Source organism: Amia ocellicauda, chromosome 14 (genome assembly GCF_036373705.1).
Source record: "Amia ocellicauda isolate fAmiCal2 chromosome 14, fAmiCal2.hap1, whole genome shotgun sequence".
Classification (NCBI taxonomy): domain Eukaryota; kingdom Metazoa; phylum Chordata; class Actinopteri; order Amiiformes; family Amiidae; genus Amia; species Amia ocellicauda.
In genome coordinates, this window is record NC_089863.1 from 843,671 (window position 1) to 904,618 (window position 60,948).

Genomic DNA, 60,948 nt, shown 5'->3' on the forward strand with positions numbered 1-60,948 from the left:
TACAATAGGTGCAATGGACGTGAGTTAAGCTCTCTGCACAGGGTTTGCACAGGGCTGATATTATTGCGTTCTACATTAACAAGTAGGTTTCTGTTCGGGACACAAGATTAGCCTACAGGACCAACACTATAGCAGCTCTATACAGTGCACCTTCACTTCGATACTTCGGAAGTATCCTTTAAAGCGTTTACAGTCAATAGTGTTATCATATGTATTGTTTTTACATTCGGAATAATCGTATTTCCAGGAGCGTCTGATTTGCGGGTCTGCATCAATACTTACACTTGAACACAGCGCAGAGAACAGCTGACCAATGGCAGCGCTTCAGTCCTGTGTGGGCGTGGCTTTCCCAGAACTGCGGTGCAATTCAAAGTAATGCGTAGTTGCAGTAGGATGCGTTAAAAACGGATATAAGCCTCATATTAATATTATTATTATTTGAAATATGATAGTGTTCTTAGAAAACTGAAATAATATACCTATTTATTCTTAATCGTCAGAGAAGGAGATCCGCTTTGAATGGATTTTGCCGCTGCGGCAGCACTACACCCCTGCTCAGGACCTAATGAGGCAGATTTTGTGAAGAGATCATTTCACAGCATTAATGTACATGTGCTTATGACGTTAATGACAATTTTAATGACAATTAGGCCTATACAATATCAGACTCTGGATAATACTGTACATCCTCCATGACTTGACCTCAGTTATTCCCATATGATCTGTGACTCCAACCTGACTAATTTCAAATATTAAAGCCAAGTGCCCAGGCTCTGGGCACGACTCAAGAATATTCAGAAACTCTACATTGTGCCAGATATTCGCGGAAGGTGTAGGAAATAATTAGGGCTGACCCCTGAAAGTCGACGAGTCGAATCATCAGTCGGAGACCCCTCAGTCGACTGAGATTCTTCAAGTCGAACAGTCGTTTTGTTTTGTTTTTGTCAGTCAAATCAAAAGTATTGTATTTCAAAAATTACGCATGATCCTTACAAAGATGTCGTTTTCGTCAAAATAGGTGCTTTAGTTTTCTTCTGGGCAGCCCCCCTTACGCCAGCACAGCTGGTCACGTTTGTTTTGCATTCTGCAGATCTGCGTCACAATAACTGGACCACTTTGTTTACAAGGTTTCGAGTTGCATTTCAGTGACACACATTATACATTTATAATATATATATAATATAAAGCAATACGCAAACGTGTATCAGCACTTAATCAGCTTTGTATTTTAGTTTTAAATAATTTTATCGTGTGGAATTGATGTTTTGGCTTAAATCTGAATTCATTTTCATTGTTTATCAGATCAGAATAAATATGTTTTCGATTATTATTGAATTGAACACGTGTGAATAAAACCGCAGTATATTAAACTCTTTACAGGTACAGTACTCTGAATTGAAACTAGTTTTGACACTTTTGACCCGCAGCAGTGCTGTGATGGGTTCAGCCGTGTGGCGCAGCTCTCTGCACTGGCATCCCTGTGTCAACACACTGACTCGGGCAAAAACAAACACAAACTGACCGGCGCGCCTCTTATTTTCACGCTCATAACTGCCAAGTCCCAACCGATTTTTCAAAAACAACTACAGATATGTAATATAGACAAGCACATGAATATATCATGTAAGTGTCAGCTATGAGCTGATTGATTTATCTTTTTTAAGCATGAGGTAAAGGGAATAAATGTGTTTTTTATTTATTTATATTGGGCCGTTTCTATAGCGCATTCAGACCCATATTGGTTAAACCCTCTACTTTAAATTGATATGCAGTTTATTTGTCAAATCATACTTCTAGTAATGGGACTTTTCCTTTAAATGAGGGGTGCGATTGAAATGTTCGGTGCCGCCTGGCGGAAAAAATGGCTACTGCAGACACGTTTAAATTAAATCTGTTCAGTAGTAATTTTTTTGACACAGACATTGAGTATATTGATGTATCTGTCATGTATGATTGATTCAATCTTTATTTTAAACGGTTATTGGTTTACTCATTTACATGTTGTTTTTAATGTTTACTGTGAAATAAAACATTTTGGTTAGGTGGATTTAAAAAAAAATACATGTATGCTGTCTGTCACATTATTCTGACAATTTTTCCATATGGTAGCCCGACTTTGTCGGCAATACAAATAGACCGCAATTCAAATCTTGCATCATATGCAGCCTCTTCTATTGATTTTTAAATGCAAAAAAAATATATTCCCATGACTCTGTTGCATTTGCTAATGTTAATGTTGTCGAAATCATCACTGAAACTCATGCCAACGGATTTTCTGATTGCCAGATAGATTATTATACTTAAAAGAAAAAGGAATGAATAGTTGAATAGAACAGTCAGGTACGGCCCTAGAAATAATCTTATTTATCAGAAATCATTGCTTAAATATCTGTTTTATGAAGTGATCTAATACTGTCATAGGTCAATATGATGGGATAATTTGCTCTTAATTTGTCTGAACAAACCATTTATATCAGAAGTATTTACAAGTTCCACAGACAGACACAGGACAGTACAGGTGAGAGGCAGCCATCTTGTTGTGCTCCTAGTTTCAGACCAGTCTTAGCATTGTCTGTAGTTTGCCTCAATTGAAGTCAATTCAGTTCAGCTGCTGAGTTGGTGAAGGTAAATAGGTTGAAGAAAAGGTGATTTAGTCAAGGACTAGCAGGATTTCAGTTAAGTGATTTGTGCCAAGTGGAGCCAGTTGGAGCCAGTTAGGTATGAATGTTGGGCAGGCAGACAAAAGGGAACATAAGTAAGAGGAGGCCATTCGCCCCATTGTGCTCGTTTGGTGTTCATTAATATCTAAGTGATCCAAGGATCCTATCCAGACTATTTTTAAATCTTCCCAAACTTTCAGCTTCAACCACATCGCTGGGGAGTTTGTTCAGATTGTGACGCCTCTCTGTGTGAAGAAGTGTCTCCTGTTTTCTGTTTTGAATGCCTTGAAGCCCAATTTCCATTTGTGTCCCCGGGTGCGTGTGTCCCTGCTGATCTGGAAAAGCTCCTTTGGTTTAATGTGGTCGATGCCTTTCATGATTGTGAAGACTTGGATCAAGTCCCCACGTAGTCTCCTCTGTTCCAGGGTGAAAAGGTTCAGTTCCTCAGTCTCTCAGTAGGACATTCCCTTTCTAATCTATATTAATGATCTGGACTCTGGGATAGTTAGCAAACTTGTCAAATTTGCAGATGATACTAAAATAGGTGGCTCAGCAGATACAATCTTGGCAGCACAGGCTAATCAAAGGGACTTAGATAATATTCAGCTGTGGGCGACACCTGGCAGATGAAATTCAATGTGGACAAGTGCAAGGTAATACATGCAGGTAACAAAAATGTCCACTATAATTACACTATGGGAGGTACAGATCTAGATGAAGTAACGCATGAGAAAGACCTAGGAGTCTATGTGGACTCCTCACTTTCTCCATCCAAACAATGTGGGGAAGCAATAAAAAAGGCAAACACAATGCTAAGGTATATTGTCAAAAGTGTAGAATTGAGAACAAGGGCAGTGATGTTCAGACTGTACAATGCACTAGTTAGAGCTCATCTGGATACTGTGGACAGTTCTGGGCTCCACACTTCAAGAAAGATATCGCTGCTCTAGAGGCAGTTCAGAGGAGAGCAACCAGACTTATTCCAGGTCTGAAGGGAATGTCCTACTGAGAGACTGAGGACCTGAACCTTTTCACCCTGGAACAGAGGAGACTAAGTGGGGACTTGATCCAAGTCTTCACAATCATGAAAGGCATCGACCACATCAAACCAGAGGAGCTTTTCCAGATCAGCAGGGACACACGGACCCGGGGACACAAATGGAAATTGGGCATTCAAGGCATTCAAGACAGAAAACAGGAGACACTTCTTTACACAGAGAGGCGTCACAATCTGGAATAAACTCCCCAACGATGTGGTTGAAGCTGAAAGTTTGGGAACATTTAAAAATAGTCTGGATAGGATCCTTGGATCACTTAGATATTAATGAACACCAAACGAGCACGATGGGTTGAATGGCCTCCTCTCATTTCTAAACTTTCTTATGTTCTTAATTAAGCACTTAATTAAGCTCCAATAAATCAGACAGAAACATGGCAGCCCATCCAGAGAAGCATGAAACCCTGTGCTGGCTGTTCCTGTCCTTGCTGCTGAACACTGCAGATCTTTCAAAAGCCTGCTTATTTGAGGGGGGCTCACTCCTTGTCAGGCTTTCTTGTTCCCTGTGTGAATAAACTGTGTTGTTTCTCTCTGACAGGGGAGGGAGGCCAGGCTGCTTCCCATGAGGCACAGCGACTCCCAGAACTGAGGATTGTGCTGCTGGGGTGGAGATGGACTGGGAAGAGTTCATCAGGAAATACCATCCTGGGCAGAGAGGCATTTAGCACTTGGGGAAGGGGGGGGACAGTGACTGAGCAGTGTGAGAGGAGACAGAGTGAAGTGGCCGGGAGGCAGGTCACTGTGGTCGACACACCAGGTTGGATAATGTGGGATTCTCTACAGTACACTACAGAGGAGGATAAAGAGGAGATTGTGTGCAGTGTGTCTCTGTGCCCCCCGGGACCCCACGCCCTCCTCCTGGCCATTCCTGTGGAGAAGTACTTATTCTGTGAGACAGTCAGGAGATCAGTGCAGGAACACCTGGAGCTCCTCAGTGAGAGAGTCTGGAGACACACTATAGTGCTGTTCACTGGGGGGGACAGACTGGGAGACACAACCATTGAGCAGCACATTGAGAGAGAGCAGGAGGGGCTCCAGTGGCTTGTGGAGAAATGTGGGAACAGGTATCATGTTCTCAACAACAGCAACAGGGGCGACGGCACTCAGGTCACAGAGCTGCTGGACAAGATAGAGGAGATGGTGGCACAGAACAGGGGGGGGCACTATGATATTAAAAAGGTTTTATGGGAGGTGGAGGAGGAGAGGAGAGCTCTGGAGGAGATCAGGACACAGATGCTGATGGAGCTGCAGAAACAGAGAGAGACACCCAGAGAGCTGCCCACAGGTGAATCACTCACATCTGCACTGGCAGTCAAACCCCATTCAGCACCAGTAACTCATCTGAATAATAGTACACACATGCCCAATAGAGTCCTGAGACCCAGATACAATATGAGTCTATTTATTATGTTTAAATATGTGTAGTGTATTATAAATATAGTGCAAATATATATGAGAAATAGAGCATAACTATATTGTAAACATATGTCTTCCATATGTGATGTGAGGACCGGGGCTGCACAGACACAGAGAGCAGGGGGGGGGGGGGCACTGCACTGGGGGTCTAACCCATGAGCTGAACAGCACACCCCCATATCACACTACCAGCTCTGCTGGGGCTCCTTACCAAGGGCAGCTCCTCTCAGGGGAGAGTCTGAGTCTGAGTCTGAGAGGAGGAATGAGCTGTGTTGTTTCTCTCTGACAGGGGAGGGAGGCCAGACTGCTTCCCCTGAGACACAGCGTCTCTCAGAGCTGAGGATTGTGCTGCTGGGGAGGAGAGAGGCTGGGAAGAGTTCATCAGGAAACACCATCCTGGGCAGAGAGGCGTTTCAGACTGGAGATCTGACTGAGACAGTGACTGAGCAGAGTGAGAAGAGCCAGGGTGAAGTGGCCGGGAGGCAGGTCACTGTGGTTGACACACCAGGCTGGGAAATATGGTATTCTCCAGAGTGTGTTAAACAGGAGATTGTGCGCAGTGTGTCTCTGTGCCCCCCGGGACCCCACGCTCTCCTCCTGCTCATTCCTGTGTGGAGGAGTTCATTAACAGAGAGAGAGAGGAGATCAGTGCAGGAACACCTGGAGCTCCTCAGTGAGAGAGTCTGGAGACACACTATAGTGCTGTTCACCTGGGGGGATGGACTGAGAGACACAACCAATGAGCAGCTCATTGAGAGACGAGGGGAGGAGCTCCAGCGGCTGGTGGAGAAATGTGGGAACAGGTATCATGTTCTCAACAACAGCAAAAGGGGCGACGGCACTCAGGTCACAGAGCTGCTAGACAAGATAGAGCAGATGGTGGCACAGAACAGAGGAGATGTGTTTGTCAGTGAGAAGAGTCTGCAGAAGGTGAAGAGAAGAGAGAGACGACTGAAAGAGCTGAAACAGAGGATGGAGGAGGAGGGGAGCAGGAGAGATGAGAAGCTGGAGGAGAAGATGAGAAAAACCCTGAAGGAAGAGGAGCTGGAGAAAGAGACAGAGTAATCCTCCATTCAGTGAGTATTACAGCTGTGTTTCTTAGTCTCTCCTCTCACTGGCTCTCCTGTCTCTCCACTCACAGCAGTGCAGAGCTGAGCCCCTCGCTGTGCTGTGCTGTCCAGTGTCAGTGGTGTCCAGACAGTGTCTCAGTGCTGTTGTGTTGTGTTGCAGTGAGTGGAGGAGCAGCTGCAGAGGGAAGCCCAGAGACCAGACTCCTCTGACTCCAGCAGCTCGGAGGAGAGAGATGTGTGGAGTTCTGGAGAGAGTTCTTGAGTGAGTTCTGGAATCTTGTAATTTTCATTTTGATACAATACATCTAAAGGTCTATTCACACCGGACGCGACACGATTTGTCGTGTGGCAAAGTGATTTTGTTGCCGTGACATAGCCTTTCACACTGGTAGCGACAAATGCACACCAAGTCTTCTGAGGAACATGAAGTAATGTTAATGTTGACTATATGTTTAAGGTAAATTCATGTTATTCAGAATATCATATAGGCAACATATTTATAAGCTATATTTGCACAGGGCCGGCGCCACAGGGGGGCACCGGTGGGCAATGCTCATCCAAAGTGAAGCAGGTGCCTCCCAGTTTGATTATTCTTTGCTCTAATTATCAATGAATATGCCAAATTAATGTATTGAACATTTAGGGTCAAGTGCACTGAGATGAAAGCAGCGCACTAACTGGGGTTGTCCTGTGGTTCCGTACTAACTCTGGAAGCTTGTTGCAATTGACCCTTGATGACTATATGATATAGATGTTCATGATACACAGACTCCTGTTTGACCAATTTAGCCAATTGTTTTCTGAGAATCTTCTGAATCTGCAGATTCTGGCCAGAATTGTGAAAGTCTGCAACTTGTGAATGCACCCATAGAAAACAGTACGAATTATTGCCTGTGACCACGACCACGTCTTCGCCTTGCCCTTGATTGCCCTGTCCTGCCGGTATCTGACCCACGCCTGTCTGACCACCTCTACCCCGCACCGCAACTGGGTCCCCTGTTCCCATCCCATACGTTACAGCTGTCACGTTTAGTAGAGAAAATAGTTATCAATAATAGCCTGTAATATTTTTCCGTGTAGTATAATTTGCACTAGTAAATAATTGCACCAAAGGAAATCGGTTTATTTATAAGAGTATGATTCTTATGTTTAGTTTTGAATAGTCAGTTGAATGTAAGCATTATATGTGCATTCCTTACTTTACGGTAACTTTGTGTACATGTGAACCTGTGTATTGACTTTGTGGAGTCTGCTCACTGTATAAGTACTTAATTTTGCTCAGATGTTATATTTTCATGCCATAATAATAATAATAATAATAATAATAATAATAATAATAATAATAATAATAATAATAATAATATATATATTTATTTTATTTTTTATTTTTTGAAGCGGTAAAAAGCTGTAGTAATGGTGCTGTGGCACTCAGTGGACCTTGCCCCAGAGCATTCATGCTGCTGCTGGCCGGCCCTGTATGGGCATATAAAGTAATATGTAAATGTTTATTGCATATTTTTTTAAGAAAAACCTTTTAATAAGCATATGAAGGAAATACAGTGTTTTAAAGGGTAAACACTGCATAACAGGACATTCCTCCAGTGTGCATGGTTCCCCTGTCAATACATGAATACATGATGGTTACTAAAACTGCTAGAAAATACATCAAATAAATAAATAAAACAAGTAATTGTAGTGCAGCTAAGTAAAATGCTACCGCTGGTTCTGATCTAGTGCACACAGAGAAGCTACCATATTATTAATGCAAGTTAAAAGTAACGTAACCATGTATTATTATTATTAACTTACCTTTCGGATTTCTGTCAACTGGAGACTCCCACACCTCTGTTGATTTTAGCTCCCGGGTTGGCATCTCTACAGTCTGCCACACTGTGGAAGAAACATGTGAAGTGCTGTGGACATGCCATGGTTTTCCTTGTATTGCTCAGTGTTCACTAGCTTTTCATTGGTCACTTCCATAAATGTTGCACAACAAAATTGCAGACTTGGAAACAGTTTCTATTTCAATGACGTCACTTCAGTGTCGCGTTGTCGCGTTGCCAGCAGTGTGAAAGCTCCCTATCTAAACAGTGAGTTCAATTTTTTTGTCGCAGTGAGGTTTGTCGTACTACAAAATCGCCTGTTGCGTCGCGTTCAGTGTGAATAGATCATTACCCAACCCCCTGAGCAGTGGTGTACCGGGGGCGGGGAAGTCTTGGGGGAGGCACAAATGGCAGCCCTGGCCTCTGGGTGCTGTAGACCCACTGTATACCACTGCTACCCAGTCAGTGCTGGGGGAGACCCTGCTGGTGAGCCCCTGAGTTGAGACTGCCCAGACTGCTGCAGTCAAACCCAGCTATTAACCCTCTGGCACTTTTAAAGATAGGACTAGCTTTCTTTTCATTTGGTGGGCTGCCACTCCCACTGTGACTCAGCTGAAAAGCCCATCGAGGGTCCGGTACATTTTGAGAGCTTTCAATCTGATTTGGGTAAGAGTTCTGTCTGTCTAGAACCTCGCATAGTGATGCATAGTATCCAGCATGGTGCACAGTGTGTGTTGTGGAAGAAACTCAGTCTTCAATCAGGTTGGAGCGTTTGTTGCAATGCCTTTATTACACGCAGCGTGGAGAGGACAGTGAATCAAGTAGATTCCAAAGTTTCTCTGCCTCCATACAAAAAGTCAGAGCCTTTTATACACACAGAAGTCAAAGATCTGGTGATAATCAGAGGTCAGAGATCTAGTGGAGTCCATGCCTCGACGGGTCAGGTCTGTATTGGTGGCAAAAGGGGGACCTACACAATATTAGGCAGGTGGTCATAATGTTATGGCTGATTGGTGTATATCATTATAGGTAATAGTTCATAGGTCAATACATGGTTTAGGGAGCAGACACTTAAATCATACTTTTTGACATTGTCTCCAAGATGCTCATCGTAAATAACAAACAGAGGTCAAACTATCTTCTGCCCTGACCTCATCTTTCTTAAGTATACATGAACTAAAACATTTGTGAGAAAGGAATTGCTAGCTCTACTTCCACAGTGCAGAGGCATCTTTTCCCCCCATGGAACTCCATAAGCACACATGATCACAGATCACAGAAATTGGAGGAACCTGGTCAGTCATGTTTTGATTTTAACTCTTGAAATGTACATGTAAAAATTTAAAAACATCAGCTAAGACATGTACCCCGTAGTCCTCTATTGCGGAAAGGAAAGCGGACGTCCGCCTGAAAGAAATGCGTGGTTATGAAAGATAGGGGAATGTGTGTGCCATTTGAACAGAAGTATAGTGTGCTTTTCAGTTACGCGCCATGCTGTAATTAAATGTGTGATTATACACTCGCAATGTTACACAAGTTGGTGGTTAAACACCCACTTGTCCCTTTAACTAGAGACAGTAGCCTGGCCAGATAAAAACTTCACTTCCCACAGTCATCTGATTCTATCTCTTCCCCCATTGGCTCATTCAAATCCTGCATTGTCCAATCACAGCCTAGTCATAGTCATAGCTGTGGTGACTCCATTGTTTTGCATTCTTTTCTCAATCCTTCCTATTCTATTGTTTCCTTTGATAATTCCTACTAGCAAGTGTGTTCAGATAGCTATATACTTATTTGTTTTATGTGTTTCTATTAGCACTGTTGTTTATGTAGGTGTTTATTGTTCTGTCTAATGTGGGATCCTGTTGAGTGTTGACTTTCCTCACAACTTCTGCATTCATCTCCACTCCTCATTCCTGGATTATTCACCAAGACTATTGCAACACCACATTCATTGTTGTTTTCACTGGACTTCTGCTGGCTGAGCTCACTCCATTCTGTTGAATTATTTTTCATCAAGACTTGGACATTATTAATTTATTTTGTTACTTTGCAGGACAGTTAATTTCACCTTTACTTTGTTACTTTTCTTCAGCCTGTTTCCAATTGTATTTCCTGGACTGCATACATTTCAATCTCATGTATCCCCATTCCCATGATTCTAATTGTTTTCTACTGGGTGTGTTTGTTGGGTTGTCTGTCTGTGGAGAGTCTTAATGTTAGTGAGAGTTCGGGCTCCTGCTTCAGCCCAACACTTTCTCCCTTTATATTCCCAGTACTCTTCTAACTTTACCAAGTCCACTTCCATATACCAATTCATATCCCTTCTCTATCCTTATACAGTGTAGTTGTACTCTGCAGTCTTTCTTGTGTCCTATAGTCTATACTTCACTTATTTCATGGTTTCTTTCCTATCCTATCCTATCCTATTTCCGTTTCTGTCATACTGAATCTCAACAATAAACTGCATTGGTTAATAATTGACACATCTGACGTCCCTGCGTTTTCTGATTGTCACCCTTGCAAACATAATTTAACTGTTTATAAAGTGGGCCAGTTTGGAGGACAGTGCAGCTGCTTAACAGTCGTGCAGGGTGGTCATTACAATAGGACCAAAGTGCCACCTGCACAATGTAATGGCTATGGCAGAGGGCACCAGATCTTGAAGCCTATATGGAGATCTCTCCTGTATTGAATGCCATGAGACTGACACTTTAGGATCCAACCACATTGCTACTGGGTGAAGAATGTAAGCCCAAAAGTAATATTTAAAGTTGGGTAAAGACAAAAAAAACCTGCAGACTCTTCCTGCTGGAGCGTGGTAACCTTCAGACATGGGCACTTTCCCCTACAAACTAATTGAGTGATAATTGATTGTAATTTATTCCAATATATAGATGGGAGAGAGAGGGCATCATACAGCTAAAACAATTTATACGTGGCAGTATATTCATTTGAACTGTTGAAACATGGGCTTGCAGTGAGTTTGGTAGAGAAGACCATCTATGAACATCAGCTTCTGCCTGTCTAAGAATATTATTAAAGTTATTGACTGAGATGACATGAAGGGATGGATACATTTCTATTCCTACATTCTTACAACAAAGACAGTAGGAGATATAACAGTTCTGTGTTGCCGGATTCAAATGCATGAGTGCAGATTTAGTCCAGTTCATTTTATATCCCGATAATGGAAAATAGATAACAAATGAAGAAATGATTGGGGTCCATAAAAAGCAATATATCATCAGTGTAGAGTGATATGTGATGTGAGAAACACTAATCAGGGTATAAAATGAGGACTGCAGTAATGCCTCAAGTCGACCGACTCAAGTGACAAATAAACGTGGAGAGAGGGGGCAACCCCGATGATAGGAAATTGTGTAGAGCATTGTCACCTGTAAGCACCTTTGCAGAGGGAGTAGCATACAACACCCTCACCATCGCAAGAGTCCAGCTGAATCTTCTGCTGTCAAACAAGGTAATCTAAGATAAGAAAGAAGGTCTATTATGAAGAGAGGCTGCACTAGTTTATATCAAGATAAATCTCTGAACTGTGTAATTTTACTTAAAAAGTGAGGGATTCAGCATTAATTTGCAAAGGATCGGATTACAGCCCCTTCTGTCCCCATGTTATGTCAGCAAATCATTCATTGCAAGGAAGTCAAAGGTCCAATAGATGTGATTGCCAAGATAAATTAAAATTCACCATTCACCATGTTGAGGAACTCTGCCCTGTGTCTAAGTAGTACATGAAGGAAAAACATAGTGATTTTAATTATGAGTTCAATTCGACCTTGTTTAGTTTGATCTCTTTGATTTATTTAAGTGGGAGGCAAATTATGTAGAGGTATCTGTGAGGAGGTGAACTCACTCCTCATGGAGCCGTGTTAAATGTCTTCTTTTATAATTACAATCAGTCTTTCATTATGTTCTGTTGTGTTACTGTTTAGTTAAGATCTTGTTATATCTTGTACAAACAACATGTACATGATTTCATTTATTTAATTTTATTTATTTGTGTTTACATTACATGATTGATGTACTTGTCTGTGTGTGTGCTGCCAGTGGCATTATTTTTAAAGGGGTGGGCAAGGGCAAGTTTTTATCTATGGCGGAGTATATTGGTAAACTGTTGAAGATGGGTTATTGGGGGAAACCAGGTGGGTGGGCTTCGCAGTGAAAGAGAGACAAGATGTATTACAAGGAAAGTAGGCATATTTGCCTTTTTTATTTAAAGAAAATGATAGGCCATCTTCCTGCAGGGCCTCTTGGGGGGTGTGAATGGGGTGCCATCTTTCCAGTTCAGTTCCCTCCTGGGGGGCAGGTTCTTGTGACACTAGTGGTTCTGACCAGGCATAGAGCTCCTCCCAGGTGGAGTCATCAGAGGATGTGAAAAGGAGCACAAGGTAAGCTAACACTAGCTCTGCACAGCAGCAGCAGTGAAACCCAGCTGCCAGGGTCAAGGCAGAGCTCTTATATCAGCCTCCCTCCTCATGAGGAGAAGTGCTGTCAGCAGCCCTTGTTGCCTCTAGCTGCTCTCCATGGTGCTGCAGCTGCTGGATGCAGGGAGCTGTCCAGTGCTGACCCTGGGGATAGTGCCTGCTGGAGTCCACTTCCCACTTCCTCTCCCAGTGTCTTCCCAGTGGATGACATCATGGGCTGGAGTGGGACCAACGGGCCAGGACCCGCCCAGTCTACTGCTGGGTGTGCCTCCCAGGCTCACAGTACTTTATTGTACTACTCTAAATACATATTCAATAGTATTGCTCTGCTGTGTTTGTTGAATTCTCACTACTGGTATTCAACATACTACTGGAGTGGAACCCTTTCTTGCATTCATCTACTGCCAGTCAATCTTTTGGCATGATTAAACTTCTCTTCATTTTTTTGAAGTCCTTAAAAATGGTGTGCATATGATATTGGGTATTGTACACACTATAACAGCAATCATGTAAATGCATATTATTGAAACTGAGCCTTTTAATCCCACTTGAAAGTTTTAGTAAGTTTTAGCATTCGTTTGATTTTGTTGAGCTATTTTGAACTGTGTCACCCTAAACAGTGACCACTCTTAATACCACCTCCTACCTGTCTGACCCTCACCGGTGCTGCTACTACTGATACTACAGCTTCCGGGGAGACTTCGGTCATTAATGGGTTGGATACTAACAGAGGTGGATTCAAGTGCGTACTCAACCAGAAGTCCATAGTCAAGAACAGTCCAGAGGTAGATCAATTGGGCAGACAGGCAAAACAAGGAGATCCAAAGGGGAAGTCGTAAGGAGGAAGCGACAGGCCAGGAACACTAATAGACAGGTGATATATACGGAATGCTTAGAAGTGACTCTGAGAAAAAGACAAGACTGAGCAGTGACTGAAGGGCAAACAGGGGTTTAAGTGCAGGGCAGAGTGGAGTCAGTGCAGCTGGTAGGGAGAACCAATGAGTGCAGTGGGTGATTGGGACACGTGCACAAGGTATGTAGGAATGTTATTTGGATGATTGATTATTGAGAGAGGGAGACTTGCTAGTATTCAGGTGATGAGGATGACCTGAAGTGGTGAACAGAAGAAGTGTGGTGAGCAGGCCTGACAGGTCACAGGGGCTTTCAATTTGTTTGTTTTTTTATATTCTGCTCTGCATCCTGGCTCAACATTTCCACACAGTAGCAGATCACATTGTACTAATTGTAAATGTACAACAGTGCCCTGCAGAATTATTTATTCCTCATTCAATGCAACAAAATAATTGTTTTGTCATAGAAAAGTTTTTGGGATAAATATATGCAAATATAAAACACTACAGGGTTTCACGCAGCATTATTTAGGCCACCTGGGCAAAAATCGGTGCTGCCTGGCCAAACATATGCGTGGATGAAAAAAAAAAACAGTACATTTTAAAGCACAAGCGCACGAGCTCCGCCCCCCTCTCCTGTTCGCCATGGCTCAACCTGATCTGCAAGCACCCAGACAATACGCGATCACCCCCCCTCACATGTTTATTGGATTTGAATGATTTGCATATGGATACTTTTGAACCTTGTTTTTGAACAAATATGCTAATTAAGCTGGACAATATTCCAAGTCCAATACTGAATGTCTGACAATAGTACTGTTGTCATTAATTTATGCAGCAAACACTAAATGTGCACCTGCATTGATGTTCGCTAAAACCTACTGCAGAAGGATGAGAATAATTCTGGAGGCAACTGTACCTGTTACTGTTTCATCCCGCAATTCACAAGCTCACCAACAGAGGTCATCGTCACCCGAATACTAACCCTCACATTCCCCAGCAATCAGCCACTTTACATTCCTCCGCACCATGTGCACTTGCTCTATCATCCTCAGATCCCATTGGACCAGCCTCTCCTTCACTGCCCTCTGCTACACGTGTAAACCCCTCTGTGACTCTCATTCAATGCTAAGTCTTGTTTTCTGTGCAGTTGCATTTCTCCGTATGCCCCATTGCTGTTGATTTCCTGTTTTCAACTTCCTTGTGTATCACGACCACTGATTCCAAGATTCTCCCCACCAGCCTGTTCCCCTGATCATTGACCCCCTACTTGCCTTATTGACCACGGCTTCTGGGTTCTCCTGGACATTACTGTTTGCCAGAATTGACCCCAGTCTGTTCCTGACTACCTCTCTCTCCGCACCTGGGTTCCCCTACGGTAGTGTTGCGTTACAGTACCTGTAGTTAGTAGTATTACTACTAGATCTCATTTTTTTTCTTCTCTGTTAACTTAAGTTAATTGAAATGCAGGCAAGCACCTGAATACTTAAAAAATAATGAAGTACAAAAGATGATTGACAGCAATTTATGCTCTACAACCCAGTTACACAAAAACATCGAATAGCTTTACTATGTTTTAAATAATGTAGCTCTTTTGTAAAAGCACATTTATAGACATGTGTTGTCATTGCCTTATAAAACAATAGTAGAGAGTGAAAACAAGCCTTTTAAGCATTTTAACATTTTAACAAAACACAGATGGCACTATATATACATAATAAGAGACCACTCCAAGAGTTCAGGAATCAATGTTAAGTGGTCTCTTAATTTTTTCCAGAGATATATATATATATATATATATATATATATATATATGCTTCAAACTGCCACTGAATAACCAAATAAACTAAAATGGCTACACAAAGTGAGTTTTGAAGACCTTGTAATAATCAGTGTTGTTCAGTGTGTGATCATGATATACTGCACATTGCTGCTGCACAGGACGTACAGCACAAATACCGGGGGCTCCAGGTACTAATAGTACTGCCAAGACTACTGCAGTGCTCAGGGATCTATCTGCTGCCGATGGTCTGCCTGAGCAGATTGTAACCGATAATGGACCTCAGTTCACCTCCGCAGAGTTCAATGAGTTCCTGAAGATGAATGCAGTGAAACCCAGGTCAGCTGCACATCACCCTGCTTCAAATGCGTTGGTAGAGAGTACGACACAGAAAACACCAGCAGGGCTGTTCCTGAAGAGACAGATTCGTACTCGACTCGAAGTGATGGAATCCAAACAAGGAGAAAGTTCACGAGGTGTGGCAGACAGAAGCACACCCTGCAAACCTTTTCTGTAGACCAGCCTGTGCTTGTGAGAAACTACAGGGGAGGAGAAGGTGTGAAATGGACAAAGGGTAAAATCAAGGAAGTTCTGGGTGCTGTCACTTATCTGGTAGAGGTGAATGGAAGATGTGTGAAAAGGCGAGTTAACCAGGTGCTTGATGCTCAATGTGATAGTGTAACAGGAAGAGAAAATGCAGATGTATAGAAAGCTGTGGATGTTTCTAGAACACAAGGAGTAAAATACTGGACTGGACTGGTCTGTGTTTCTCTCACACTGGGGCTGTACTGGTCTGTGTTTCTCTCACACTGGGGCTGTACTGGTCTGTGTTTCTCTCACACTGGTGCTGTACTGCTCTGTGTTTCTCTCACACTGGGGCTGGACTGGTCTGTGTTTCTCTCACACTGGGGCTGGACTGGTCTGTGTTTCTCTCACACTGGTGCTGTACTGGTCTGTGTTTCTCTCACACTGGTGCTGTGCTGGTCTGTGTTTCTCTCACACTGGGGCTGGACTGGTCTGTGTTTCTCTCACACTGGTGCTGTACTGGTCTGTGTTTCTCTCACACTGGGGCTGTACTGGTCTGTGTTTCTCTCACACTGGGGCTGTACTGGTCTGTGTTTCTCTCACACTGGGGCTGTACTGGTCTGTGTTTCTCTCACACTGGGGCTGGACTGGTCTGTGTTTCTCTCACACTGGTGCTGCACTGCTCTGTGTTTCTCTCACACTGGGGCTGTACTGGTCTGTGTTTCTCTCACACTGGTGCTGTACTGCTCTGTGTTTCTCTCACACTGGGGCTGGACTGGTCTGTGTTTCTCTCACACTGGGGCTGGACTGGTCTGTGTTTCTCTCACACTGGTGCTGTACTGGTCTGTGTTTCTCTCACACTGGTGCTGTGCTGGTCTGTGTTTCTCTCACACTGGGGCTGGACTGGTCTGTGTTTCTCTCACACTGGTGCTGTACTGGTCTGTGTTTCTCTCACACTGGGGCTGTACTGGTCTGTGTTTCTCTCACACTGAGGCTGTACTGGTCTGTGTTTCTCTCACACTGGGGCTGTACTGGTCTGTGTTTCTCTCACACTGGGGCTGGACTGGTCTGTGTTTCTCTCACACTGGTGCTGCACTGCTCTGTGTTTCTCTCACACTGGGGCTGTACTGGTCTGTGTTTCTCTCACACTGGGGCTGTACTGGTCTGTGTTTCTCTCACACTGGTGCTGGACTGGTCTGTGTTTCTCTCACACTGGTGCTGTACTGGTCTGTGTTTCTCTCACACTGGGGCTGTACTGGTCTGTGTTTCTCTCACACTGGTGCTGTACTGGTCTGTGTTTCTCTCACACTGGTGCTGTACTGGTCTGTGTTTCTCTCACACTGGGGCTGTACTGGTCTGTGTTTCTCTCACACGGGGGCTGTACTGGTCTGTGTTTCTCTCACACTGGGGCTGGACTGGTCTGTGTTTCTCTCACACTGGGGCTGGACTGGTCTGTGTTTCTCTCACACTGGTGCTGCACTGCTCTGTGTTTCTCTCACACTGGGGCTGTATTGGTCTGTGTTTCTCTCACACTGGTGCTGTACTGGTCTGTGTTTCTCTCACACTGGTGCTGTACTGGTCTGTGTTTCTCTCACACTGGGGCTGGACTGGTCTGTGTTTCTCTCACACTGGTGCTGTACTGGTCTGTGTTTCTCTCACACTGGTGCTGTACTGGTCTGTGTTTCTCTCACCGGGGATGGACTGGTCTGTGTTTCTCTCACACTGGTGCTGGACTGGTCTGTGTTTCGCTCCCACTGGTGCTGTACAGGTCTGTGTTTCTCTCACACTGGTGCTGTACTGGTCTGTGTTTCTCTCACACTGGTGCTGTACAGGTCTGTGTTTCTCTCACACTGGTGCTGTACTGCTCTGTGTTTCTCTCACTGGGGCTGGACTGGTCTGTGTTTCTCTCACACTGGTGCTGTACTGGTCTGTGTTTCTCTCACACTGGGGCTGTACTGGTCTGTGTTTCTCTCACACTGGTGCTGTACTGGTCTGTGTTTCTCTCACACTGGGGCTGTACTGGTCTGTGTTTCTCTCACACTGGGGCTGTACTGGTCTGTGTTTCTCTCACACTGGGGCTGTACTGGTCTGTGTTTCTCTCACACTGGGGCTGTACTGGTCTGTGTTTCTCTCACACTGGTGCTGTACTGGTCTGTGTTTCTGTCACACTGGGGCTGTACTGGTCTGTGTTTCTGCTGTACTGTACTGCTGTACTGTAGAGGCATCAGACAAACAAACAATAACAAAATACTGAAAGTCCTGCAAAGACAGGATCACGTGAATTGTGGACTGATCTCTGTTTGTGTCCTTTTACTGTTATTCCTGAACATTATGACTGCCTGAGATTGTTGTAATGGCAGCAGGAGGCCTCAGGACAGTCTGGACAGTGAGTTTAACCAAACTGGAACTGAGGGCTTTTCAGCTAGAGAGTCCTGGTCCATTCCAGTGTAGTGTAGTGTAGTGTAGTACAGTATAGTATAGTAGAGTCCAGGACTGTATTGCAGTGCAGCCATGCAGTCTAGTCTAGTGTTCGTGCTCCCCAGCCATAGGGGTGTGGAGATTTGAACAGTGGTCACCTGAAGGTACAGAGTTCACCTGCTGAACACAGGTGTGTCTCAGTTTCACTGATCAAAGGTCACATCTACAGCACTGCTCAGCTCAGCAGAGAGCACACACAGCGAGGGGACAGACTCATTCAGAGGGACTGTTGATTTCCAGTAAACAATAAGGCAGTGATGTGTGGAAAATAGGACATTTTTTTACACAAAATGTAAATCAAAACAGTCATACAAAAAAGCCATAAGCAGAAACCCAGCTCCTCTAAAGCTGACACTACACACATTTAAACAGGTCCCTACCTACACAGACAACTAATCATGAACACAAACAAGTCGAATAGCAAACAATCCAGTCCGAAATCCAATCTTTGGCTTTAATAACTAATAGCAAAGTACTGTTAATCAATACTCTCCGATCTGGTCCCCTGCCCCCCTCTTTTCCTCTACAACAAGAAGTCAGGAGCTTCTCTGTCTTATTGAGGGTAGAGCCGGAAATTGAGCCCCAGGTAAATCACTCCCTTCTGGGTCCTTTAGCACCACCTGGCACTGCGTCACAATGTATATATTGAAATTACTGTTTCCATTGAACTTTTCATAGAGAACAGAGGAAGACACACAGCCAGAGTCCAGAGTAACTCATCAGCATTCACATTATAGCAGATTAAACACAGTATACAAAACACATCACTCAAATAAATAATTAAATTACATGAACTAAATAAATATTCACTGGAACTCAAATTAATATCCAAAATAAATAACTCAAACAGATGCATGAACTCAGATACCTCAAAAATTTAACAGTGTTGTGTATGTGTGAGTGAGAGTTATGGTGTGTGTAAATTACACACACACGGACAGATACACACTGACAGGGGAACATTTTTTATAACTTGTTTTGCACTGTTTACAAAAGTGCCCTTAAACGCAGTTGCAGTCTCTAGGTGTTGCTTTAATGCCCTGTCCAATGATGCCATCAGATCCAATAATCCTAGAGACACTCCTGGGTTTTGTGAGTCTTCACTCTCATCAGGACCGCACAAAGAGCTCAAAGGCCCCGCAACATTTGACAGACAATGTTTTTTGGCAAAATATGTCTGTTCCTGTCTACCTCTTCATTGTGCTTTCACTCTGTGTTTCTACAGCCCTCAGGCAGTGGGGGAGCCGTGTGAACTTTGCCCAACATCGCTGGCGTTCATACTTTTTGCTCTTTTCTGGGATGTCACTCACCCCTCAATCAGTCCAGACCAAATCCTTCGACATGGAAGCACAATGGTGCATTACGTGTTGTGCACCCATACATTAGTTAAACAAATGAAAGGAATCCCAAAACAAAACCCTGACTCCTAGTTGAGGCTGCCTACACAGTGTAAACACACCTCTCTCTAAACATCACCTGTTCATCAACATGACAGACTCAAGACAAAACAGTAAACAGGTCCAAATCTCAAATTCAGAAGGACAGTCACAGTCCATGAGCCAACAGTGCTTTTGGTTGTCACACAATCAGGGTCAAATTCACAGACAGGGGTCTCCGAAAGCAGGAGAATAGGCATAAAATAATAACCAGCACTTCGCCTCCCCCCCCGGACCACACTTTGTCAGCTATACCCCCCATGCCTCACCACTCCCCCGGACCACACTTCGTCAGATCGCAAAGCACCTACATTCAGTTCAAATCAAAGCATGATACATTTTACAAATTCCAATTTACACAAGTATGTATAATATATAAGGTCTTACATCCATAGTAGATGCTGATGAGTGCAGACAAGATATTAGATCACAGTCAAGGGCTGAGGGAATGGGATCATAGGGGAAATCAAAATAAATAATACGAGTACTAGTAATGCAAGGCAAGTAGTATGACAAAATGTAAAGTGCTATCTTATAGGAGAGTAAATGATGAAATTACAAGTAGAGTTTGAAAAGATGCGTCTTGACTAAGCGCCGGAACAAGGTCAGAGACTCTACTGTTTTGACTTCATTGGGAAGGTCATTCCACCATTTAGGGTTCAGGGATGAGAAGGAGCAGCTCTGGAGGAAGGAGAGTGGAGAGGAGGCAGAGTTAGTCTTCTGGCACTGGAGGAGTGCAGTGGTCTGGAGGGGATGTATGGAGAGACGAGTGTCTGAAGGTATCTTGGTGCAGTGTGGTCGAGACAGCGGTAGGTGAGGGTCAGTGTCTTGAACTGAATGCGTGCCGGTATCGGGAGCCAGTGGAGGGAGCGGAGCAGTGGAGTAGTGTGTGAATCGGGGCAGAGAGACACCAGACGAGCCGCAGAGTTCTGGATGAGCTGGAGCGGCGGGTAGTGGATGCAGGCAGGCCGGCCAGGAGGGAGTTGCAGTAGTCCAGGCGGGAGAGGACCAGTGACTGGACGAGTAGCTGAGTCGAGTAGTCGGTGAGGAAGGGACGGATCCGGCGTATGTTGCTCAAGAAGAATCTGCAGGTGCGTGTCAGCGTGGTGATGTGCTGGGTGTAGGAGAGCGCAGGATCGAGGGTGACTCCTAGGTTCTTAGCGGAAGAAGAGGGAGAGAGTCGTGGATTCCAAGGGGATTGAGATGGAGAGATCAGCAGAAGGTGAGGAAGAGGTGGGAAAAAATATCAGATTTGGAGAGGTTGAGCTGGAGGTGGTGTGAGTGCATCCAGGCAGAGATAGCAGACAAGCAGTAAGAAATGCGAGAGGGGATGAGAGGGTCAGAAGAGGGAAAAGACAGGAACACAATCAATGACTGCCTGAAGTCTGGAACCCATAGACATCACCAGATGCTGGGTTTCTTCCCTGGTGATGCTCTGACAGGCCTGCACTGCCGCTGTCTTTAGTTCCTACTTGTTCTTGGGGCGTTTTGCATTCAGTTTTGCCATAGAAATCAAAACTAACCAATCAGAGAGACAGCAAAAACATTAGGTGTGGCCAAATCAACTATTTGGTACATTCTTAAAAAGAAAGAATGCATTGGTGAGCTCAGGAACACCAAAAGGCCTGGAAGACCATGGAAAACAACTGTGGTGGATGACAGAAGAATTATTCCCCTATTGAAGAAAAACCCCTTCACAACAGTTGGCCAGATCAAGAACACCCTCCAGGAGGTAGGCATATCTGTGTCAAAGTCAACAATCAAGAGAAGACTTCACCAGAGTAAATACAGAGGGTTTACCACAAGATGTAAACCATTGGTAAGCCCCAAAAGCAGGAAGACCAGATTAGAGTGTGTCAAAAAACATCTAAAGAACCCTGTACAGTTCTGGAACAACATCCTATGTTCAGATGAGACAAAGATCAACTTGTACCAGAATGATTGGAAGAGAAAAGTATGGAGAAAGGAAGGAACTGCTCATGATCCGAAGCATACCACCTCATCTGTGAAGCATGTTATGGCATGGGCATGTATGGATGCCAAGGGAACTGGTTCCCTTGTATTTATTGATGATGTGACTGCTGACAAAAGCAGCAGGATTAATTCTGATGTGTTTAGGGCTTCATTATCTGCTCAGATTCAGCCAAATGCTTCAAAACTCATTGGATGGCGCTTCATGACAGTGCAGATGGACAATGACCCGAAGCATACTGTGAAAGCAACCCAAGACTTTAAGGCAAAGAAGTGGAATGATCTGCAATGGCCAAGTCAATCACCTGACCTGAATCCAATTGAGCAGCATTTCACTTGCTCAAGGCAAAACTGAAGGCAAATCACCCCAAGAACAAGTAGGAACTAAAGACGCTGCAGTGCAGGCCTGGCAGAGCATCACCAGGGAAGAAACCCAACATCTGGTGACGTCTATGGGTTCCAGACTCCAGGCAGTCGTTGACTGCAAAGGATTTGCAACAAAGTATTGAAACTCACAATTTAATTCATGATTATGTTAGTTTGTCCAAATACTTATGAACAGTGGGGGGCCACGTATAAAAATGGGTGTAATTCCTACACCGTTCACCTAATTTGGATGTAACTGCCCTCAAATTAAAGATAAAAGTCTACACTTAAAGCCCATCTTGTTTCCTTTCAAATCCATTGTGCTGGCGTACAGAGCCAAAATAATGAAAATTGTGTCACTGTCCAAATAGTTATGAACCTACCTGTAGATAAACATAATAGAAACTTTTAAGCATTTTGTGTCTTATTAGATTCAAGTCTTTACTATCCCTTTTTGTCCACGGCACAAAAATAATGTTGTAAAATGAGGGCAAAGAGGATTGAGGAATTTCATTGTGGGGGGTCGGGGGGTCCTCCCCCGGAAGATTTTGAAAATTGGAGACCTGAAATGCATGATTCTGACTAATTTCGAATTCGAAAAACTCAGCTCAAAATCTCCATGAACTCAAACATATCTTTGCTTCACAACCACATATCACCAGCAATAAATGTCATATCAACCGGCATTGTGCAGCAAACTAGACGCGGTTTCTGGTGCTTGTCAATCACAGATCTATTTCAGTGGAGCTCTGTAATTGAAATGGGTGAGAATGCACAACTCTTGTTTTTTGTGCTGCTAGAAATATGCATCTTCATTGTAAACCAGCTGTTTCTACTTCTGATGTAGGAGTTTCTAGGTGAATACAAGCTATGGCACCATGCCCCCTCCCCCAGTCATGTGTATGAACTTGAAATATGTCCACACGACAAATGATCCACAGTTTATTTATAGAAATTGGGAAAACAAACCAAATATCTTTTTTTTTTTAATAGTACAAACTGATGCTCTTGCCCCAGTGCAGAACGAGAGATGCCAGAATTGTGAATTTGCGAGCAATCAACTAACTAACGTAACATCCTATTGGCTGATAACCAGGAAGGGCTGCTACTAGGTTCCACACAATAACAAGCACTGAGTTCAACAAACCTCCGTAACAATACATACATACAAAAAAAAAAACAATCTTGATAACAGGTTAATAAAAATTATTCTCACGGTCCAGTCAAAAGCATCTGGTGGTCTGGATTTGGCCCGCGGTCCGCCTATTGACTACCCCTGGTGTAAACAGATACCTCTCTAAACATCACCTGCTCCATCAAAATGACAGACACAAGAGATGGTGGGTCTGTTTTCTGTGCAGATCCAATGGCTTTTAGGTCTGGTTGAGGTTTTGATTGAGTCTGTGAGGAGGAATAAACTGTGTTGTTTCTCTCTGACAAGGGAGGGAGGCCAGGCTGCTTCCCATGAGGCACAGCGTCTCCCAGAGCTGAGGATTGTGCTGCTGGGGGGGGGGAGGCTGGGAAGAGTTCATCAGGAAACACCATCCTGGGTAGAGAGGCGTTTGACACTGTGGGACTAACTGAACAGTGTGAGAAGCGAGAGAGGGAAATGGCAGGTCACTGTGGTCGACACACCAGGGTGTAGATTTTCATTACCAGACTGGGTAGCACAAACACCGAAGTGGCTTACACAGGAGGTTGTGCGCAGTGTGTCTCTGTGTCTCCCGGGACCCCATGCTTTCCTCCTGCTCATTCCTGTGGGGTGGGAATCATTCCCAGAGAGACACAGGAGGTCAGTGCAGAAACACCTGGAGCTCCTCAGTGAGAGAGTCTGGAGACACACTATAGTGCTGTTCACTGGGGGGGACAGACTGGGAGACACAAACATTGAGCAGCACATTGAGAGAGAGCAGGAGGGGCTCCAGTGGCTTGTGGAGAAATGTGGGAACAGGTATCATGTTCTCAACAACAGGAACAGGTGCGACGGCACAGACGGCACGGACACAGAGATGCTGGACAAGATAGAGGAGATGGTGGCACAGAACACAGGGGGGCACTTTGAAATAGATACAGAGGCTTTACAAGAGATGGAGGAGAAGAAGAGAGCGAAGAAAAAGGAGCGGAGGGCAAGAAGGAAACAGAGGATTGAGCAGCTGCTGAGAGGGACAGTGTGACCCAGCCGGCCGCCCATGGGTGAGTCCATACTGTGTGTGACTGGCTCAAGCCTCAGGCCATTCCCTGTTATGAACACGTCTCTGTTGTCTCAGACCCTGGAGAGTGAGAGCTGCCCCACAGCCCTGTCTCTGCTCAGCCTAATGCAGTGTAAGCGAGCCAGTGTCCCGGACAGCCTGGGAGTCTGTGTTTAAATACTCTGAGAGCCGGTCACTCTCTCGCTGTTTAAATACTCTGAGAGCCGGTCACTCTCTCGCTGTTTAAATACTCTGAGAGACACTGAGCAGAGCCCTGAGAGACAGCAGCTCCACTCTGACACACAGGGCTGAACACCCCCTCACTGTGTGCTGAGACACAGAGACCAATGGGGGGCCACTGCACTGGGGGTCTAACCCATGAGCTGAACAGCACACCCCCATATCACACTGCCAGCTCTGCTGGGGCTCCTTACCAAGGGCAGCTCCTCTCAGGGGAGAGTCTGAGTCTGAGTCTGAGAGGCGGAATGAGCTGTGTTGTTTCTCTCTGACAGGGGAGGGAGGCCAGGCTGCTTCTCATGAGGCACAGCGACTCCCACAACTGAGGATTGTGCTGCTGGGGGGGAGACGCACTGGGAAAAGTTCATTAGGAAACACCTTCCTGGGCATAGAGGTGTTTGACACTAAGACAGTGACTGAGCATTGTGTGCAGAGCCAGAGTGAAGTGGCTGGGAGGCAGATGACTGTGGTCAGAGCACCTGGGTGGAGGTTTTTATTACAGGCCACTCCAGAGCAGAAAGAGATTGTGCGCAGTGTGTCTCTGTGCCCCCCGGGACCCCATGCTCTCCTCCTGCTCATTCCTGTGTTGTGGAGCTCATTCACAGACAGACACAGAAGATCAGTGCAGGAACACCTGGAGCTCCTCAGTGAGACAGTCTGGAGACACACTATAGTGCTGTTCACTGGGGGGGACAAACTGAGAGACACAACCATTGAGCAGCTCATTGAGAGAGGAGGGGAGGAGCTCCGGTGGCTTGAGGAGAAATGTGGGAACAGGTATCATGTTCTCAACAACAGGAACAGGGGTGAAGGCACTCAGGTCACAGAGCTGCTGGACAAGATACAGGAGATGGTGGCACAGAACAGAGGAGATGTGTTTGTCAGTGAGAAGAGTCTGCAGGAGCTGAAGAGAAGAGAGAGGCGACTGGAGGAGCTGAAACAGAGGATGGAGGAGACTCAGAGAGAGAGGAAAGAGGAGCAGATTGAGGAGATGAGAGAGGAATCCACACAGATTGTGAGGAGGAGGAGGAACAGCATTGAACATCTACCTCCTGACAGTGAGTATTACTGCTGTGTCTCAGTCTCTCCTGTCTCTCCACTCACAGCAGTGCAGAGCTGAGCCCCTCGCTGTGCTGTGCTGTCCAGTGTCAGTGGTGTCCAGACAGTGTCTCAGTGCTGTTGTGTTGTGTTGTGTTGCAGTGAGTGGAGGAGCAGCTGCAGAGGGAAGCCCAGAGACCAGACTCCTCTGACTCCAGCAGCTCAGAGGAGAGAGATGAACGATGGTCTTGGAGAGGTTCTAGAGCGAGTTCTGGTGGAAGTTCTGGAGGAGAGTGAGATGAGAACAGGATTCATGGCTGTGACAGACGTTCCCTGTGACCCTGTTTCCCAGGTCCGTGTGTCTCTGCTGATCTGTAAAAGCTCCTCTGGTTTGATGTGGTCGATGTCTTTCATGATTTTGAAGACTTGGATCAAGTCCCCACGTAGTCTCCTCTGTTCCAGGGTGAAAAGGTTCAGGTCCTCAGTCTCTCAGTAGGACTTTCCCTTCAGACCTGGAATAAGTCTGGTTGTTCTCCTCTGAACTGCCTCTAGAGCAGCGATATCTTTCTTGAAGTGTGGAGCCCAGAACTGTCCACAGTATCCAGATGAGCTCTAACTAGTGCATTGTACAGTCTGAACATCACTGCCCTTGTTCTCAATTCTACACTTTTGACAATATACCCCAGCATTGTGTTTGCCTTTTTTATTGCTTCTCCACACTGTTTGGATGGGGAGAGTGGATTATTAGACATGTACAGAGTATGCACAAAAGTATGGCAATGAAGCACAGGAAAGCATACGTATACAGTAAACAAATGCTGTAAATATCCCTCTAATTTACCATATCATTTACAGTGAAGTACTGCACACAGTATACCGTGGCCTGGACCCCGAAGCCATTTCTTTCGGACCTAGGAGCGGCTGTCCATTGAGCGATGTGTACAAACCTTTACAAACTTGTCATGTATGGCTAAAGGCAAATACCCAGTCAGACGTATCAGATGTCCTAACAGGATTGGTTTCCAAAAACCTTGCTTCACTTCCCTGATTGGGTCATTTACTTCCGCTTGAAGGCATTACTGTTATGGCTTTGATATACATTTTGAAAAAAATGTACAGTACACGCTCACACAGCCTGAGTATTATTATATAAAATATGTTCAGGTATCGCTGTTGTTGGTAGGACTACAGAAGGAAGTATTTATGATTCTACAGTCCGGGAAAATGCAGTAGGTTTAACAGACTATTAATGTACAGAGATGGGAAAATAAAGAAATAAAGAAATAATAGACCTATATATCAGAATAAAACCAGAAAACGGCACACAGAAATCACTGGAGTGGCAAGTCTATGTCTGTTTTATTATTATTATTATTTTTTTTTGTCAGCCCACCCCTGGGGGGGGAGGGTGTAATTCATTGTGGCTTTAATGTTGTTGTTTTAAATGTACTTCAGTATTAGAATCCTCAAACTGAATTATTAAATGTGATTCATGCATTTTACTGCACTTTAGCAATACAGCATGTAAATGATTCATTGTGTCATGACCTTATTCTCTACTGTTGTTACAGTCTTTGGATAGTTGTTTCACTAAGTACAATTAAGCATGATTTATCTTATTTGAATGAGGATTAAAGATGCTCTTTGTCCCAAATAAAAAGGATTGTTCCCTTAAATTGATCCGGATTGCACTAAATGTTCGATTTGAAAGAGAGAGAGAATAAAATAAGTGATGTATTGAGCTAACGAGGAGGGGAGTGGGAAATGTGTGTGATTCAAAAACCACCCAAACTGCTCTGTGTATCTGTACAACAGTAATAATTCGGTTTCTCTCACCAGATTGTACAATAGTGTACTGGAATAATACTAAACACACTGTTACTGGAAAATCTATGTAACACCCATACTTCTGAAATAATTACAGTAACTTCATTTCAACTCTGCTTCCAATAACTGGAAGGATTACAAAGTATTTTCAGTTTAATTATCCAGTGTAATTACACTATCTTGTTTAGTCACCTTTCGGTTGTGTTTTGCCAGAAAGGTGTTGCGTCCCAAATGAGTCCAGCGTTTACATAATATAGTGTTAATAGATGACTTAATAGTATAACAATAGATGTTATATTTCATGTCACTTGCCACTTAAAATAAAGTGACCGCTATTTATACCTTGTCGATGCTCTACGACTCTTCTATTAACTGGTACATTTAACCCTGTGCAGGTAACAACAACACAGTATTGAATGAGAGAGTATTTCACACAGGTTTAATGAAAGTTGGCCACTTTAAGTCAAAACTACACAGATTTATTTGATTATTATTTGTATTACCATGAAATCAATAACACGGATATTAGGAAAACAATAGCAGATGCATTGTTTTCAATAAATGCCTTTTCATTTGAAACATTGCAATGCACATGAATAAACCAAACATTAAAACAATTCTGCATTTTACTCCAACCCACTTATTATTAAATACGTTATTTATTGCATAACCTATAAATAAGTCATAACACCATCATGTAAAGTAACATAAGAAGAATGTCAGACACAAACATAAAATACACAGGACAGATGAAACATTACAAAACACATAAATAAATCAAACTGTGACGTGCCGCGGGGCATGGGAACAGGGGACCCAGTTGAGGTGTGTGGTAGAGGAGGTCAGACAGGCGAGGGAGCTGTGGAAAGTGGGGGTGATCCAGTAGTGTGGGGGCAATTGCAGGTGGTAAGTAACCGGATTGACCTGACGCAGAACCGGGAACGGACCGATGTACCTGGGGCTGAGTTTTTTGGAGGGGAGCTTCAGTTTAATATCTGGGGGGCCGGGACATCAGTGCATTCCTCACCCAGGGAAGAGGGCAGGCTGGTATCTGAGGGTGCACTGGAATGGGCTGAGGCCGGAGGAAGAGCCTCTGAGGGAGTTTTGCGCGTATTCGGCCCAGGGCAGATAGCGCCTCCAGTCGCCCTGGGACGAGCTGCAGTATGAGCGCAGAAACTATGGGCTCAAATTAGCGCCATAAGTATCGCATTCAAAAACATTAAAATATTGTAAACAAAAACAAAAAAAACTTGAGAAAAAATTGATGTTGAGATAAAAAAAAAATCGAATGCAAAATGTATAGAGTTGTAAACAAAAAAAATGTATCGAATGCAAAAAAAAAAACCAAAAACGATAGCAAATCTCGCTGGAGTCCCTGTCTTTGCTTGCGATGCTGCGATCTTTTCTTTTGCGTCAGTTTCTTTGCTTTCGATTTATTTTTTTCGTTACGAGTTTTGTCGTGAGGGCGGGGTTTACAGGGAGGCGCGGATCCTGGGTTTCCATTGGTCCAGCAGGTTTGAGTGACGGCTCGTCTGACCCAATCAGTGAGCAGGTGGGCTGGTCTGACGTCACCGCTGACTGACCCATAGACTGAGCGGTGCAGCTACACGGCCTCGGAATTTCATTATAAACAAAGCATGCTTTTAATAAAAGTTGTGGACAATCGCTTTCTGCATATTACATGCGTTTATTTCATACAGCCTTTATTCGCATCTTTTCAATGGCGCCAGTAATTTTGTAGGTGACTGTGCATATAGTGTGTATGTGTGTATGTATGTATGTATGTGTGTGTGTTTCTTACCTAAACATAAACTGGGACATCACCTGCTCTTAATGAATACGATGCCTCTTGCTAAATGCTGTTATCTACATCAGTCTGGCGCTGTTATCTGAGCAGCTGAATTAAAGTGCTCTGCAGGTGACATTAATATGAACATGGTATTAAACATGTCACTGTGCACGGAGCCGGTGAGTGCTGTGTTGTGTGTCAGTGCTGTATGTTGGGCTCAAATGGCTGTGGGATCCAGTGATTGCGCAGCTCTTGGCTGCAGGTCTGCGCACACAGGGGCTTTAATGAGTCGCTGAACCGGCGCTGCTGCTGAAACCGAGACAGTCGATACCATCCAGACCAGCCCACCTGCTCACTGAGTGGCAGTGTGTCAGTCACAGAAAACCTCTGTCAAGCCATGAGTCCTGTTCTCATCTCACTCTCCTCCAGAACTGCCACCAGAACCTCTCCAAGACCTCCGATCATCTCTCTCCTATGAGCAGCTGGAGTCAGAGCAGTCGGGTCTCTCTGGGCTTTCCTCTGCAACTGTTCCTCAACTCACTGCAACACAACACAACACAACAGCACTGAGACACTGTCTGGACACCACTGACACTGGACAGCACAGCACAGCGAGGGGCTCAGCTCTGCACTGCTGTGAGTGGAGAGACAGGAGAGACTGAGACACAGCAGTAATACTCACTGTCAGGAGGATGTTCAGTGCTGTTCCTCCTCCTCCAAGTATTCCTTTCTCAGCTCCTCATTCCTCTCTCTCTCTGAGTCTCCTCCATCCTCTGTTTCAGCTCCTCCAGTCGCCTCTCTCTTCTCTTCAGCTCCTGCAGACTCTTCTCACTGACACTCACTCTGTTCTGTGCCACCATCTCCTGTATTTTGTCCAGCAGCTCTGTGACCTGGTTGCCGTCGCCCCTGTTGCTGTTGTTGAGAACATGATACCTGTTCCCACATTTCTCCACAAGCCGCTGGAGCTCCTTGTTTCTCTCAATGTGCTGCTCAATGGTTGGGTCTCTCAGTTCGTCCCCCCAGGTGAACAGCACTATAGTGTGTCTCCAGACTCTCTCACTGAGGAGCTCCAGGTGTTCCTGAGCTACTGCCTTGTCCCTCTCTATGAAGAAGACCCTCCCTACAGGAATGACCAGGAGGAGAGCATGGGGTCCCGGGGGGCACAGAGACACACTGCACACAATCTCCTGTTTAACCCACACTGGAGTCTTCTGTACAGAATCCCACCTCCCCCAACCTGGTGCTCTGACCACAGTGACCTGCCTCCTGGCCACTTCACTCTGGCTCTTCTCACACTGCTTAGTCACTCTCCCAGTCTTAAACTCCTCTCTACCCAGGATGGTGTTTCCTGATGAGCTCTTCCCGGTCCATCTCCCCCCCAGCAGCACAATCCTCAGCTCTGGGAGACGCTGTGCCTCATGGGAAGCAGCCTGGCCTCCCTCCCCTGTCAGAAAGAAACAACACAGTTTATTCCTCCTCTCAGACTCAATCAAAACCTCAACCTGTTTCTTGCTTGAGTGTTGATTGACTCTGTATGAACCTTCCAGCAGGGGTGGATAGTCCACTAGGGGCGTTGGGGTGCTGCCCCACCATGTCCTGTGTCTGTCATTTTGATGAGCAGGTTTAGAGAGGGATGTGTTTACACTGTGTAGGCAGCCTCAACTAGGAGTCGGGGTTTTGTTTTAGGATTCCTTTCATTTGTTTAACTGATGTACGCAACACGCAGTACACCATTGTGCTTCCATGTCTGCTATTTCAGACAACTGCGTCGGAGGATTTGGCCAGACTGACAGAGGTGTGAGTGACATGAAGCACATCACAGAAAAGAGCAAGAAGCACAAACACGGTAAAACTCATCTGCAGAATGTGGTAAAGCTAGCGATGTTGGGCAAAGTTCACACAGCTCCCCCACTGGGTGAGGCCTGTAGAAACACAATGTGAAAGCACAATGAAGAGATAGACAAAAAACATTGACTGTCAAATGTTGCAGGGTCTTGGAGCTCTTTGTGTGGTCCTGGTGAGAGTGAGGACTCACAAAACCCAGGAGTGTCTCTAGGATTAGTGGATTTAATATAAAGCAACACCTAGAGACTGAACGGCACTTCCTAAACAGTGCAAAACAAGTTATAACATAAATTTGTACCCATCAGTGTGCATCTGTTCATGTGTGTAATTAACACACACCTTCACTCTCACACATACACAACACATACTGAACCACACAGTTTAAATCTTAATGTTTAAATGTTTGAGTTATTTATTTTTGATATTTATTTGAGTTCCTGTAAATATTTATTTGAGTTCAATTATTTCAGTTAGGAGGACCAGGGGCCCAGACGGAGATTATTAAATTTGAGTACGAGAGGAGATTTACTTTTGGTTAACGGGACATTGCTATTGATTATTTCGACCACAGATTGGACTGGATTGTTTGCTATTTCTGTATCTGTTTGTGGGGGGGAGGTTCAAGCTCATGCCCTCCTGATCAAGTGCCCTGTGCCAACGATACATTCCCCCCCCAGTTGGCACTTCATCAGACCCTTATCCAGCCTCCAGTGCATGTTACTGGTCATTATTGCTGTTTCCACCTCTGAGATTACATTTATTTTTAATCTGAATCTTCCTTGAATCTGAACTGAATCTCTGCCTGAACTAATCTCAATTATTAATGATCTGGACTCTGGGATAGTTAGCAAACTTGTCAAATTTGCAGATGATACTAAAATAGGTGGCTCAGCAGATACAATCTTGGCAGCTCAGGCTATTCAGAGGAACTGAGATAATATTCAGTTGTGGGCGACACCTGGCAGATGAAATTCAATGTGGACAAGTGCAAGGTAATACATGCAGGTAACAAAAATGTCCACTATAATTACACTATGGGAGGAACAGAACTAAATGAAGTAACGCATGAGAAAGACCTAGGAGTCTATGTGGACTCCTCACTTTCTCCATCCAAACAATGTGGGGAAGCAATAAAAAAGGCAAACAGAGTGTTAGGGTATATTGTCAAAAGTGTAGAACTGAGAACAACTGCAGTAATGTTAAGATAAGTTATTAATGGACACCAAATGAACATGATGGGTCGAATGGCCTCCTCTTGATTGGACACTTTCTTATGTTATGTTTCTTATCTGAGGTTCCCCCGTGTTCCCAAACCCTGATCCCGGAACTAATAACTTTGCTAAAAAGTAAACACAAGCGTAAAATATACAGCACACACACATAACATGTGAACACATGTCCCACATGCCTCCCCAGTCCCAGATGGCTACAATATATTTACATTTGTATTGATTTAGAATGTGTTTTCAATGCATGTTTAATACAATATTGAATAATTATTTCCACTGTGTACTAGAGATCAGCCCTGTTTTTGTGCCTTCAGTTGGCAGGGTGTGGTTGTTGTGTATTCAGTGTCTAGTTCCCGCAGAACCGGTCTGACATGTGGATTCCTGCCTCAATGCTGATGCACTGCAGGGGCAGAGAGCAGTGTTCAGAGCACAGTGCGCATAAGAGCTCATATTGCCCTCAGTGACCACTGTGTGAAACACCGTTTGCTGTGAGAGGACAGCAGGGCCCAGGGGGGTCTGCCCTTCCTGTGGATAGAGAGGCTCTGAGGAGAAAGAGAAAGTGGATCCACAGTCCCTCCCTCAGTGCAGCACAGATACACCTTCTGCTGGGGCTGACAGGGACTGGTTGGGTTTTAGCACCAACACAGTGTGAGACAAACACAGACCAGTCCACCACCAGTAAGAGAAACACAGACCAGTACAGCGCCAGTGAGAGAGAAACACAGACCAGTCCAGCACCAGTGTGAGAGAAACACAGACCAGTCCAGCACCAGTGAGAGAAACAGACCAGTACAGCGCCATTGTGAGAGAAACACAGACCAGTACAGCGCCAGTGAGAGAGAAACACAGACCAGTCCAGCACCAGTGTGAGAGAAACACAGACCAGTCCAGCCCCAGTGTGAGAGAAACACAGACCAGTACAGCCCCAGTGTGAGAGAAACACAGACCAGTCCAGCCTCAGTGTGAGAGAAACACAGACCAGTACAGCCCCAGTGTGAGAGAAACACAGACCAGTACAGCCCCAGTGTGAGAGAAACACAGACCAGTACAGCACCAGTGTGAGAGAAACACAGACCAGTACAGCCCCAGTGTGAGAGAAACACAGACCAGTCCAGCCCCAGTGTGAGAGAAACACAGACCAGTACAGCCTCAGTGTGAGAGAAACACAGACCAGTACAGCCCCAGTGTGAGAGAAACACAGACCAGTACAGCACCAGTGTGAGAGAAACACAGACCAGTACAGCCCCAGTGTGAGAGAAACACAGACCAGTCCAGCCCCAGTGTGAGAGAAACACAGACCAGTACAGCCCCAGTATGAGAGAAACACAGACCAGTCCAGCCTCAGTGTGAGAGAAACACAGACCAGTACAGCCCCAGTGTGAGAGAAACACAGACCAGTACAGCCCCAGTGTGAGAGAAACACAGACCAGTACAGCACCAGTGTGAGAGAAACACAGACCAGTACAGCCCCAGTGTGAGAGAAACACAGAGCAGTACAGCCCCAGTGTGAGAGAAACACAGAGCAGTACAGCCCCAGGGAGACACAGTCCAGTATAGACAGGGACTCACCAGGCTGCGGGGCTGAGCGCACAGAGTCCATCTCTCCTCTTCAGCGTCTCCCTGCTCTGCTGCAGCTGGACAGGACTCTCACCTGGGGAGTAAAGACACGCCCAGACGCCCTGCAGGCGCCGCTGACGGGATGCTGCGGTGCTGGTGAGGAGGAGTGTCCTGACAGAGAGCAGAGGCTGCAGTCAGAGCACAGTGCTGTGTGAGTCGAGTCACTGCTTCATTGCCCAGGTGTGTGTGTTGTGTATGTAGGGTGATCAGTGCCAGAATAAAGATGAACGCGATTGTGAAGGAGTGAGAGTACGAAAGGACTATCCATCATTTTAAATACATACACAAAGAAAGAATCAATCAATATATCAATAACTAAAAGTTGAAATAATTAAAGAAAGAAATACACAAATAAATAAATCAATGCATACATACATGGGCATTTAGGCTTGTACACATCTCGGGAGGGATTTTGTCCCACTCCTCTTTGCAGATCCTCTCCAAGTCATTAAGGTTTCGAGGCTGACGTTTGGCAACTCGAACCTTCAGCTCCCTCCACAGATTTTCTATGGGATTAAGGTCTGGAGACTGGCTAGGCCACTCCAGGACCTTAATGTGCTTCTTCTTGAGCCACTCCTTTGTTGCCTTGGCTGTGTGTTTTGGGTCATTGTCATGCTGGAATACCCATCCACGACCCATTTTCAATGCCCTGGCTGAGGGAAGGAGGTTCTCACCCAAGATTTGACGGTACATGGCCCAGTCCATCGTCCCTTTGATGCGGTGCAGTTGTCCTGTCCCCTTAGCAGAAATACACCCTCAAAGCATAATGTTTCCACCTCCATGTTTGACGGTGGGGATGGTGTTCTTGGGGTCATTCCTCCTCCTTCAAACACGGCGAGTTGAGTTGATGCCAAAGAGCTTGATTTTGGTCTCATCTGACCACAACACTTTCACCCAGTTCTCCTCTGAATCATTCAGATGTTGGCAAACTTCAGACGGGCCTGTACATGTGCTTTCTTGAGCCGGGGGACCTTGCGGGCGCTGCAGGATTTCAGTCCTTCACGGCGTAGTGTGTTACCAATTGTTTTCTTGGTGACTATGATCCCAGCTGCCTTCAGATCATTAACAAGATCCTCCTGTGTAGTTCTGGGCTGATTCCTTACCGTTCTCATGATCATTGAAACTCCACGAGGTGAGATCTTGCATGGAGCCCCAGACCGAGGGAGACTGAAGTTATTTTGTGTTTCTTCCATTTGCGAATAATCGCACCAACTGTTGTCACCTTCTCACCAAGCTGCTTGGCGATGGTCTTGTAGCCCATTCCAGCCTTGTGTAGGTCTACAATCTTGTCCCTGACATCCTTGGACAGCTCTTTGGTCTTGGCCATGGTGGAGAGTTTGGAATCTGATTGATTGATTGCTTCTGTGGACAGGTGTCTTTTATACAGGTAGCGAGCTGAGATTAGGAGCTCTCCCTTTAAGAGAGTCTCAGCTCGTTACCTGTATAAAAGACACCTGGGAGCCAGAAATCTTGCTGATTGATAGGGGATCAAATACTTATTTCCCTCATTAACATGCAAATAAATTTATAACTTTTTTGAAATGCGTTTTTCTGGATTTTTTAATTGTTATTCTGTCTCTCACTGTTAAAATACACCTACCATTAAAATTATAGACTGATTATTTTTTTGTCAGTGGGCAAACGTACAAAATCAGCAGGGGATCAAATACTTTTTTCCCCCTCACTGTATATGTGTTCTATGGCTCTACAATAAGTTTATGCACTCGTGGTTACAAAGGCTGAGGTGGAGAATGTATGATGGGTGTGAATTGTCATCGGGATGAATTGATGGAGATGACTTGTCACGGACCCACCTTAACCCACCTGGAATTTGAGTTCAAATGAGAGTCAACCACACATTTTTGGAGATATATAGGGAGCACGTGAGTGAGTAGATGTATCTTTGGACATGTTCCCAAATGCATACAAATGTAGAAAATACAATATGGAAGCTATTAAGTTTGAACTTACATTGATACACATCTGTCCGCCACTGTGGAAATGTCTGACATGAGACCAGTTTACATGGCAACATTGTAAAAGTGGACGGTCTGCATCGTCATGTTCATTATAATGTTAATGCCCATAATCATGCTCATGTTCATCTTCATGTTCATGTTCATAATAATGTTATGTGACCTAGGGCTCTCAGAGGACTGTCTATCAAGGTTTGAGAGCTCTCTCTCTGGACGGGTACACTGTGTAAAATCTGAGGGCCTGTTGTCTACCCCACTATCTATATCTATGGGAGTGCCACAAGGATCTATCCTAGGCCTGACCCTTTATTCCGTGTACATTAGTAATGTTGTACATGCTGCTGGTGACTCCCTTATCCACATTTATGCTGATGACACTATCTTGTACACATCTTGCCCCTGTCTGAACTCTGTGCTGACCACCCTACAACATAGCTTCAACAACATCCTCATAACATTCTCTTACCTTCACCTACTCCTCAACACCAAAAAACAGAGTGCATGCTCTTCAACAGGAATTTGCCCTTGCCTGCCTGCTTCCTAACATTGTCACTTACATAAATACCTTGGGATATGGCTGGACTGTTCACTCTCATTCCACACTCATATCACTCATCTTCAATCTATAAAAAAGCATCTTTCACCCACTCTGCTAATCTCACCCTTGTATAGATGACTATCCTGCCAATCCTGACTACGGTGACATAGTTTACAGGATTGCCCCTAAAGCCTCCCTCAATACATTAGACGTAATCTAACCACACTGCCATCCGTATTGTTACAACACCTCTTTTAACACTCATCATTGTGACCTTCATACCTTGGTCAACTGGCCCTCATTGCATAAACGTCACCAGATTCACTGGTATCAATTTATTCCTCACAGGCAAGTCCCCTCTCTAACTCAGCTCACCCCTCAATATTTCTACCATCAATAGCAATCTGGTAGATATATTAAATTGGTTATTCCCAAAACCCGCACTTCCTTCGGCTGACACTCTTTCCAGTTCTCTGCTGCTAATGACTGAAATGAGCCACACAAGTCCCTTCATTACATTAATTCCTCTACATTCCTTCAAAAACACTTTAACTGAGCTGTTCTCTGACAAATGCACTTGCTGATTCTTTTTACGCATATACTCTAATTTGTTTATACATTTGTACTTATATTGTGCATTGATGTATTTGATTTGTATATAGTGTGTTGTGTTTTTTAAATGTGTAGTGGTATTGTGTGTTGTTTATTGATTTTTGCAATGTGGCACCTCTTGGCCAGGTCGTTATTGTAAATGATAATTGGTTCTCGGTTGACTTTTCTGGTTAAATAAAGCTGAAATATTCATGTTTATGATAATGTTCATGTTCAAGTGCACATTAATAATTAATAGTCTTAATTTTGGCACTGATCACACTCCATACTAGAATCAAGAAAAAAAAGATTTTAGTGTAACCTTTTATTTAGATAACTGATTTTACATTATTTATTTTCTTTCAACATTTGGGGAGGGTTTTAAGTGGCTGCTGCTGTGGTTCGTGCTGTGGACACGAGATTGATATGACTCGCAAAACCAGATAAGTATGGTAGCTCTTGCAGACTGGATTTTTACACACGTCGAGAGCCCTCTCCTGTCCACTCTCCTTGAAATACCCTCCGAATACGAGGATCTCACTGCAGGTTTCAACAAGTGCCAGGCTTCCTGTCCTCCTCCACATCAACCATGGGATTGTGCTTTAGATTTGCATCCAGGGACGTCTCCTACTAGGGGCCGAATTTATCCCTTGTCTCATCCAGAATCCCAAACGATGGAGGAGTATATCCGAGAAGCCCTGCAACAGGGAATCAGGGAAGTGTGACTTTCACGGCCAGCACATCTGTTTTTTGGGCTACATTATAGAGGCACAGGGATTCAAATGGATAGGAAAAGGTTCATGCAGTCATGCACCATCAAAGAACTACAACAATTCCTGGGGTTTGTGAATTTCCATCAGTGGTTCATTCACAACTTTAGCTCTGTAGCCTCACCTTTAACTTCCCTTCTCAGGGGGACTTCCTGTACACAGTTTTGGACTGACACAGCCACGCACTCTTTTCATCAGTTGAAGACTTTATTCAGCACAGCTCCCATACTGAAGCACCCTGATCCCTCTCTTCCTTTCGTTGTCCAGCTGGATGCATCAGAATCAGGAGTTGGGGTGCTGCTCTCCCAATTCAACCTGGGCAGGAAGTGTGGCTTTCCACGAGAGGTCTGGCAGGCCAGAAGGATATTACATTGTCTGCAGCTCCCCTCAAGAATCCCCACTTCATTGGACCTTTCAAAATACTGCACCATATTAATCCTGTTGCCTATAGCCTGCAACTGCCCCCTCACTACAAGATCTCGCCTACATTTGAAGTATTGCTCTTAAAACTAGTAGTGTCAGATCCGACACACTTGTTTTTAAATAAATCTGGATGAGGAACAGATAGATATCTATCATCAGACAATTTCATTTACAACAGTTTTCACATGCTGGTTTCAGCAGCCAGTGCAGTCTCCATTAGTCCTATATTTCTCTTAATCTCAGTTTAGACCTACATTTCACACAGGCCTGTATAACATTTTTTGATTTTTAAATCCAAATGAGAGTTTACAATAGACACCTTTTCAAGAAACATATTCTACAGGGTTCATACAGCTTTTCAAAAGTCAAATTCAAGCACTTTTCAAGTACTTTCAAGGTGCACAGTCAAAGCTGTTCCAGCACCTCGCAGCCTTGGTAAACTAAACCTCCTCATATTAAATGCACACTCTTCTGCACTGAACTAAGCACATTAAATTATAATTTCACCACACTATTAGATGTTATTACACCAACACCAAAACACCAAAAATGTTTCATGAGAGCCTTCATGTACATTTGGCATTGTGTTGTTACCTGGCTTAAATCAGGTTGATATTAAATCAATATAAATCAATTTTGCAATCTGTCAAAATAAGTGAACACCAGTACACAGTAACTTCAGTTTGAATTATAGCTTTAGTGACAATTGTTTTAAACATGCAAAACATAAAAACTACATCAATACTTTTCTTTATTGAACTTCCATGTACATTCAATGAGCAAATGTAAAATAGAGCATAACAAAGTTCTACGAGTCAATCCATGTATATTCAGTATGCTCACTTACTGTCAAAACAGCATCATGTTTATTAAGTTCCTGTAACCTTAACCTAGTAAACGGTGACGGTTTTTATGTTATTAATCTCCCTCAGCTATAAATACTTTGCATTAGTATCTGCTGGTCTCTGGCTTTTAACTTTTTAATGCAATTACACATTATAATAATTTAATATGAATACTAACCATCAACATGTCCTTAATTTATTTATTTATATTTATTGTAAATACCTTGTACTGGACAAATTATTTTGTTTTTGCTAGGGTTAAGCGATTAACTAATCAATGTTTATTGACTATATTTCGTGTACAATGATCAATTGAATACACATATGCAACAGTTAAATTAAATTAAAACACAACCCCCCACTGCTAATTTACATTTTGGGCTTTCTGTGACAGGGGTGCTGTCATTGTTTATCCTTCACATTAAACATGAATGTCCCACTGTCCCGTTTTCTCTTCTCTTCATCCTCTTTTCTTTCTGTCTTGTTTCGCTGCCGCAGAGGCGCGTCTCTTCATGTGGACAAGTGCAAGGCATTACATGTAGGTAACACAAATGTCCACTATAATTACACTATGGGAGGAATAGAATTAGATGAAGTAACGCATGAGAAAGACCTAGGAGTCTATGTGGACTCCTCACTTTCTCCATCCAAGCAATGTGGGGAAGCAATAAAAGAGGCAAACAGGATGCTAGGCTATATTGTCAAAAGTGTAGAATTTAAACAAGGGAAGTAATGTTCAGACTGTATAATGCGCTAGTTAGAGCTCATCTGGATACTGTGGACAGTTCTGGGCTCCACACTTCAAGAAAGATATCGCTGCTCTAGAGGCAGTTCAGAGGAGAGCAACCAGACTTATTCCAGGTCTGAAGGGAAAGTCCTACTGAGAGACTGAGGACCTGAACCTTTTCACCCTGGAACAGAGGAGACTACGTGGGGACTTGATCCAAGTCTTCAAAATCATGAAAGGCATCGACCACACCAAACCAGAGGAGCTTTTCCAGATCGGCAGGGACACACGCACCCAGGGACACAAATGGAAATTGGGCTTCAAGGCATTCAAGACAGAAAACAGGAGACACTTCTTCACACAGAGAGGCGTCACAATCTGAACAAACTCCCCAGCGATGTGGCTGAAGAGACAATTTGGGAACATTCAAAAACAGACTGGATAGGATCCTTGGATCACTTAGTTATTAATGGACACCAAACGAGCACGATGGGGCGAATGGCCTCCTCTTGACTGGACACTTTCTTATGTTCTTATTGCAGCTCATGTGTTCGCTTCAAAACACACTGCACCACAATCATGGGCCCTTTATGGAGGCTTGCAGGATGCGGTCGTTGCAACAGTAGTTAGGAGGGGGAGGGAATCCAGGGGTTTAATTTAGACGGTACTGTCAATGCTGTGGATTCAATTTGGTTGCTTCTTGGGGGCCCCAGACAGTTGCCTGCCTGGCCTGTCCTGACGCGTCGCCTCTGCTGATGAGCCCCAGTGAGAGACATGTCGGGGGTGCTGTTCCTGTCCAGGGCTGCGCAGGGCTGCTGCTCTGTGTCTGTGGATCCTCTGCAGGCTCCTCCAGGCTGCGCTCATTCGGGCTGTTTCAATGGGATCAGCCTGAGGAGGTTAGAGTGCTGCTCTGCTGTGCTGATGGGACACAGGCCTCCCTCCTCACGTCCACAGCTGGGCTGCTGCGCAGCCGTCTCTGCCGCTGCCTTGCTTGCCCATTGACAAGCGTGCCTCCAATGTGCTGGAGCCTGTCTCTTTCATCACAGACCAACCACAGGTCAGCGCTCCTTTAACCGTGTCCAGGGTTACAGAGTCCGTTTACTCAGCACTGAACAGCAGTATTTATTACAAACTGATTATTCACCCCAAACACAGGGATTCTGACACAACTGTCTGTCCGGTGACAGCGAGTGTCTAATCAGCCTCTAAACTAAACAAGTTTTGATCCCTGAGAAACTTCTCACGTCTCAAGAGGCAGCTGTGTTCAGTTCCTGAAGAGATCATTTCAGGACCTGTGAGTTTTACACAAACGTTTCAGTTCCACGCACAGCACAGTGCAGCGGATTCACTTCTGAAACCTGACAAGACTTTGAAGCACGGAGTGTCATGGTGTGTGTAGATCTGTCTTGAACTCGCCGGGCTGTGTGAGCGATGGCCGGGCCATGTGGACGAGGCATCGGACCCGCCCTCCCTCCCCGGTGTCGAATAGCCAGGCAGTTTGCTGCAAAGCTGGTGTTTGGTGAGGACGCAGGGATGAGAAGAGATGAATGCTGGGAAAGTAGGATTTTCTGTATTTAAGCATGGCGAGGGTGGGATTAGGGTTCAGACTCCTCTCCCAACATTTTTATTTACAGCTCCAAGTGTGTCGGGTCCAGATGTGGGTGCCCATCACTCTGTTGGCCTCTTCAGCACACTGTAGACAACTGAGGGGTCGTCTGGTTCGGCCCTTCATGGGGAACAAATATCAATAAATACTTAATTAACAACCTGAAAATGAAAGGGCTTTGATATTAGTTTCATTCAGCGATGCATGCAGAGAGTGACATTTCATTATTAACTGTCCCCTAGATCTGAGCCTCAGTTGACAGTTACAGATGCGTCAGTGTCTTCCTCTTCGACAAGCTGCGATTCTTCCAGTGCAGATCCAGCGCTAGAGCAGACAGACGGGCCCTGATGGCGACAGAGAGAGCTGGAGACTTGCCTAGCTGTTGTCTTTGACTGGAAGAAAACGGTGGTGTAGTTGAGGTCGTCCCACCCCTGTGCTGGAGCGCTGGGGTCCTGTCCTCTCTGTGGGGTGTCTGATGGGCCCACAATGCTGTATATGTCCCCTGTAGCTTCCTGTGTAGAGGTGGACACAGGGACACAGTGAGTCACTGCTCTGCCACTCTTTGTCTCTGAAGAGTGGGGTCCTGTGCCCATGTGCTGCGGCTGTAGTTTTCCTCCAGTGTCCTCAATGCCTGTAAGTCAGTTTAACTCACAATATGGATCTGCGACCTCAATATTAGTCAGTATGAAAATATATCACAGGACAGTAAAAGTTTACTGGTATATTAGTAGACTTCATATTCATATTAAATCTGTTGTTTAATTGTCAGTGTCCGTACCTTCACTGGAGTCCCAGTGTCTCTGTTGCTCTCCTCTGCAGATGGACCAGCCTTCCTCCTTTGGAGCAAACAAGACACACAGAGCAGAGTAAGTAAGTCTCTCTGTCAGCTCTTCTTTTTACACACCGTAAACCTCCCCTTTAATATGTCCTGACTGTAACAGTTCACAAGATGTCAAGAAACAACAAGACCAGCGTCCCTTCATCTCACAGTCCACAGCACTTTCTGAGACCCACACAGAGACACACGGCTGTATTCTGTATTGGCAGTTCAGAAGATACAAACTCACACTCATGCAGAGCTGAACCCACTGACCTTCTGACACAGATGAGAATCACTGCAGTGACAATACAGACGCACAGCGCACTCCCCAGGACAGCTGCCAGCACTGTCTCCCACTCGGCTGGAGCTCAGAGTCAGAGTAAAAACAGCATCAAATGACATTTTCAGCAGAGGGACTGAACTGCTTGTGTTGATGTGAAAGACACATATTATTAGATTACTGACACTGACTTTAAATGCCTTAAAGTAATGAACACAGTAAACCAGCCTTCAGAGCTAGGTGTGTGTAATCCCTCAGGTTCTTAATTAACCAGTGAGTCGGGATTTTAACACAGACTGATCTGACAGTTTCCACTGAATGCCACGCTCATGTCTCTGTGTGTAATACGCACTGTACCTGTTATAGTGAGAGGCACAGCTGTGGAGTTGTGCGCTCCATGTTTATTCTGTGCTTCACAGTAGTACTGCCCACTGTCTCCAGAACTAAAATTAGAAATGTTCAAACTCTGCCCTGATCCTTTCTCCCAGACAGCCGCTCCACTGCTCTGAAACCAGGAGTATCTCTGCACTGGTGGGTTTGCATTGCTGCTGCAGGTCAGGGTGACAGGACTGCCTTCCACTATTTCACCAGAGGGGCTGACGGACACCGAGGTGCTCTTTGGGGCGTCTGGAAGAAAAAGCGATCGACTGTTCAGTTTTTTTTCACTTTCTTAGCAGTGGATAAATATTAAACATATAAAACATAAGCTTTTAAGCGCTTCACTGATGGGAGAATGTGCCCCACTACTAAATGCACCATTTGTCTTTGACCGAAATCAATTATTATGTATGGGGAATTTAGATGCACTGTTTTTAACTTATCAATTGTGATGCGTGTGCACGTTTGTCCTGAAAACTCATGTGAATCAGGTTTGTGGCCAATAAAACACGGCCCCAGAGAAGGACATGGCCAATAGCAAATATTCAAGTAAATGATACAGAAATTATGAAAACACTGGAAATAAATCCCATTTCAACATGTAAACCCACATTTCACATGTAAATGCTTCAGAAATAATCGTATATATGTTTAAATACCCGCATTATAAAAGTTTCAGTTAACTGGTCCAGAGCTGGATGTCCGGGTACCCGAATGTGCCTTGAGCCAGAGACAGCAGATCTGCCCATAGGGGAAGCTGCCACGAAACACAGTCTGCGGGGCCACCTGGTCGCAACCAGGAGCACTGTCACTCACTCTCGCCGGATCTTCTCCAGGACCACTGGGAGAGGGGGGATCGGTGGGAATGCATAGAGAAGATGGTGCAGCCACTTGTGGGCTAATGTGTCAATCACTAGGGTTCGGGAGTGGTCTCGGACAGAGAACCAAGATGAGACACTCTGAGGGCTGGGTTTGGAAACTCTACCACAAACAGAGCTCTTTCCAGCACGCCTGAGTGACCCTCACACAGCTTGCACGATCACGGTGCAGGTGCATTCACTTAATACAGGTCGCTGGAAGCCTTCTGGGATGCGGCACGAGCGGCGGAGGGGGCGCTCTCTGCTTAGCGCGTGCCTTAGCACTGCCCCTACCAGGAGGAGCACGATGACCCTGGGCTGGCGGGGGGTGCATGGTGATCTGGTGTCGGAAGTGCGGTGCCCTCTGCCCCTGGATGCCTGGGTGCGAGCCAGAACTGGAGGCGCGGCAAGAGGGTATGCCTCTGCCAGCTGCCTGGTCTATGTCACTCTGATGGATAGAGCGGTTTAACATCTCCTCGACTGACAGCCTGAAGATGAAGCCTGGGGAGATGGTGGCATCCATGAGGCAAGTGCGGTCTGCCTTTGGCACTTGTCACGTCTGGGAGATCAAAACAACAACAAGGCTGCCAGGGAGCACCTGCACCGTCTGCGCCACTGCCTGGAGATTCAGGATTTCAACAACCTGGTCTACCCGGTGAATGCCTCCAGTGTGGCATCGCATGCTCTTCTCCAAGCACTGTGGCCCCTGTGGCGGTGTCTCGGAGACGGCACAGAGAGAGAGAGAGAGAGTGTACTGGCGGAGGCGAGGGCGAAGAAGAGGGGGACCGGGGGCACCGCGTGCCTAAAATACAGAGGGTACCGATGCACCGAAGGCACTGAATGCATGGGGCCACCCTGAGGTGTGCCGAGTAGCGGAACAGCAAGCACCTCGGGGGGGTGAGCACCGTGGGCACCTAACACTGAAAGCGCCGAAGTACAAACAGCGCAGAGTCACACGGAGCGCGATAACTACCACCAGAGCGCCGCGCTGTCTCAGTGTGGAGGTGGCGGGTGCCATAGGTACTGCCGCACCCATGGACAGGGCAGCGACTCTGATGTGAAACGCAATCAATCCCAGGAAGCTGAGAGACCGATCTCCCACAGCTGCGGCCACGGACTGTGGCATGAAAGTAGCTGGCAGAGAAGCCCCTCAAGCGGGCAAGATCTCTCACGGCAGACCGCCGCTCTGATGTAAACAACATGTTTTCAATAAGCTTCCATGGGAAACTAAATAACCCCTCCCCTTTGGGCAATGATTTTGATTTGAAAGATAACAATGTAAACCCAGGGAGGGAAGAGGGTCACTTCCTCTTTGACTGGAACTTATTGTCTCAACTCCAACTATGAAACTGAGATGCTGTTGGGGGCATCAGTCAACCCTCTTTCTTGTAACAGCTGCCAAGCAGAGTCAGTTGTCATGATGTCCTTAAAACTTAAAAAAAGAAAATAACATTTAAAGGAGCAGATTTTACCTTTAAGGCAGATCAAGTGCAGAGTAAACCTGGATGAGAATTGGAGGAAATCATATAAATGAATCTGACATTGTGCATAGGCTGTAACTGAAGGTACTCACAGTGGACGTCCACAGTGAACCCTTGAGATCGGGTCTTGCTATACCTTCTTACAGCACAGGAGTAGTTTCCAGAGTCTCTATAGGAAACAGGATTCAAGCGCAGTGTGTTGTTGGGTGTCTGTGTGAGAGAGACGGACCGGCCATTCTTAATCCAGGTGATCTGTGTCTGTGTGGAAGAGCAGCTCCCTGTGTCACAGGTCAGGGTCACAGTGTCTCCTTCTCTCACTGTCCCATTCGCCCCTGATGGGCTCATCTTCACCTGCAGCTCTGATGGGAATTAAAGGGTTCAGGATGACCAGTCAATATGAGATTAAACACCTTTGCTTATTTCTGAGAATCCCCAATAATTAATTCATATGATTGTCATTTTACAAACATTTTAATTCTGGGAAGAAAATTAATAAAAATATAAATGTGAACATGAGTCTTTCAATTCTAATCATTCTCAAATGATAAGGGGACCCTTGTTGTGTGGCATGATGCCATGGCATTGTAGTGTGCAAGTAATGTGCAATGATTCATCGCATTCGAGATTCCAGTATTGCAGTCCAGTCCATGAAGCAAATTGCAGATCTGGATTTGTTCTGGCAGGCAGATTTCTGCAGCTCACTGTAAGGAAACAGGTGTCGGGTGACTCACAGGTATTTTAACGTGCAGTGACAGATAAGACAGCAGTCAGGGGATCAAAACCTCTCATTCCTTATGGATAGGGTGACCAGACGCCCCACTGGAGAAAACAACGTCTGGAGAAAACTGCAGGGTGAACTAGGTAGGGCGGTGGTGGGCATAGGCTGTGCTGCGCTATATTATCCACAATTGTCTGCAAACAGCAGCGGATTGCCTTCTGATTGACTTGAGTGTTTTGCAGTGAAAGTGTACAAATACTTTTATATCTATAGTGTTCGAGTGGAGCAGTTTAAAGATGTCTGTCAGTTTGTTCATCTGGAGTATTCAAAATTAATACAACACGGCAACATACGTTTTCTCTCCCTTGGCCCAGTTCTTGAGAAGATATTGCTCTTATTTGATGCATATTATCTCAAGAAAAGTGCCCAACAATTTTGAGAAAACATTTCATTGACCCGTGCACTAAACTGTGGATTAGCTTTGCAACAAAGCCAACAATTAGATGAGCTCATTGACGCTGGTGATAATGTGATCATGTTATCCGGAGTGCAAATACTCTTTTGTTGTTCTTTCAATCCAATTCATGAATTTGTCTCATATGCAATATTTTATGACAGTATAGCTTTTACAGTTGAAACTGTTCATCTTTGCCTTCTTCAGAGATGCATAATGTGTTGTTCTGAGTGAAACGCTCTTTTCTTGCTTCACTCCAATTCATTCTGTACAAACTCAATATACTGTACTTGTGTATTTGATAAAACAATTTGATGTACAGTAAAACAGTAGGCCCTACTCTGAAAAAAACATTTCTACAACATTATTATCAACTTAATATACATTTCATTTCCATAGTGTTTGTGTGTATCAATATAATATATATATTTAGATATTTACATTTTATATATAGATTAGCCTCGTTTTGTGTGCGTGTGTGAAAATAGCTCGTAGCAGGAGACTCGAGATCCTGAGGTAAGTTTTTTTTTTTTTATGTGATTAATGTTATCCGTACATCTTAATAAAAGAGATTTGTCAGGGTTCAATTATTTTATCATCCAAATTCACTTTAATTGAAATTTATAAGTGTACCTTACGCTACACAGGATTGAGCTCACACTGGCCGTGGCTTCTTGCTGAATCTACACTTCAGACACCAGACTCTTGATTAATTAAAACAATCCCAGATCTTACCAGAGACAGAGAGAGTCACTCCAGGCACACCAGTCCATTTACCTCCAGGATCATCGGTTTCAAATCTGAATCTATATGTCCCTCTGTCAGCTGTTCTTATGTCCTTTATCTTCAAAGTGCAGTTCTTCTGTTTATTCCCCAGGTACTCTGCTCTGTGTGGGTATTCAGGGCTGATTGAACCCCCTCCACTGTGATACACATATGAGGTGATAAGACAGTCACCATTATTGTGACACCACATCACTGTCTGCACTTCATATTTATAATAATTATTATTATTATCATTAGGATAGTCATATGAACAGGGCAGGACCACAGAGGAGCCTCTCACAGCACAGATCTTGTCAGGTTGATACCACACAGCCCAGCTCCCACCGAGGACACCTGCAGAAACAGCAGCTCAGTGGTCAGTGTTGACAGTGAAGAGTCCAGCAGAGCTCAGAGTCATGACAGCCTCACAGGACACAGACAAACCCCAGACACACCGTGCATTGTTAGGAGACAAACTCAATGATTTGATATATATTGTGACAGTGTGTGGGGTTGATCCAGCACTGCCGGGGCTCTCAGGGTCTCCTCCTGCCTCCCAGTACAGGATAGATTTGCTTATTTAGTTGAGATGCTATGATAGTTGTTTGTCTAAGTCAGCGACTGGGTGTTTCAATAAAATAGTTTTTCTCTGCGGAAATTATTTGTCTTGAACATTTTGATGTTAATCACAGCATTGTCCACCACTTGCAATTTACACTCTTAATATTTATCCATTCAATTTTCACAATGTTGTCACTATATTACTTTAGTTTGCAATGTTGATCGGTTGTGATATATACAGACACATTTAACACAGAAGATATCTGTGATGTGATGAGATGTGAGAAACAGTTCAAACAGACGGTGTGCTCTCTAGTGCGCTGTGTGACACAGTGAGACAGAAGGCAGTGGTACCAGGCAGGAGGAGCAGAGTGGCCCCCAGTGAGCGCAGTGTCTCTTCCACACCCATCGCTGCAGCGTCAGTCCTGTCCTTCTCTCTCGCACTGCAGACACAGGACACAAGAGCTGTAGACACAGTGCAAACGCTCCTGAAATCCTTCCCCAACCCCAACTGTGTTTATTACAAATCATATTTTTATCCCAAGTCTATGTATTTCAGTAAATAAAATGATCCCTCACCCTTTTCAACTACAGTATATAATTTAGTTAAAGGCTGTTAAATGCGTACATGTAATTTAGTAATTTTGTTGACCTTTTGTCAAGTTATCAAATCTATGTTTAAACCCACTAATAAATCCTGAATAACAAAAATAAAAACAAAACAGTTCTATATACGATTTATCGCTTCTTGAACTACTATTGCATTTATGACTAATCAACATTTAATTAAATAATTAGTGAAACATATAGATTATAATTCAAATTTGCAATCAAACCTGTACCATGTGAAGATGAATGTGTCTCTGATCACATCATTCAAATGTGAGGAAACACACATATCTCCACACAAACACGTCCGTGTCTACTTTTGTAGCAAATACACCCTCTTGATACCACCAGCGCTGCCGCCCCTCTGATGCCACAGCTTGAAGTTACATGGCGGTTTTGGTGTTTTCTTTAAATACATATACTGATAGATGACTTTTCATTAATTAAGAAGAAACGTACAATGTTATACACAGCAATATTATTTTATACTTCCACTCATTGATAACACCTGTGAAATCACTGTGACTGTGATCACTGTATTAATAGTCACATGGTGCTACGAGTCCAGTCTGTACTGAAGGAAGACAGACAAGAGAAACAGGCTGAGGACTCGTGTCGTGTTGAACTACAGGCAGTGTTTCATCGCTCTCAGTAGCCCAAAATGAAAAACACAACTTTCTAATTATAAATATTGGCTGTATTCAATGTGTCCACTAGCCCAGGTATTACTGCTGCTTCTGTCAATGCTATGAGCTGTTACTGTCAATGGAACAAGAACCGAACCCACTTGGTGAATATGAATATGCTCTGGAAGATTGATATTAACAGTAGAATACAATTTAAAACCCACAGAAGAAAACACCCAACACCATTCTAGTGGACCATTCTGTAACAGAGAGAATAAGACTGCAGGACATTCAGAAATGTGTATTACAGCAAAACTGTGTAATTCATCTAAATACTAATATCTAGAACTGTCTCATATGCAGCACTACCCCAGGACACATATACAGCACGTCTCATTATTTGTAGAAACATGTTGATAATAACTACACACCCCTATTAAAAACATAATATATAATAGAAGTCTGTGCTCATATAACACAATTGGCCCCTTCTTGTATATTTAAAATACAGGGGATGTACACACCCCAAGAACAAGCAGGAACTAAAGACACTGCAGTGCAGGCCTGGCAGAGCATCACCAGGGAAGAAACCCAGCATCTGGTGACGTCTATTGGTTCAGACTTCAGGCAGTCATTGACTGCAAAGGATGTGCAACACAGTATTGAAACTCACAATTTAATTCATGATTATGTTAGTTTGTCCAAATACGTTTGAGCCCCTAAAACTGGGGGAACCACATATAAAAATGGGTGTAATTCCTACACTGTTCACCAAATTTGGATGTAACTACCCTCAAATGAAATGAAAGTCAAGTCATATTAAATGAAAGTCTACACTTATTGTTTCCTTTCAAATCCATTGTGGTGGAGTACAGAGCCAAAATGAGGACAACTGTGTCACTGTCCAAATATTTAAGGACCTCACTGTATGAACTGAAGGAAGCCGCCCACAAGCACAAGCAGTGCAATCTGAGGGAGATGGAAATATCCTGCTCTATCCTTGCTCTTGCTATTGTACTGATTTGTATTTTAATTACTGCAGATCTGAGGCTGTGCTGAGATCAATGCACAGCTCTGTGCTGCTGTATGGTGTCAGTGCTGTATTACTCACAGTGGCTCCGGGTCCCTTGGGTTGCTCAGTGTCCAGTGTAGAGAGCTCCTCACACACAGGCTGTGCTCTGTGCTCTGACTGAGTGCAGTGACACGGCTGACTTTTTCCCACCACAAAAACATCATCTTTATATAGCATTTAATCTAATTGCCATCTTTAAAATGTAGGGCACAGAACAGGAAATAACAGCTCACAGATATCTGACCACTGAGAGGGTAACTTTTTTCATTTTATTTTTATGCTAAAGTACAGATGTCACAAATGTAGCCATCTACACCACCTAGGTTTAAGAAGGCTAGGACCTCTGCGAGTGCGAGTTCATTAAACTGATTAGAAAAATAAAGATACAACAACGTGTAAATTTTTAACATAACAAGACCGTGAAAAACACCGTGAAATTGCAAACGATTACTGAATTAAAAAATTGTGATCATATGTAAGAAAAGCAATAAAGCAACCCGTGATATAAATCAATAAATACGAACAAGATAAAAAATAAGTAAAAACAACCATAATAATTATACAAACATAACGAAACAGGAGAATAATAAAAAAAAAAAGTATAAATAGTCACGTCTGTGACACATACCATCTAAAATGCAACAGAATAAGAAATTGCAGTGAAAATATGTTTTTACAGACGCATAGAAGAGCACAAAAGACATTAATCAAATGCATCGACCAGCTTCGCACCAAACTGTCATTTCTACACGGGGACAATTGCTCCCCAAAATATTGAACCTCATGTCAGATCAACGTTGTTTCAGACAAGTGTAAGGAATGCAGAGTTAGACAGACGTGCTTTTGTGAAGCCTCGACTCCACTCTGAACACTAGCTAACATTGGTACATGAATTATAGAGATGTACATTTCATTTAATAATCAAACACTTGATCAAGATCAACAATAGTTAATTTGGTAAAGTAAAAACACATTGCTAATGTGTTGTGCTCTTTGAGTTGCACACCTGGATATGTGGTGCCAGAATATTATAATATAAAGTGGCCTTACCTGAAACTTACCAAAAGTCGGATAGGAACGAAAACTGCAGTGTGGATGGTTCCCATTAAACAGTTAGAAGATGCTGTTGGTCTTCTCTCATTTGATTGGTTGTTGGTGTCTTATTAATCCAAGGATCATCTTCAATAATGTGGCTGTTTGCCTTGTTCACGCTGCCCAACCTGCTGTGTAAAGTAAAGTAAATTTTAGCATTCTAAAATGCTAAAATGTCTAAGGCATATGAGACAAGGTCATTGGCCTCCATATCGTCAAAGGGGTCCAAAGATTCATCAGCAATTGCTGCAGTCAAAGCTCGTGCCAAGCTAGAGGCTGCCCGCACCCGAGCTGACTTCTTTAGTCCACGAGCTGAGACCTGAGACACCTGTCAGACTTCATCGTACTACCCTGTACAACAATACAAGAGCTTCGCACATGAAAAGTGAAGACGGCATTATGGTACAGCAGCCTGTGAAGCAAACGCCATGCCAGACGACAGGGCTGAGATACCAACCCCATATTTTGCACATTTTCACACCCACCTGAAGTCCATAGCCCATCACATTCTTGCTCTGGATCCTGAAGCCCAGATTGTACTCTTGCTGGGTCGTGACATCATCCAAGTCCATAAAGTGCGAGAGCAACGCAATGGTGTTCATGACACCCTCAACGCTCAGCGGCTTGACCTAGGATGGGTCTTAGCAGATGTCTGCTTAGGCACAGCTCACAAGCCTGCAATCGTCAGCTCTTACTGCACCAATATACTTGACATCAGACGTCCTTCCCTCCTCAAACCCCTCTGGTACCCTTAAAATAGCACCAAATCCATGTGCTTCTCTTTAATCCCATGTGTACTCTTCACTGTTGTGTTGTTTACCAAGTCAGCTTTCTAATGATGTGAAAAAACAGTTTTTTACCCCTCCCCCCCTCCACATTCTGAAATGGGGGGCTGGGGGGATACTTGGTCTGAGTAGGAATACACAATCTCAGAAAATATTGACAATCATGACATATTCTGGAACCAGACAGTCTACTGATCAAAACAAGACCATCCACGTTTTGGTAGAAGAAACACACACCCGTAGAGAGCTCAACATGTCAGGATGGAAAACTCTGTTTACACTGAACTAATACATGATTTTACATAACTAGTAGCCAAGAGAATAAGCTTTCAAACGATGTGCGCATTGTAGGAATACAGTGTCACTTCTATGCACAGGAGCTGCGTCACACTGCCAAACAATGCTTAAGAGGGTGTAGTAACACAGTATATAACTCTGAAGTGTTTGGTAACCTAAACTTTTTTTTTAACCTCTGGCAGTTTACCGCTTACCTTTGTACCATTTCAGGTTATTCTCTGGACTTGAACTGCTTAAATGGGGGTGTTCTAAATCTTTTGACCGGTAGTGTATAACATATATTCTATGTGAATTCATTGTTTGTCTTTATCTGCAGATTTACAGTTAAATTCATGGAAGATTTAGTCAACAACCTCAACTTCATTCCTGCCTCTGATCTTCTTTGAAGCCATGTGTGCTATCTGTCGATTTGTGTAGCGTAACGCACATTGGGGACAGAATACCACTCGTGTCCTCAACTGCCTGTGTCCTTCTGGATCCTGAAGCAGTCTCTGGGTCAGCTGGTTCCCTTCAGGGCTTCTGAACTCGAGTCGCGTCCCCTGGGAACCATCTGTTCAATTCCACAGGATCTGTTCTTCCAACTCATCTGTGCAGCCGAGGACCGCTTGCTTTTCGATAGACCTCTCAGGGCCTTTTTGTGATCTAGGCTCTATTCTGATTGTGGACGTGTCAATGTGTGGTTTCATTTTAACCACTTCCTGTGGTTGTGTTCACACTTTGCCTGTGTAACCAAGTGTTCTGGTGGCCTTTTATAGATCAGACACATCCTTTCTTCTAACTGTGGACACTTCCATTCAAACCCTTGCATCAAATGTCAGAAGCTTTGCGTGTAATGGAACATTGATTTGAGATCAGTTTTATGCTCTTTTGTCAGGTTGATGTCTAACTAAAGATGCGACGCAGATTTGGAAAGCCCACCAATACGCACCCTCAAAATTGTGATTGTAATTGTGTGGTTTGTCTGAAACTCTGTGAGAGTTACTGAATGTGAAATATGCTCCACTGACTGATCTCCCTCCCCACTCGTTGTATTAATGTGTTTCTTTTAAGGGGAAGTTAGAGCATGTAATTAAAAATGGATTTCCTCATGTGCTGGCCATCCATTGGCTGACTGCTGCAGGCCAGTCCAGCAGTGCAATGACTTGTCCCATCTTATTTTACAGGACATCCTGAAGAGCAGATCAGAACACATTGGTAGCGGGTGCTACTGATTGGTCCTGATGACTTCCTGAAGGACTAAACACATACAGGTGTAGATCATTTTGCAGAATTTTAAAGAGCACGGAAGGTACTCTCTATTGAACCTGAGCACGATTGCCGTGTGTTAGTGAGAGCGGCCCAGTGTGATATTTTAATTGTTGAATGTTGATTTTTAACTTTGATTTTGTACTTGTAGGGCAAGCAGTAGAGGACTGAATGAGGACTCACCTGAGGTGACCCTGTTCAAAGGTATGTGTGGGGCAAACTGCATACATTTACATTTTATATATATGTGTGTGTGTGTTTTAGATTAATTGTCACCAGCAGTGTGCCTGAGGTATTGTGACTTTGTTTTACTTGTTTTTTAAAGTGATAACCGGATTGATAGTGGAGACACTTTTTAACTCTTGTTGTTGTTTCCTTCGTATAGGAAGAATAGCACCTCCACTGTTTTTCTGATCTCATAGTTTTACTATTGTTTTGACTGGTTTTATATTTGCATACTTTTGATAGTTTTTATTACAAATGTCTCTAATTATATTTGTCTGGAGGCAGTTGAACTCCAGTCACTGTGATGAGGATAGGGTCATGATTAGTATAAGTAGAAAGGTTTTACTTTCAATGCACATTTGATGGTTGTGGTAATCTGTTTGTCTTTCTAACATAACAGAATGTGTGAGGTTGGATTAACACTGACTCCAGATCCCATGGGCATTGGTAACACCTTAAAGGGGACAATGGCATCTGATATTAGATGGCAGGAAATACTGGGGTCCGGGGTCAAGGGTCAGAGGTATAAATGGGGTGCCCCGGTTCCTGCGAGGCAGTTAAGTGTAGAGTAGGTTCAGGTTACTGAGTGACTGAGATGCACAATGGTATAGTATATCACACTTATAACATAATAAGAGCAACATGTATCACAATTCAGAGAGAGACCAGTTAAATTCATGTATGAATGGTACTTATAGGCTTACCTTATAGGGGGAGCTATAACATAACAAGTCGTATTCATATAGTACATGTAATTAAATAGCATTATAATAGCATTATTAATCAATGGCATGGCACATTATGATAATAGATTGATGTCGGCATGTAAATGTCATGTTTTAATACCTGTTATAATGTATGTTATTAAATATAGCAACAAATATAATATTTTTATAATTTATAATATAACAATGAATATAATGAATAAGATGTGAATAGATTGTTCATAGTTGTTAAAAATCCCTGTGCTCAGACTCTGCTCTGCTCACTGGCTGCCCCACAGAGCTGTGCTCAGCTATAGCCTATGAAATGGATTGCAGTTAGGCTGGATTAGCTGACTTCTCACAATGAAGGAGGGGTTCTCACTTCTCTTTTCAGAAGTCTGTATTTCCCAGGCAATAAAGTGTAAAATATTGTCTGCAAAATGAACCCCAAAACAACCTGCACCCAGCCGAGAGTCAACGCAGGCCCCAGTCACCCCTGGGGTCCGTTCTTCATAAGTGGTTTAACAAATCCAGGCAAAATTGATTTATCCCGGCTTAAGATAACACGCTAACTGATATCCGGGATATTCAATTCTTCAAACCCTTATCTCAGATGTAATTAACTCTTTAGCTTAAACCAGACTTAGCTCATCGAGGATAAATGCGCGTTCCTGTTTGGACATGGCGCGTCGAAAATAAGATTTGGCGAAGGCTAAAGTGTGCTTATTATGGAAGGGCTCTTGATAAATAGATATTAGTCAGTGAGTCAAACTGGTCTAAAAGGCAGTAATATAAGAACTAGACTTAATCTGTATCTGTGAAAATGCTCAGTTACATTCCAAAATACACACTTGCTTGCAACATACCATGGCAGATGAAGAGTAGTCCTCTTCACCGCTGGGATCGGGTATGTCATCGTCCTCTTCACCGCTGGGATCGGGTATGTCATCGTCCTCTTCACCGCTGGGATCGGGTATGTCATCGTCCTCTTCACCGCTGGGATCGGGTATGTCATCGTCCTCTTCACCGCTGGGATCGGGTATGTCATCGTCCTCTTCACCGCTGGGATCGGGTATGTCATCGTCCTCTTCACCGCTGGGATCGGGTATGTCATCGTCCTCTTCACCGCTGGGATCGGGTATGTCATCGTCCTCTTCACCGCTGGGATCGGGTATGTCATAGTTGGAGACATCAACTCGATGAAATCCTCAGTGTCCTCAAAGGTAATTTCTCCAGGAAAGGAACGTTTCATAATGTAAAACTGCAGTGTGCCCAGACATCACAGTTGTGTGCCTTCATGCCCATGTTAAAATATCATAAGGCTGCTTCTAATTATACATGTGATTTTCATGGTCATTGCATGATAAATATAATTCTTATCCTTCTTCTTCACCTTTACTTTTTTTTATAAAGACTTTCCATCAATTGTGAGTTCCTTGAAAGCAATGCTGGAGCGACGTCCATCGTCATGGTCCACCCCACCATGCAGTGCATCAGATAATCCTTGTCCATCTCTGTGTTTGAGTGTTATGCCAGGGAATGTTATTGATGAGGTACGTTTCTAATACACAGGATGCTGTGCTATCAACTAAAAGCTGCTATAGCAGATAAACATACCTGTATGAGGGGTGCTACAGTATATAAACACAATCTTTTGTTTGTTATTACTGTCATTTAAGGTGTTGTTTAATGATGTATACTAATGAAGAATTGTATTGTTCTGAAGAACTCACCAGCGCTGAACTGGTGCTGAGTAAGACAGCTTCCAAAGTGTAAGAAATACCTGGTTTTAAAAACAATTGCAAACCGCCAGTGCTACGACACATGCCTTCAGATTTTTTAATGTTTTATTGTCGCTGCACTGAAGGTGCATTTCTTATGCTTTGGATACTGTTCCACTACCATTAGGAACGGCTGTGGAGGAATTTAGTGCTGGTGAGTTCTTCAGAATGACACAATTCTGAACTTCCTTTGAATTAACATTTTTCAGATACCTTTGATGCCAGGATCTGCAGTTTGTGTATCTGCTCGCCAATTGAAGTCTCTAAAGAGCCTGAACCCTTCCGTCTACATTGGAGATCTTGCTGTCCTGGTGATTGGAAGGGAAACCTTGGCTGCATCCAGTCTGACTGGCCGGCAATCTGGAGCACACAAAGACCTTGAATCCAAGCCAGCCTTGGACCCTGAGAAGATTGCTGCCATAATCGGTGTGTAGGATGCATTAAGTACACATTTTAAAGTCTATGTACTATGTTAAAGGCACTGTGAATTTCTTGTTAGTGTTTTGTTAAATATTTCGCTGTTCAATCAGTAGTGATTGTGCGTTATGATTTCAGTAAACAAATGAGAACATTCCCTCCACAAGAGAGCCTATGAAATAGCTTCTATTAGGTATTTTCAGTCTGAAGGAAAAATCCTTGAATTCCTCTTTTCTGATATACTTCTGTATTCAGAGTCTCTTGTCGTCTTGCCCGGCTCACTAACGTGCAAAAATCAAATCACTGATTTTTTTGTGCAATCGATAAGGGATTCGTTGGTAGCGTATTTGAAACTGGAGATATTTCATGTTTTTTGACATGGTTTTGTGGACAGCTTCAAAATCCCAGAAAATACACACACGTTTTAAAACGAATAGTGCTCATGGTTAAGTGACAGTATGCTTTTTTTATTTTATTTTGATTTTACAGGGCATGCTATGGAGAAATTCAAAGAAGTAACAGTGCAAGATGTCCGGAGAATCATACGCAAGAAATGCAACAATGCTTCAAACAAGTGAAGGCAGACAGTATGTGAGCCTGCATTTCATGTACGGAAAAAAAAAAAAGAAATATATTGTTACTTAAAATAACCATGTTCATTTTAACATACCGTAGGTCAAAATAGGTCAACCGGTTGTTTAGTTTTTTTGTTTATATACAACCAGAATTCTTAGTTATTTGTAATTTCAAAGTCCATCCTATGCACAGATTATGGCATCAATATTTTCAATGTTCAAAGCTGGTTCTAGTGCTTATGCTATTGTTTAGCCCCCTTTCGGACTGAAACTATATAGCTAGATTGTCGGTATTGTCAGTTTTACAATATTGCTTTAAGTTTGTTAAATACTGTTAATATGTTTAAATATTCTTTCACTAAACAATAAATGTGTCTGAGTCACACTTTGTGTCTTGAGTTTCTACCAGTAAGGGTATACAAGTGATTCCTTTATTTTAAAGATGTTAAATATACAGTAGTATGTTTCTTGTAAAGTCTGAAGTGGAAGTCATACCAGACACATGACCCCAAGTGTTAAAGTATTGTTTAAGTAAACAGTAAACATGGCTCGTAGGTATACTGAAAATGTATAGTTATAGTATACGGTCACAACTACCTAGCACTTACACTACATCCCCGCTAGATGTCGTCATTACCTTGTCATGTTCAGTCACTTCTGCCAGCTTCAATCATCCCATTAACATTCCGGAAACCCTCATGTACTTGTTCTCTCACACGCTGCTCCCATTCGCCCTGCACCTCCCAACCTAGTTCACTGTTCCGTTTATAATCCCCTCACTTCCCTCAGTCTGGGTGAAGTTTTGTTAGTTCACGCTACATCTCTGAGCATTTCTCCTTGAGCCGTTTGACTGTAGTATTTTCGAACCCTTGTCCGACATCCCGACCCTGGCATGGGCCTCTCAACCACTGTAATTCTGTTTCTTCAATAAATACTTGCAGCATCACTAGTGAGTCATCTATCTGTGTTCAGGAGTGATGTGAGAAAGTGTGTTTGTGAGCGTGTGTCTGTATCACTCTGCAGATCCGTGCATGTGTGAATGTGTGAATGTGTGTGTGAGTGTGTGTGTGTGTGTGTGTGTGTGTGTGAGTGCGTGCGTGACGAGAGCTCAATTTGTTATTATTAGTTGTGATGTACCGTCACATGGCTGAACTTTAACACAGGTCGATATAGATGTACATTTCTCAATTATAAATACAATTTTAAATATCATAAATAAATACGAAGTGCTCTTACCTACAACCTGATGATTCCCCAACTCTTTATTTTATTGATACTGATCCAGGTGCTGAGAGTAAGAAGGAGAAGGACTTGTAAATATTTGTAAATACTTGTATTGTTTATTGTCATGTTTAAGGTCAGGGCCCTGTTCCCTGTAGCTGGCTAACTAAGATAAGGTATTGTAAAGAGCGCACAGTCGTTGTATGTGTGAATGACACTAGCCGGGTCTCTACTATGGCTCTTCTTGATGTTATTGATCAGCAATGTGGATCTGTGAAAGTCTATGCCCCAAAGGCCTGATGAATATGAGCTTAGTGTAGTGAGCGCTGAAGTGGTGGATGCTTTATTGTTTGGTCTACACTACAGGTCAAAAGTTTTAGCACACCTACATTTTTCCAGTTTTATTGAAATTTACCACAGTTTAATGTCTCAATGTACTCTGAAATTAAAGAATAGAACAAATAAACAATTGCAAATAAAAAAGGAATCGGTTTATATAACAAAATGTAACCCCTTAAGTTGACAGACCCCTCTGGTTCCCTTAAAAGGCACCAAATCCGTGTTCTTCTCTTTAATCCCATGTGTACTCTTCACTGTTGTGTTGTTTGCCAAGTGTTTGGTATCTTATGAAAGCTGAGACTCAGCTTTTTAATGATGTAAAGCATTCTCTGATGTGAAAAATGGGGTGGGTGGGGGACATTCTGAAATGGGGGGCTGGGGGGATACTTGGTCTGAGTAGGAATTCACAATCTCAGAAAATATTGACAATCATGACATATTCTGGAACCAGACAGTCTACTGATCAAAACAAGACCATCCACGTTTTGGTAGAAGAAACACACACCCGTAGAGAGCTCAACATGTCAGGATGGAAAACTCTGTTTACAGTGAACTAATACATGATTTTACATAACTGGTAGCCAAGAGAATAAGCTTTCAAACGATGTGCGCATTGTAGGAATACAGTGTCAAGACAAGAATACACCCAGGACAGGATGCCAGTCCATCACAGGGCAACACACAGACAGACCAATTAACCTGCATGTCTTTGGACAGTGGGAGGAAACCAGAGTGCCTGAAGAAGACCCTCACAGACACAGGGAGAACATGCAAAGTCCACACAGACAGACCCCTGAGACGAGACTTGAACCCAGGACCCCAGAGGTGTGAGGTAGCAGCGTTAACCACCACAACACCGTGCCACCCATCAAATGAATCATATAAGCTTAATGACTACAGATATTGTAAGATGTCATTTTTAATATCAACTCACCTTAATCTGTGTTGAGTTGTATTGCCATTGAAGTTGTGAACTACAGTTCAACTAATCAGTCATAGGTGAGTCTGACTGCAGTGAAGACATGGGCAAACTGCAGTCATCTCAGCCTGTAGGACATCTCCAGTCCCAGATTAGTTTATATGATATTGTATAATATGGAAAGGCAGAGGGCAGGGTGTCTTTACCTGAGTTGACACTGAGGAACACAGGGACTAGTTTATCTCTGAAGGGTATTTTGCCATCTATTGCACACCAGTACCAGCCTTCGTCCTCGGCTCTGAGGTCCCTGACAGTGATGGTGAACTCTCTCGTCTCTGATTGAAGTCCTGCCTCCAGTGTGTTGGGAATCGGTGCTCACAACCGGGCTGCAGTGTTTTTGTTTGGCTCCTTGACACCAGTACTTTGTGTGAGTCTCATAGTATGAAGAATAGGAGCAGCGGATCGTTGTCTCGCCAGATAGCTGTCCAGTGATGTTCCCAGGACCCTGAAGGTCTGATGTGGAGGCATCTGTAACAGAGCACTGATTTGAATTGCTCATTAACTGAGCAAGATGGACATATTTTTTTAATGTAATTGTAATTTGTAATGCATTTCAGCCGATAGAAGAAGACAATCCTTACCTGTTCTCAAGAACAGTTTGATCATTTACTGGTGTATCTAACCACCTATGAGATTATTTATTCTGCTGATGGGATACTTCAGTATTAAATAGCAGGACATTCATTTTTATTGATGGTATTTGAAGGTATAGAGACTATGAATGAGCAATTATTCTCTATCAAGACAAGAGGATCATATTAAATGCACCAGTGAGTACAGTTTCGGTTTACCTCTGTTGATGTTGACGTGCACAGCAGCACCATCATCACTTGTCAGTATTTCTGGTCTTGCTATCCCACACCAGTACCAGCCTTCATCCTCCGGTCTCAGATCCCTCATAGTGATGAGAGCGTTCCCCTTGACTGATCCTCACTGAGGGAAACCCTGCTGTCTGTCACAGAGCCGCCAGTCTTCGCCAGTGTTAAAGTATTGTTTAAGTAAACAGTAAACATGGCTCGTAGGTATGCTGAAAATGTATAGTTATAGTATACGGTCACAACTACCTAGCACTTACACTACATCCCCGCTAGATGTCGTCATTACCTTGTCATGTTCAGTCACTTCTGCCAGCTTCAATCATCCCATTAACATTCCGGAAACCCTCATGTACTTGTTCTCTCACACGCTGCTCCCATTCGCCCTGCACCTCCCAACCTAGTTCACTGTTCCGTTTATAATCCCCTCACTTCCCTCAGTCTGGGTGAAGTTTTGTTAGTTCACGCTACATCTCTGAGCATTTCTCCTTGAGCCGTTTGACCGTAGTATTTTCGAACCCTTGTCCGACATCCCGACCACGACTCTGTCTCTCCCTTGTTACTCTGTTTGCCTGATCCCACGACCCTCGCCTGTGACCTCGACACCGACTCTGCCTTGCCTTTCTTGCCCTGATCTGCCAGCACCCGACCTACGCCTGTTCAACCACCCTTTCCGCGCTCTGCAACTGGGTCCACTGATCCCGTACCCGAGGTACCCGTGACATAT

At 43.9% G+C, this 60,948-nt stretch overlaps 4 protein-coding genes, 1 long non-coding RNA gene and 1 pseudogene across 5 annotated transcripts; 3 read left to right on the forward strand and 3 right to left on the reverse strand.

Annotated features, from left to right (window-relative positions):
* Window positions 1-4,404: 4,404 nt before the first annotated feature.
* Window positions 4,405-7,493, forward strand: LOC136768192 (GTPase IMAP family member 4-like). Its single transcript, XM_066722269.1, has 3 exons — window positions 4,405-5,002; window positions 5,423-6,209; window positions 6,364-7,493. The coding sequence occupies exons 1-2, from the start codon at window positions 4,483-4,485 to the stop codon at window positions 6,196-6,198; spliced, it is 1,296 nt and encodes a 431-aa protein (XP_066578366.1). The 5' UTR covers window positions 4,405-4,482; the 3' UTR covers window positions 6,199-6,209; window positions 6,364-7,493.
* Window positions 7,494-12,221: 4,728 nt separating this feature from the next.
* LOC136768052 (GTPase IMAP family member 4-like) lies at window positions 12,222-24,065 on the forward strand (annotated as a pseudogene).
* A 2-nt stretch (window positions 24,066-24,067) lies between these two features.
* Window positions 24,068-25,554, forward strand: LOC136768054 (GTPase IMAP family member 4-like). The gene is made up of 3 exons (XM_066722107.1): window positions 24,068-24,071; window positions 24,580-25,362; window positions 25,505-25,554. The coding sequence occupies exons 1-3, from the start codon at window positions 24,068-24,070 to the stop codon at window positions 25,552-25,554; spliced, it is 837 nt and encodes a 278-aa protein (XP_066578204.1).
* A 2,037-nt stretch (window positions 25,555-27,591) lies between these two features.
* Window positions 27,592-33,797, reverse strand: LOC136768203 (GTPase IMAP family member 4). The gene is made up of 3 exons (XM_066722279.1): window positions 33,602-33,797; window positions 29,641-30,402; window positions 27,592-29,498 (listed from the first exon to the last, which is right to left on the reverse strand). Exons 1-2 carry the CDS (start codon window positions 33,630-33,632, stop codon window positions 29,690-29,692), a joined length of 744 nt encoding a protein of 247 aa, XP_066578376.1. The 5' UTR covers window positions 33,633-33,797; the 3' UTR covers window positions 27,592-29,498; window positions 29,641-29,689.
* Window positions 33,798-46,591: 12,794 nt separating this feature from the next.
* LOC136768212 (uncharacterized) lies at window positions 46,592-49,855 on the reverse strand. The gene is made up of 3 exons (XR_010821953.1): window positions 49,786-49,855; window positions 47,794-47,882; window positions 46,592-47,232 (listed from the first exon to the last, which is right to left on the reverse strand). It is a non-coding gene; the product is annotated as an uncharacterized LOC136768212 (long non-coding RNA).
* Window positions 49,856-51,138: 1,283 nt separating this feature from the next.
* Window positions 51,139-60,306, reverse strand: LOC136768055 (secreted acidic protein 2-like). Its single transcript, XM_066722108.1, has 4 exons — window positions 60,275-60,306; window positions 54,961-55,255; window positions 51,324-51,467; window positions 51,139-51,189 (listed from the first exon to the last, which is right to left on the reverse strand). Exons 1-4 carry the CDS (start codon window positions 60,304-60,306, stop codon window positions 51,139-51,141), a joined length of 522 nt encoding a protein of 173 aa, XP_066578205.1.
* Between the last annotated feature and the right edge of the window lie 642 nt (window positions 60,307-60,948).

Coding starts and splice junctions, on each gene's coding strand:
- LOC136768192 (XM_066722269.1), top strand. CDS start 4,483: ATGTGGGATTCTCTACAGTACACTACAGAGGAGGATAAAGAGGAGATT. Junction 5,003..5,422: donor ACCCAGAGAGCTGCCCACAG/GTGAATCACTCA, acceptor TCTCTCTGACAG/GGGAGGGAGGCCAGACTGCT.
- LOC136768054 (XM_066722107.1), top strand. Junction 25,363..25,504: donor TGAACATCTACCTCCTGACA/GTGAGTATTACT, acceptor GTTGTGTTGCAG/TGAGTGGAGGAGCAGCTGCA.
- LOC136768203 (XM_066722279.1), bottom strand. CDS start 33,632: ATGGACTCTGTGCGCTCAGCCCCGCAGCCTG. Junction 30,403..33,601: donor GCGCTCAGCCCCGCAGCCTG/GTGAGTCCCTGT, acceptor TCTTTCTGACAG/GGGAGGGAGGCCAGGCTGCT.
- LOC136768055 (XM_066722108.1), bottom strand. CDS start 60,306: ATGAGGGATCTGAGACCGGAGGATGAAGGCTG. Junction 51,468..54,960: donor ACTACTCTTCATCTGCCATG/GTATGTTGCAAG, acceptor GACCCATCCTAG/GTCAAGCCGCTGAGCGTTGA. Junction 51,190..51,323: donor TGATGGGCTATGGACTTCAG/GTGGGTGTGAAA, acceptor ATTGTTGTACAG/GGTAGTACGATGAAGTCTGA.